The sequence below is a fragment of the Bufo gargarizans genome, chromosome 1, assembly GCF_014858855.1.
Source record: "Bufo gargarizans isolate SCDJY-AF-19 chromosome 1, ASM1485885v1, whole genome shotgun sequence".
NCBI lineage: Eukaryota > Metazoa > Chordata > Amphibia > Anura > Bufonidae > Bufo > Bufo gargarizans.
In genome coordinates, this window is record NC_058080.1 from 752,305,572 (window position 1) to 752,360,343 (window position 54,772).

General features: G+C 44.6%; 1 protein-coding gene and 1 long non-coding RNA gene across 2 annotated transcripts; both read left to right on the forward strand.

Annotated features, from left to right (window-relative positions):
• Positions 1-7,826: 7,826 nt before the first annotated feature.
• On the forward strand, positions 7,827-21,559 carry LOC122925157. The gene is made up of 5 exons (XR_006387540.1): positions 7,827-7,865; positions 10,297-10,368; positions 20,992-21,120; positions 21,251-21,427; positions 21,511-21,559. It is a non-coding gene; the product is annotated as an uncharacterized LOC122925157 (long non-coding RNA).
• A 26-nt stretch (positions 21,560-21,585) lies between these two features.
• On the forward strand, positions 21,586-28,758 carry LOC122925107 (gastrula zinc finger protein XlCGF57.1-like). Its single transcript, XM_044276625.1, has 4 exons — positions 21,586-21,634; positions 22,567-22,631; positions 23,092-23,230; positions 26,179-28,758. Exons 1-4 carry the CDS (start codon positions 21,601-21,603, stop codon positions 27,702-27,704), a joined length of 1,764 nt encoding a protein of 587 aa, XP_044132560.1. The 5' UTR covers positions 21,586-21,600; the 3' UTR covers positions 27,705-28,758.
• The last annotated feature ends 26,014 nt before the right edge of the window (positions 28,759-54,772 follow it).

The window sequence follows — 54,772 nt, forward strand, 5'->3', positions numbered from 1 at the left end:
AAAATTCTAGGAACTCACTATGCCCCTCACGGAATACCTTGGGGTGTCTACTTTCCAAAATGGTGTCACTTGTGGCGTAGTTATACTGCCCTGGCAATTTAGGGGCCCAAATGTGTGAGAAGTACTTTGCAATCAAAATGTGTAAAAAATGGCCTGCGAAATCCGAAAGGTGCACTTTGGAATATGTGCCCCTTTGCCCACCTTGGCTGCAAAAAAGTGTCACACATCTGGTATCGCCGTACTCAGGAGAAGTTGGGGAATGTGTTTTGGGGTGTCATTTTACATATACCCATGCTGGGTGAGAGAAATATCTTGGTCAAATGCCAACTTTGTATAAAAAAATGGGAAAAGTTGTCTTTTGCCAAGATATTTCTCTCACCCAGCATGGGTATATGTAAAATGACACCCCAAAACACATTCCCCAACTTCTCCTGAGTACGGCGATACCAGATGTGTGACACTTTTTTGCAGCCAAGGTGGGCAAAGGGGCACATATTCCAAAGTGCACCTTTCGGATTTCGCAGGCCATTTTTTACACATTTTGATTGCAAAGTTCTTCTCACACATTCGGGCCCCTAAATTGCCAGGGCAGTATAACTACGCCACAAGTGACCCCATTTTGGAAAGAAGACACCCCAAGGTATTCCGTGAGGGGCATGGCGAGTTCCTAGAATTTTTTATTTTTTGTCGCAAGTTAGTGGAATATGAGACTTTGTAAGAAAAAATCATCATCATATTCCGCTAACTTGTGACAAAAAATAAAAAGTTCTATGAACTCACTATGCCCATCAGCGAATACCTTCGGGTGTCTACTTTCCGAAATGGCGTCATTTGTGGGGGTTTTCTACTGTTTGGGCATTGTAGATCCTCAGGAATCATGACAGGTGCTCAGAAAGTCAGAGCCGCTTCAAAAAGCGGAAATTCACATTTTTGTACCATAGTTTGTAAACGCTATAACTTTTACAATTTTTTTTTGCCCAAACATTTTTTTTTATCAAAGACATGTAGAACTATAAATTTAGCGAAAAATTTATATATGGATGTCGTTTTTTTTGCAAAATTTTACAGCTGAAAGTGAAAAATGTCATTTTTTTGCAAAAAAATCATTACATTTCGATTAATAACAAAAAAAGTAAAAATGTCAGCAGCAATGAAATACCACCAAATGAAAGCTCTATTAGTGAGAAGAAAAGGAGGTAAAATTCATTTGGGTGGTAAGTTGCATGACCGAGCGATAAACGGTGAAAGTAGTGTAGTGCCGAAGTGTAAAAAGTGCTCTGGTCATGAAGGGGGTTTCAGCTAGCGGGGCTGAAGTGGTTAACCACCTCAGCTCCCCTAGCTGAAACACCCTTAATGACCAGGCCATTTTTTACAGATTTTGATTTCAAACTACTTCTCACGCATCTGGGCCCCTAAAATGCCAGGGCAGTATAACTACCCCACAAGTGACCCAATTTTGGAAAGAAGACACCCCAAGGTATTCCGTGAGGGTCATGGCAAGTTCCTAGAATTATTTTTTTTTTGTCACAAGTTAGCGTAAAATGATGATTTTTTTTTTTTCTTACAAATTCTCATATTCCACTAACTTGTGACAAAAAATAAAAACTTCCATGAACTCACTATGCCCATCATGAAATACCTTGGGGTGTCTTCTTTCCAAAATGGGGTCACTTGTGGGGTAGTTATACTGCCCTGGCATTTTAGGGGCCCAGATGCGTGAGAAGTAGTTTAAAATCAAAATGGGTAAAAAATGGCCTGTGAAATCAGAAAGGTGCTCTTTAGAATGTGTGCCCCTTTGCCCACCTAGGCTGCAAAAAAGTGTCACACGTGGTATCGCCGTACTCAGGAGAAGTTGGGGAATGTGTTTTGGGGTGTCATTTTACATATACCCATGCTGGGTGAGAGAAATATCTTGGTCAAATGCCAACTTTGCATAAAAAAATGGGAAAAGTTGTCTTTTGCCGAGATATTTCTCTCACCCAGCATGGGTATATGTAAAATGACACCCCAAAACACATTCCCCAACTTCTCCTGAGTATGGCGATACCACATGTGTGACACTTTTTTGCAGCCTTGGTGGGCAAATGGGCACACATTCTAAAGAGCACCTTTCTGATTTCACAGGCCATTTTTTACACATTTTGATTTCAAACTACTTCTCACGCATCTGGGCCCCTAAAATGCCAGGGCAGTATAACTACCCCACAAGTGACACCATTTTGGAAAGAAGACACCCCAAGGTATTTCACCTTGGGGTGTCTTCTTTCCAAAATGGTGTTATTTGTGGGGTGTTTGTACTGCCCTGGCATTTGAGGGTCTCCGCAATTATTACATGTATGGCCAGCATTAGAAGTTTCTGCTATTCTCCTTATATTGAGCATACGGGTAATGAGATTTTTTTTTTTCCGTTCAGCCTCTGGGCTGCAAGAAAAAAATGAACGGCACAGATTTCTTCATTCGCATCGATCAATGTGGATGAAAAAATCTCTGCCCAAAAAAAAAAAGGAGGGGAAAGGCGTCTGCCAGGACATAGGAGCTCCGCCCAACATCCATACCCACTTAGCTCGTATGCCCTGGCAAACCAGATTTCTCCATTCACATCAATCGATGTGGATGAATAAATCATTGCCGGGATTATATATATTTTTTTTTATATACAAAGTGTTTGCCAAAGCATAGGAACGCCGCCTCCTCCTCAGCTCGTATGCCTCGGCAAACGTATCTTTTACTGCAGAGGAGAAATCTCGTCTTGCAGCGCCGCATACACCGACTTGTGTGTAATCTGACAGCAGCGCAATGCTTCTGTCAGAATACACATCAGTGCTGCAGCTAGTCGATCGGTTGTTTTTTTTTTGTTTTGTTTTTTAACCTTTATAGGACAAACCTCTCCTTCCCCATGGGACAATGTGCAAAGTGCAAATCGCCCAAAGATGTGGCAAAGTGTGTTATGCACTTTGTCCCAGGTGAAAGGAGAGGTTTATAGCAGCTGCTGTGTGTGAATGGGCCCTAATAGCCCTGTGTGCCTGTCCTGGTGAGATGATCCCTATGCTAATAGTGTACCTGTGAGTGGTACTTCCGGAAACACTCTCCAAAGGGTGGTCAGGGCAGTCAGGACAGAAATAGCGGGTGTCACGCCTGATTCCACTCCTGCTACAGACACAACATCTTTTTCGGGGTGACGGTTGGATTGAGGTACCAGGAACGACACTGGGGAAATGTCGCTCGTGTAGACGGCTAACTACACTGGTGGTTCGGGCCACGGAACCTCCTGGGTACAGGAGGTTCTCGATGATCTCTTCCTGAAATTTGAGGAAGGATCCAGTTCTCCCAGCCTTACTGTAGAGAACAAAACTATTATATGCAGCCAATTGAATCAAATATACAGACACCTTCTTATACCAGCGTCTGGTGCGTCGGGAAACTAAATACGGAGACAACATCTGGTCATTGAAGTCCACCCCTCCCATGAGCAAATTATAGTTGTGGACCGAGAGGGGCTTTTCAATGACACTGGTTGCTCGCTCAATTTGGATTGTCGTGTCTGCGTGAATGGAGGAGAGCACGTAAACATCACGCTTGTCTCTCCATTTCACCACGAGCAGTTCTTCATTACACAAGGCAGCCCTCTCCCCCCTTGCAAGACGGGTGGTAACGAGCCGTTGGGGGAAGCCCGCGTGACTAGTTCGCGCGGTGCCACAGCAGCCAATCTGTTCTAGAAACAAATGCCTGAAGAGGGCCACACTTGTGTAGAAATTGTCCACATAAAGAGGGTACCCCTTGCCGAATAAGGGTGACACCAAGTCCCAGACTGTCTTCCAACTGCTCCCCAGGTAGTCAGGACAACCGACCGGCTCCAGGGTCTGATCTTTTCCCTCATAGACACGAAATTTGTGGGTATAGCCTGTGGCCCTTTCACAGAGCTTATACAATTTGACCCCATACCGGGCGCGCTTGCTTTGGATGTATTGTTTGAAGCCAAGGCGCCCGGTAAAATGTATTAGGGACTCGTCTACGCAGATGTTTTGCTCAGGGGTATACAAATCTGCAAATTTCTTGTTGAAGTGGTCTATGAGGGGCCGAATTTTGTGGAGCCGGTCAAAAGCTGGGTGGCCTCTGGGACGGGAGGTGGTGCTATCACTAAAGTGCAGGAAACGCAGGATGGCCTCAAATCGTGCCCTGGACATGGCAGCAGAGAACATGGGCATGTGATGAATTGGGTTCGTGGACCAATATGACCGCAATTCATGCTTTTTGGTTAGACCCATGTTGAGGAGAAGGCCCAGAAAAATGTTTAATTCGGAAACTTGGACTGGTTTCCACCGGAAAGGCTGGGCATAAAAGCTTCCCGGGTTGGCGGATATAAATTGTGTGGCATACCGGTTTGTTTCGGCCACGACTATGTCTAAGAGCTCCTCAGTCAAGAACAGCTAAAAAAATCCCAGGGCCGAACCGATCTGAGCTGTCTCAACCCGAACTCCAGACTGGGCGGTGAAAGGGGGAACTACAGGTGCGGCTGAAGTTGGGGACTGCCAATCAGGGTTTGCCAGCACCTCAGGGATTCTAGGGGCTCTACGGGCCCGTCTGTGCGGTGGCTGTGACGGGGTAACTAATGCACGTGCCACCGTACCAGCTTCAACTGCCCTTCTGGTGCTCGCCACTTCACCATGTTGTACGGCAGTGCTGGTACTAGGTCCAGGGAGGGCTGGGCTGCTGGTGTATGCCTCACCACGTAATCTGACAGCGCCAGCCCCACTCTGCTGCCCTTGAAGCGGATCCTGCGCAACCTGTGGTCTAGCAACACGGGGCTGGGTACGCCTGGTGGTATCAGGGACCTCAACCTCCTCGTCCGAACTTTGGGTCAGAGAGCCACTGCTTTCTACAGGTTCGTATTCTTCATCCGACTGGATTCGTCAGATGAGGGTTCCCATTCCTCATCCGACTGGGTCAGAAGCCTGTAGGCCTCTTCAGAAGAATACCCCTTCCCTGCCATTTGGTCAACTAAATTTAGGGGTATTCCCTGAGACTACCCAAGAAAAAAAGCAAGCCTGTCTTACAAATGGGAGGCTAGCGAAGTACCGGAGGCCGCTGCGGTTGATAAAAAATATCAAAACTGATTTTTTTTTATTGCCGCGGCGAGGCGGGCGTGACAATTTTTTTTTGTCACTGCGGCGGGGCGGGCGTGGGTGAACGCACGTGTGGGCGACCGATCAGGCCTGATCGGGCAAACACTGCGTTTTGGGTGGAGGGCGAACTAAGGTGACACTAATACTATTATAGATCTGACTGTGATCAGTTTTGATCACTTCCAGATACTATAAAAGTACAAATGCTGATTAGCGAATAAGTGACTGCAGTGGGCTGGGCGCTAACCGATCCCTAAACTACCTAACCAAGGGGCCTAAACTATCCTAAAACCTAAGAGTCAATACCAGTGGGAAAAAAAAAGTGACAGTTTACACTGATCACTTTTTTCACTTTCACTAGTGATTGACAGGGGCAAGAAGGGGTGATCAAGGGGTTAATTGGGGTGCAGGGGGTGATCTGGGGCTAAAGTGTAGTGTTTGGTGTACTCACTGTGAAGCCTGCTCCTCTGCTGAGACCAACCGACGAAAAGAACCAGCAGAGGAGCAGGGAAGCCATTTAACACATTATATTTACTAATATGATCTGTTATCTGGCTTCTGAATGGAGATTTTAAAAATAGCCAGTCTGCCAGCAACGATCATTGGCTGGCAGGCTGGTGATGTGACCCCCCTCAAACTTTTGCCGGCCCGCGATGCGCATGCGCGGGCCGGCTAAGCGCGTCATCTCGCGTCTCGCGAGATGACGCGTATATGCGTGACTGTGCGCAGCGCTGCTGCCTCCGGAACGCGATCCTGCGTTAGGCGGTCCGGAAGCGGTTAAAGAAAAAATATATAGGCGCACCATCAACTGAGTATGATCATGTGGTATTGTCCTGTTTTATGTGTGTACTTGTGTGTTTTAGTATTGTTATGTGTTCTAAATAACTTGATGTTTTGTGAGAGTACTTTCACACTAGCGTTTTTCTTCTCCGGTGCTGAGTTCCGTCCTAGGGGCTCAAATCCGGAAAAGAACTGATCAGTTTTATCCCCATGCATTCTGAATGGAGAGCAATCCGTTCAGGATGCATCAGGATGTCTTCAGTTCAGTCTTTTTTACTGATCAGGCTTTTCTGAAAAACGTAGCATGTTATATTTTTACCTCCGGCCAAAAATCCAGAACACTTTGACTGAACGCCGGATCCGGCATTTTTCCCATTGACTTGCATTAATGCCGGATCCAGCGCCGTGTTTTCTGTCAAACCAGATCCGGCTTTTGCATGTTAAACCCGAAAAATGTGCAAAAAAAGTTAAAGTCCATAAATGGCGGATCAGTTTTTTCCAATGCATTTTTTCATTGTGATCAGAATCATGATCAGGATTCAAATGTAATCCGTTTTCACATGTTTTTCCGGATCCGGCGGAATTGCCCGCCGGATTCAAACAACGCTAGTTTGCAAGTACCCTAAGGGCTCATGCACACGACAGTATTTTGTGTTCAGTTTATACTGTCCGTTTTTTTAGTTCAGTATGCGGTACATATACTGAACCATTCATTTCAATGGTTCAGCAAAAAAAACTGAAGTGTCTCCGTGTGCATTCCGTTTCAGTTTTTCCGTACCATGAAAAGATAGAACATGTCCTATTCTTGTCCGCAAATCATGGTGCTTGGCTCCATTCAAGTCAATGGGTCCGCAAAAAAACGGAACACATACTTAAATGCATCCGTATGTCTTCCGTATCTGTTCTGTTTTTGTGGAACCATCCATTGAAAATGTTATGCCCAGCCCAAATTTTTTCTATGTAATTACTGTATACTGTATATGGCATATGGAAAAACGGAAACACAAAAACGGATCCATAAAAAACGGACTGCAAAACACTGAAAAAGCCATACGGTCGTGTGCATTAACCCTCAGAGTGACCAAAAGATGTTGGCAAGTAATGGCAGAAGCAGGCAATAGGGATCCTCCTCAATTCTGGGTGTGGCGTGTATACGTGTTTCCAGAAAAGCTGGGTGGCTGTATAGTTTTAGTGATATCATACAGAGGTGGCTTGTAGCTGAGAGCATTATTGCGTCCGTAAATCATTCATTAGAATGGTAATGGGTGTGGCTTTGAGTAGCTGTTCTGAACGTGTGACGTTGTCGTGGAGAAGAATTTGATGGATGTTCAGCAGAGCTGTGTGTGAAGTCTGTGCTCCAAGAATATGGGTGCGCCTAAGGCTGGGTTCACACCTGAGCGTTTTACAGCGCGTTCCTACGCGCTGTAAAACGCTCAAGGAGAAACCAATGATTCCCTATGGGAATCATTTTTTCCCCAATTATTCCCCATTTGGAATCTTTCCATCTTCCCACTACATAGCATGCAATATAAAATTCATAGAAAGTATAACTTTTCCAACAAAAAAAAAACAACAAAAAACCCTCATACGGTGATGTGAAAGGAAAAATAATAAAGTAATGGATCCAGGAAGACTAGGAGTAAAAAAGGAAAACACTACACCCACAGGACATTTCACACAGAAAAAAAAAAGATACATGGATATTGCACATACAGCTCTGCTGCACACACACATACAGCACAGCTACATGTACGTTACACACAGCGCTCTGTTGAGGACATCACACACGCACACACAGCTCTGCTGTATACATCCTGGATCTAAGGTCAGCTCATCCAACACAGCAGTGTTCTGTAAATGAGCTGGTCATGTGATTCCTGACTCCTCCCACACACATGACTGATCACATGACTATGACATCATCCCAGGTCCTGTCACCACACGGCTCCTCAACAGTTGGAGGTAGGAGAGTAGTCACTCAGGATGATTGGGGCAGATTTATTATATTACGGGGTTGTTGGGGGCGACACAAATTATCCTCAAAAATCTCAAAACAATTTAATATGGACAATGATGTCTGTATGACTTCAGTGTTGTATCCGTTTCTTATTTTTCGGTGCTGCGGAGCAGACATACGGATGCGGACAGCACGCGGTATCCTGTCTGCAATTTTCTGCCGACCCATTGAAATGAATGGTTTCGCATCCAATCCGCAAAAAATGCAGATCGCATGTGGACCAAAAATCTGTTCGTGTGAATGGGTCCTTATAGTTGGTGGCAACCGTACACCTGCAGTCACCCAGGCGGGCGCCTGTCAATGAAGCGGCTTCTATAATTAGACTTCAATAATTTTATGGCTGAAATTCCAGATTTTTCTTGTGCCCCAGTAGTTATAATGCCCTCTGAAGCATCCCAGTAGATATAATGTGCCCCAATGAAGTGCCCTCAGTAGGTATTATGTCCCCCTGTAGTGCCCTCAGTAGGTATTAGGCCCCCCTGTAGTGCCCTCAGTAGGTATTAGGCCCCCCTGTAGTGCCCTCAGTAGGTATTAGGCCCCCCTGTAGTGCCCTCAGTAGGTATTAGGCCCCCCTGTAGTGCCCTCAGTAGGTATTAGGCCCCCCTGTAGTGCCCTCAGTAGGTATTAGGCCCCCCAGTAGTGCCCTCAGTAGGTATTAGGCCCCCCTGTAGTGCCCTCAGTAGGTATTAGGCCCCCCAGTAGTGCCCTCAGTAGGTATTAGGCCCCCCTGTAGTGCCCTCAGTAGGTATTAGGCCCCCAGTAGTGCCCTCAGTAGGTATCAGGCCCCCCTGTAGTGCCCTCAGTAGGTATCAGGCCCCCCTGTAGTGCCCTCAGTAGGTATTATGCCCCTATAGTGTCCTCAATCAGTATAATGCCCTCATTAGGTATTATGTCCCCCTGTAATGCCCTCAGTACATGTAATGATCCCTTTAGTGCCCTAAGTATGTATAATGCCCCCTGTAGTGCATTCAGTGGGTATAATGACCCCTGTATTACAGTGCACCCATGTAGTGCCCTCAGTATGTATAATGTGCCCCTCTGTAGCGCCCTCAGTATGTATAATGCCCCCCTTTAGTGCATTCAGTGGGTATAATGACCCCTGTATTACTGTGCACCGATGTAGTGCCCTAAGTGTGTATAATGTTCCCTCAGTAGGTATTATGTCCCTTTGTAATGCCCTCAGTAAGTATAATGCCCCCTGTATTATAGTGCACCCCTGTAGTGTCCTAAATATGCATAATTTCCTCCCTTGAAGTTGCCTCACTAAGTATAATGTCCCCTGTAGTGCCCCCAGTATTATAGGCACCCTTAATAGTTGTAGTGCCTCCTGTAGGCATTATACCTACAGGGGTAGATTCACTGCATCTGCAGTACAGGTCATACAGTGCCATGCAGTAGGGCTAAAATAAGAAAAGCAAAATATAATTTCTCAAAAGTCTGAAACCTCTTCCCCCCCGTGGGAGAATTTAAGTTTTTTTTGTTTTTGCTGCTCCCCAAATAACAGAATGAGCACTGTCTTCCTGTAAAATAAACTACAAGTCTTCCTGTAAAATATAATTAAGTAAAACGTAAAAAAAAGTTATAAATTTGGTACCACCGTAATCATAACATACAAAATACAGTTAAAGGGGTTGTCCAGCATAAGAAAAACATGGCTGCTTTTTTCTAAAAAACAGCACCACTCCTGTCCACATACTGTGTCTGGCATCGTGAAGTGAATGGGGCTGAGTTGCAATACCACACATAACCTGTGGACAGGGGTGGCGCTGTTCTTGTTAGAAAGCAGCCATGTTTTTCTCATTTTAGACAACCCCTTTAAAGGGGTTGTCCAGTTATTACTTTTAAGTCTCATGTTGCCTACAGTGACGAGTCTTGCAAGAATTGCATTATGATGATTTTTTTTTTCCCTTACCGGGCAAGCGCTGTGCTCACGGTCTAATGATGTTGTGGGCACTTCGGGGATCACATGCCATACATAGGGCACATGATCCTAGCCAACAACCCACAATGTACGGGGGTTGAGCCTGCACAGTTAGGCAGTTTCGAGCGCAGACAGCTCCTGAGGCTGCCTTACTGCGCAGGCACAACCTGCAAACAATGTGTCCTGGAACTGGGCTAGGATCACGTGCCCAACGTATAGCGCGTGATACCGGAATTGGCCGCAGCATAATTAGACTTGGGGGGCGCAGCGCTTGCCTGGTATTGTAAAAAATGCATCCGCAATGCAGTTCTTGTAAGACACACCACTGTGAGCGAGATGAGAATAAAAAAAACATACTGTACATTGACCACCATAGAATCAATATTAAAAATGGGAGGTGGTAAAAAAAATTGTATTTTTCTGCCATAACTTTTATAAAAAAGTTTATTTTACAGGTCTCAATGAGATTTAAACCCCGGGCCTTCTCTACAGTAAACAGCTGCCTTACGCACTCCTCTGCTGTGAAGGTAGGATATTTTATGCCTTATTGTATAAATTTTTTTTTTTTTATTAAATATCACAAAACTGTATTTTGCGAACATTATTTATGGTGATTAGTAAACAGTATAAATAAAAATGGGGGGTTTACATAATTTGCCTGTATGAAGCCCTAGATCCAAGCCTGCTGGAAAAAAAAAACACCCTAAGGCCTCTTGCACACGACCATATGTATTTTGCGGTCCGCAAAAAATACTAATGACGTCCGTGTGCATTCCGTATTTTGCGGAAACAGAACAGCTGGCCCCTGATAGAACCGTCCTATCCTTGTCCGTGATGTGGACAATAATAGGACTTGTTTCATATATGTTTTTTTGCGGCACAGACATACGGAAACAGAATGCAAACAGAGTAACTTCCGTATTTTTTTCCGGACCCGTTAAAATAAATGGTTCCGCAAAAAAAAAATGAACGGACACGGAAAGAAAATACGTTTGTGTGCATGAGCCCTAAGCCACAGCATCTTTGCCGACATCACGTCTACAGGGCAGGGTCCAGAAGAATGAGCAGAACACCACTGATGATGATGTGCATGCAGAGCAGGGCCTTACAAGCTTTGCCAAGCCTCCGATGTAGATGTGATGTTATCGGGAGAGGAAAATGTCGCTGACCAGGATAGAGCGCAGAAAAACGGGGCATTACAGATAAACCATCACTATTAGTAAATGACGGCATACAGTATGTTGTTTCCGGTTAATTCATGCTGAAGATTTCTAAGGGTGCTTTCACACTTGCAGCAGAGGAATCTGGCAGGCAGTTCGGTCTCCGGAACTGCTTGCCGGTTCCGGCAAGACGTATGCCAACTGATTGCTTTTTAAAGGGAACCTGTCGCCAGGATTTTTTGCATAGAGCTGGGGACATGGGCTGCTAGATGGCCACTAGCACATCTGCAATATCCAGTCCCCATAGCTCTCTGCGCTTTTATTGTGTTAAAAAACTGTTTTGATCAATATGCAAATGACCTGATATGAGTCCTGGAGCGCCGAAATCTCGCGATGCGCGAGCTAGCGCATGCGCAGTGTCGGCATCATGTTCATTCCCTGGGCTGGCATCAGCACAGGGAACGAACTGCGCATGCGCTAGCTCGCGCATCGCGAGATTTCGGCGCTCCAGCTGTGTGACGTCAGCCAGCAAGGAGGAGATTCGGAGGACGCGGGGCGGTGCTGGGCCCCTTTCCGCTTGACTCATCTCCGGATACAGGACTCATATCAGGTCATTAGCATATCGATCAAAACAGTTTTTTAACACAATAAAAGCGCAGAGAGCTATGGGGACTGGATATTGCAGATGTGCTAGTGGCCTTCTAGCAGCCCATGTCCCCAGCTCTATGCGCAAAATCCTGGTGACAGGTTCCCTTTAAGACTGATCAGGATCCTGATCCATCTCACAAATGCATTGCAAGAACGGATCTGTCTGTCCGTTTAGATTTTTTTTGTCTGAGCATGCGCAGACCGGAAGGACAGATCCGGCATTCCGGTATTTTGAATGCACTAATACATTCCTATGGAAAAAAATGCCGGATCCAGCATTCAGGCAAGTCTTTAGTTTTTTGGGCCGGAGATAAATCCGTACCATGCTGCGGTTTTATCTCTGTCCTGATCAGTCAAAATGACTGAAGACATCCTGATGCATCCTGAACGGATTGTTGCATTGGGATAAAACTGATCAGTTCTTTTCTGGTATAGAGCCCCTAGGACGGAACGCTATGCCGGAAAATAAAAACGCAAGTGTGAAAAATCGGAATACCCTTATCGTCAGACCTTGTTCGACCTACTTTCTTTTTGTCTCTGGCTTTTTTTTTGCCGGACAGAATAGCATGGTAGACTGCGCTATCCTGTGTCTCAAAAAGCTGGAAACAAACGGAAACCAAGTCAAACTTGGTAGTGGAACGCTAAGATGGCGCATGCTATCCTTTTTCCTTATACAATTGATACAATTTTTAGAGCAAATCGTTTTTTATTGAATTTTCAAAATTTCTCAGACAAAGAACAGAACAAACTGTCACAGTACTCCAGTAAACATGGTATCGCAGTACCAAAACACAAATCTGATAGAGCGTAGACATGCCGGCAGAACAGCAATACAATTACTGTTTCATACACATTAATTACAATAGCAGAGCATTACAAACTGACAGAATGACTAATACTCTTTGACCACCGAAGAAAGCGTTTAAGGGGGGGGGAGTACTGAGAATGCGATCCCCTTGAGATCCTCCAGCTCCTTATGCTGCTTCCCCATGTTAGATAGATCATCTTATGTGCGGGAAATAGCTGCACATGAGGAGGAGAACCAAACCTGCCATTTAGCTACAAATTTAGGGTGCGTATGGTTCTTATAAGCCATCATTTTTTCATAAACGCAAGTGGTATTGAGCAGATCCACGATCTCTTGAAGTTTAGGAATGGTAGAGGATTTCCAGTACCTGGTTAGGAGCAGTTTTCGTGGACAGGAGAATGAGCGCTACAACATGACGAATGCTGGCTAGAAGGTCTGTAATGCCGAGAAATAATAAGGCATGGGCTGGGGCGGGAGAGAAGGATCGTCCAGTGATTGTATTTAAAAGGGTGTGACTATTCTTCCAATACTGAGTTATCAAAGGGCAGGACCAAAGTATATGGAACAGAGTTCCTCTACCACCGCAGCCCCGCCAGCACAGCTGGGAAGATTGGTACAATTTTTAAAAACATGTTTTATATACAGTACAGACCAAAAGTTTGGACACACCTTCTCATTCAAAGAGTTTTCTTTATTTTCATGACTATGAAAATTGTAGATTCACACTGAAGGCATCAAAACTATGAATTAACACATGTGGAATTATATACATAACAAAAAAGTGTGAAACAGCTGAAAATATGTCATATTCTAGGTTCTTCAAAGTAGCCACCTTTTGCTTTTGTCATGGTCTTACCTTCTCATTGTTCTCCTTCGTTTGACATGTGCTGGCGGCCATCTTGGTTTCTGGGTTTCTTGTAGCCTCCCACCCTGCGGCTCCTCCTTCCCACTGGGAGGAGCTGGATGCCTAGCTCATATATATAGAAGGTCTGTGGCTTCAGTTCCTTGCTTGGTCCTCCTGTGTGCACATGCTTCAAAGACTGTTGCTGCTTCTGGTTCCTGATCCTGGCCTCGTCTGACTACCCCGTTGGTTCCTGATCCAGGCTTCGTCTGACTACCCCGTTGGTTCCTGATCCAGGCTTCGTCTGACTACCCCGTTGGTTCCTGATCCTGGCTTCGTCTGACTACCCTCCTGGTTCCTGACCTCCGTCTACGCAAGACCCTGCTTCGGTTTAGCCATCCGTTTGGACTTTAGCTACGGCTTGATTTTCAATAAAGCCTTCTTATTTCCACCTATCTCTTGTTGTACGTCTGGTTCATGGTTCCATGACATTAGGACCAAGCCATGAATTCTGACGGTACAGGGCCATCCTCGCTACCTACGCTGGTTGCCAGACTTGATCAGCAGGATCACCTGTTGGGTCGGTTCGCTGTGGCGTTACAAACCATGCTTGAACGCACGGCTCATTTAGCTTCCGTTGCCGATGGGTCGGTTGTCGCTCCTGGGCCCGCTCCTACTGCCGCTCCGGTTGTTGCGCCAGAGTCTACCCCGACACCTGTTGCTGCGCCTGCGGTGTTTCGGGGTATGACCGGTTCTGCCCCCCTTCCACAGCGCTTTGGGGGAGAGCCAACTCAGTGCCGAGGTTTCCTTAACCAGGTGGCCATTTATTTCGAGTTGCTGCCACATGCCTTTCCTACTGAGAGATCAAAGGTGGGCTTCTTGATCTCGCTGCTCTCGGACAAGGCCTTGGCCTGGGCCAGCCCTTTATGGGAGAACAACAATCCGGTGGTTGCCGAGTTTTCCGGTTTTGTTGCTTCTCTTCGGAAGGTATTCGATGTGCCGGCTCGTGCTGCCTCTGCTGCGAAGCTCCTTATGTCCATCAGACAGGGTTCACGATCCGTAGCTGAATACGCCATTGAGTTTCGTACCCTGGCAGCAGAGGTGGGCTGGAATAATGAGGCTCTGGTCGCTGCTTTCTCTCATGGTCTCTCGGATGCCTTGAAGGATGAGGTTGCAGCCAAGGACCTACCAGTGGAGCTCGAGTCCCTTATTTCTTTCCTGATTTTGATTGACACCAGACTCAGGGAGAGACCTTCCTTTAAGGAGAGCCTGCGGAGGCCTTCTAACAGATTGGCGCCTACGTTTGCTGTCCCACCCGTGCCTCCCTCTCCTCCCACGCCTCCTGGGGATGACTGGTCTGGGGGTGAACCCATGCAGCTGGGGTTTGCTCGCCTGTCCGAGGGGGAGAGGGTACTCCGGAGACGCGAGGGCCGATGCATGTACTGTGGTCTCGGTGGGCATTTTCGGTTGGCATGCCCGAACCGTCCGGGAAACGCTCGCACCTGAGATCCTGTCGGGGGCAGATCTTGGGTGGAGTCTCCTCGTCCCCGGTTTCCCGTGTTGACAAACCACTGATTACTGTTGTCCTCTCCTGGGTCGGGGGCTCGGTGACGACCCAGGCGTTGGTGGACTCTGGTGCTGGTGGTTTGTTCATTGATAGTGTGTTCGCTGCCGCCAATTCCATTCCTCTGCAGCCTCGAGGTTCCCCACTGGCCCTTGAGGCGATAGACGGCAGACCCCTTCTGCCGCCACACGTGACTCAGGAGACCCTTCCAGTGGGGATGGCCATTGGTGCCGTTCACAGAGAGTCGGTCTGTCTCCAGGTTATTTCGTCTCCACACTACTCGGTGGTCTTGGGGTACCCCTGGCTCCAGAAGCATAATCCGACTTTCGATTGGAGATCGGCCGAGATCCTCTCGTGGTCACCGCAGTGTGGGGCTAGTTGCATCCATGGGCCTGTCAAGTTGCTGTGTACTTCCTCGGACTCTCTGTTGCCTCCTGAATACGAGGAGTACCGGGATGTATTCGATAAGGTGCGTGCGGTTGCCCTACCTCCGCACCGCCCATACGATTGTGCCATAGAGTTACAATCTGGTGCCATTCCTCCTCGTTGCAAAGTCTATCCACTGTCGGTAGCGGAGAATCAGGCCATGGAGGAGTACGTGAGGGAGGCGCTTTCACGCGGACACATTCGCAAATCCTCGTCCCCGGCAGGGGCTGGATTTTTCTTTGTGAAAAAGAAGGGCGGTGAGTTGAGGCCTTGCATCGACTACAGGGGTCTCAATCGCATCACGATCAAGAACGCCTACCCGATACCCTTGATTTCCGAGCTGTTCGATCGCCTCAAAGGGGCCACGGTCTTTACCAAACTCGACCTGAGGGCGGCATATAACCTGGTAAGGATCAAGGCGGGCGATGAGTGGAAGACCGCGTTTAACACCAGGACCGGTCATTATGAATCCTTGGTTATGCCCTTTGGGTTGTGCAATGCGCCCGCAGTCTTCCAGGAATTCATCAACGATGTTTTCCGTGACCTGTTGCAGCAGTGTGTGGTGGTCTATTTGGATGACATCTTGGTATATTCTGCATCCATGGAGGCCCACATTCTGGATGTCAGACGAGTGTTGCAACGCTTACGAGAGAACAAGCTGTTCGGTAAGCTTGAGAAATGCGAATTTCACCGATCCCAGGTAACCTTCTTAGGTTACATCATTTCCGCTGAGGGGTTCTCCATGGATCCTGAGAAGGTTTCGGCTGTCTTACAGTGGCCCCAGCCCAGTGGGCTTCGTGCCCTGCAGCGCTTTTTGGGCTTCGCCAATTATTATCGGAAGTTCATCAGGGACTTTTCCATGCTAGCCAAGCCTCTCACGGATCTGACCAGGAAGGGCAGTAATCCTCAGGTCTGGCCGCTCGAGGCCATCCGAGCTTTTGAGGCTCTAAAGTCCGCCTTTGTGTCGGCTCCGATTCTGTCGCATCCCAACCCTGGGTTGCCTTTTGTCCTCGAGGTGGACGCGTCTGAGACGGGAGTAGGCGCCCTCCTGTCTCAGCGTAGAACACCAGAGGGTCCTCTGCTTCCTTGTGGGTTTTACTCCCGGAAACTGTGTTCCGCGGAGTGCAACTATCAGATTGGTGACAGGGAGTTATTGGCCATCGTGCAGGCCCTTAAAGAATGGAGGCACTTGCTCGAGGGCTCGGTGGTTCCGGTTCTCATCCTGACGGACCACAAGAATCTGACCTACCTCTCTGAGGCCAAGAGATTGACACCACGTCAGGCCAGATGGGCTCTGTTCTTGTCACGTTTTAATTACGTGGTCTCCTACCTACCCGGCTCCAAGAACATCAGAGCGGATGCCTTATCACGGCAGTACTCCGAGCTGTCCGGGGAGGAGTCGATTCCGACTACGGTCATACCCCCGAATCAGATCCTGGCCGCTATTCGCACCAGCCTGACCTCTCCTCTGGGTGAGCAGATTTTGGCGGCTCAATCTGGTGCTCCCTCTGGGAGACCCAACGGCAGATGTTTTGTGCCTGAGGAGTTGCGCACTCGGTTGTTGCGAACCTACCATAACTCCAAGGCCGCGGGGCACCCTGGAAAGAATCAGCTGTCCTGGGCGGTTTCACGTCTGTTCTGGTGGCCTTCTCTACGTTCCGACATCGCCGCATATGTAGCGGCATGCTCCGTTTGTGCCCAGAGTAAGTCCCCTCGGCACCTTCCGTTGGGCCTTTTGCAACCCATAGCCACCGGGGAGCGTCCATGGTCACACCTGGGGATGGATTTCATTGTGGACCTCCCTGCATCCCGAGGCCATACGGTCATTCTCATGATTGTGGATCGGTTTTCCAAAATGTGCCACTGTGTTCCTCTCAAGAAGTTACCCTCTGCACAAGAGTTGGCCTCGATTTTTGCCAGGGAGGTCTTCCGGTTGCACGGTTTGCCCAAGGAGATTGTGTCGGATCGGGGGAGTCAGTTTGTGTCCAGGTTCTGGCGCGCCTTTTGCTCCCAGTTGGGGATTCATCTCTCTTTCTCCTCGGCCTACCACCCTCAGTCCAATGGGGCCGCAGAACGATCCAATCAGGCCTTGGAGCAATTCCTTCGTTGCTATGTCTCCGATCACCAAGACAATTGGGTTGACCTCCTGCCTTGGGCTGAGTTTGCCAGGAACACGGCGGTGAACTCTTCCTCTGGGACGTCTCCCTTCATGGCCAATTATGGGTTCCAACCTGCTGTGTTACCGGAGGTATTCTCTCCCCAGGATACTCCGGCTGTGGAGGATCACCTTTCCGTCCTACGTACTTCTTGGGTACAGATCCAGAGGTCCCTTGAGGTCTCTGCGCAACGCCAGAGACTCCAGGCTAATCGCAGACGAGCGCCCGCTCCTTCCTACCAGGTCGGAGACCGTGTATGGTTGTCCACCCGCAACCTCAACCTTCGAGTGCCCACTCCCAAGCTGGCGCCTCGCTTTGTTGGTCCCTTCCGAGTGCTTCACAGGGTAAACCCGGTAGCCTATGCCCTTGCGCTTCCTCCTGGCATGCGGATCTCCAACGTGTTTCATGTCTCCCTGTTGAAACCATTGGTGTGTAATCGTTTCACTTCCTCGGTTCCTCGGCCCCGTCCGGTCCAAGTGGGCAATCGTGAGGAATATGAGGTGAGCAATATCCTGGACTCACGCCTGGTCCGCGGTCGGTTGCAGTTTTTGGTCCATTGGCGTGGTTATGGTCCAGAGGAGCGTTCCTGGGTTCCCTCCGCAGATGTCCATGCTCCTGCGTTGCTCCGAGCCTTCCACGCACGCTTCCCTCTGAAACCGTTCCTTACTCCGCGGAGGAGGGGCCCTTGAGGGGGAGGTACTGTCATGGTCTTACCTTCTCATTGTTCTCCTTCGTTTGACATGTGCTGGCGGCCATCTTGGTTTCTGGGTTTCTTGTAGCCTCCCACCCTGCGGCTCCTCCTTCCCACTGGGAGGAGCTGGATGCCTAGCTCATATATATAGAAGGTCTGTGGCTTCAGTTCCTTGCTTGGTCCTCCTGTGTGCACATGCTTCAAAGACTGTTGCTGCTTCTGGTTCCTGATCCTGGCCTCGTCTGACTACCCCGTTGGTTCCTGATCCTGGCTTCGTCTGACTACCCCGTTGGTTCCTGATCCAGGCTTCGTCTGACTACCCCGTTGGTTCCTGATCCTGGCTTCGTCTGACTACCCTCCTGGTTCCTGACCTCCGTCTACGCAAGACCCTGCTTCGGTTTAGCCATCCGTTTGGACTTTAGCTACGGCTTGATTTTCAATAAAGCCTTCTTATTTCCACCTATCTCTTGTTGTACGTCTGGTTCATGGTTCCATGACAGCTTTGATTACTGCTTTGCACACTCTTGGCATTCTCTTGATGAGAAATGGTCTTCCAACAGTCTTGAAGGAGTTCCCAGAGATGCTTAGCACTTGTTGGCCCTTTTGCCTTCACTCTGCGGTCCAGCTCACCCCAAACCATCTCGATTGGGTTCAGGTCCGGTGACTGTGGAGGCCAGGTCATCTGGCGCAGCACCCCATCACTCTCCTTCATGGTCAAATAGCCCTTACACAGCCTGGAGGTGTGTTTGGGGTCATTGTCCTGTTGAAAAATAAATTATGGTCCAACTAAAACGCAAACCGGATGGAATAGCATGCTGCTGCAAGATGCTGTGGTAGCCATGCTGGTTCAGTATGCCTTCAATTTTGAATAAATCCCCAACAGTGTCACCAGCAAAGCCCCCCCACACCATCACACCTCCTCCTCCATGCTTCACGGTGGGAACCAGGCATGTAGAGTCCATCCGTTCACCTTTTCTGCGTCGCACAAAGACACGGTGGTTGGAACCAAAGATCTCAAATTTGGACGCATCAGACCAAAGCACAGATTTCCACTGGTCTAATGTCCATTCCTTGTGTTCTTTAGCCCAAAAAAGTCTCTTCTGCTTGTTGCCTGTGCTTAGCAGTGGTTTCCTAGCAGATATTCTACCATGAAGGCCTGATTCACACAGTCTCCTCTTAACAGTTGTTCTAGAGATGTGTCTGCTGCTAGAACTCTGTGTGGCATTGACCTGGTCTCTAATCTGAGCTGCTGTTAACCTGCGATGTCTGAGGCTGGTGACTCGGATGAACTTATCCTCCGCAGCAGAGGTGACTCTTGGTCTTCCTTTCCTGGGGCGCTCCGCATGTGAGACAGTTTCTTTGTAGCGCTTGATGGTTTTTGTGACTGCACTTGGGGACACTTTCAAAGTTTTCCCAATTTTTCGGACTGACTGACCTTCATTTCTTAAAGTAATGATGGCCACTCGTTTTTCTTTACTTAGCTGCTTTTTTCTTGCCATAATACAAATTCTAACAGTCTATTCAGTAGGACTATCAGCTGTGTATCCACCTGACTTCTCCACAACGCAACTGATGGTCCCAACCCCATTTATAAGGCAAGAAATCCCACTTATTAAACCTGACAGGGCACACCTGTGAAGTGAAGACCATTTCAGGTGACTACCTCTTGAAGCTCATCAAGAGAATGCCAAGAGTGTGCAAAGCAGTAATCAAAGCAAAAGGTGGCTACTTTGAAGAACCTAGAATATGACATATTTTCAGTTGTTTCACACTTTTTTGTTATGTATATAATTCCACATGTGTTAATTCATAGTTTTGATGCCTTCAGTGTGAATCTACAATTTTCATAGTCATGAAAATAAAGAAAACTCTTTGAATGAGAAGGTGTGTCCAAACTTTTGGTCTGTACTGTAGGTATAGGAGGATAAGCTGTTAACACCTTACGCTCTATGCCTTGGTTTAGCCTAAGACAGTCGTATTATGGCTCTGAGGATCCACCGCTGCATCAGTGTTGTAACAATAGGTTTTGTTAGTGGATCTGAATATACCACATATACAGTATATATTGTCCCATACCATGGTGTAAACATGTAAGGCTACTTTCACACCTGCGACGTGTATTGAATTCTCCGAATCCGGCACTTGCCATTTGCAACTACAATGCCACTCGCCCCATGGGCTCCGGATCTCGTGCCGCAGGTTTGAAAGTAGCCTAAGATGGGTGAGAGGCGTGCAGTTGATTGGCACAGGGCTAGGATACTCATTTAGAGTCCTGAGCCACTTTGCCCACTTTCCACCAGCTTTGGCTTCTAGTATTGGATCGCTAACATTTACAGTGAATTCCTGCACCCAAATCCTACCCATGCTCTATGAAACATCACCGGTCTTGAGCAGAGCGCAATGTGTCCCTGCTCAGTGGTGAAAAAGTTAGGAGTTTTGCACTGTAAAAAACTTGTGGGCCGATCCAAGAACACTGGTGGTTCAAGACTGGTGCGCGCTCTAATCTGCGACTTCAGTAAGCCATAGAAGTGGATAAAGACAACGTCCCTCAGCGTCTCCGTCAGCTGAATGTGTATTAAATCCCCTACAACTCCAGCGCTGATACCCCCTGTCCCCTCTCTGTTCACATTACTGCAGCATTGTGTACATTGTAGCCTATGATGGTTTACAGCAGTCACGTGCCGTACACACTGGCATCAGTAGCCGTCATGTCAAGGTGTGATCTGCTTTGTCCTCAGACACGGAGGAGCTCCTAAAATTTTTCTACTAATTATCTACAGTAAATGTCTTTTTAAATGGGGTTTGTGTGTTTTTTTTACATTGTTTCATCTTCTTTCCATTCAATTTTCAATATAGGATCCTCTCATGTGATCTTTTCGATATAAAAGAATCTTCCTGATTTACCTGATGGATAGAGCCCAGGGCAAGATGGCAGAGAGGATACTAAATCTCACCCTAGAGATACTCTTCCAACTTACTGGAGAGGTGAGAGATTCTGATGATGTCACATTACATCATTCTTATCTATGGTAATAACAGATGGACATGGCTGTAGAGGTGATGGACTCTGGAAATGTCAGTAGTGATATTTATTACTGTGTCTCCCCATATCCAGGATTACACAGTGGTGAAGAAGACCTCTAGCGAGCACTGTCAGGCTCCTGTATCTGAAGGATGGGGAAGAACCCGGAGCCCAATCACTGGGCCTCTACCTCACTCCCTAAAACACAAAATCAATGAGCAGAAGATCCTAGAACTCGCCCACAAGATGGTGGAGCTGCTGACTGGAGAGGTGACACTGCTGGGAATGCTGGGACATTATACAGTAACAGCACTGGAGGGGTCTGGGTGATGACAGTGTCATTGTGTTGTCAGATTCCTATAAGGTGTCAGGATGTCACTGTCTATTTCTCCATGGAGGAGTGGGAGTATGTAGAAGGACACAAGGATCTGTACAAGGAGGTCATGATGGAGGAGCACCAGCCTCTTATATCACAAGGTAATAGACAGGACTGAATATGCATGTCCTTTAACCCCTTCAGCAACAAGCTTATTTTGGCATTCAAAATTGCAGGAATTTGTTGTTTCAGAGCTGCCACATTCAGAAAGCCATGACTTTATTTTTCCATTTGTGTAGCTGTATGAAGATTTGTTTTTTTTATGGGAAGACTATATTAATTATTTGCAACATTTTGAGGTCCATGTAAGGCTAGTTTCACATACGCAGCGAGAGATCCGGCAGGCTGTTGCGGCTAGTTTTTATGCCACCACATTTTAAGAACCATAACTTAAAAAAAAAATTCTGTCTATGTAGATATTTGTTTTAAAAAAATCACTTTGGGTACATATGAAAAATGTTTATACAAACAACATTTTATTTTGCATTCTTTGGTTGACACAAAGTGTTAACTCATTATACTGGTCGTGACGATTGCTGTAATAGCACATATTTGTATTTTTTAACACTTTCAAAATTAAACTACTTTTTATGGAAAACAATTTCCTCTGTTAAGTTTTTTTTATAATCTTTATATAACTTTAATTATTTTTGAGTCTGTTGTAGGAGACTTCACAATGCGATCTTTTCATCACTTATGTCTCAGTAGTAAATAGTCTCTTATGCTGTGCCTTTGTCATGGCCTAATAGGCATATAAACATGGCAGACCTGGGGCCCATGTAAGGCCACAGTTGACCTCCAGGGTACAGGTGAGATGATAGAAGTAGTCCGTCCCTCTGTAACCACCTAGATGCCATGAGTACTATTGACTACATTGAGATTTTAGCTGTATATAAAAAATGCCTCCTGCCGCTGTCAACATGGCAAAGCTCCGGCGCCCATACCATCCATGTAACTTTATGTCCATTTGTGTGAGGGGATTATTTATCTGTATGTAAAGAATGAATTCAGTCACTGTATGTGTCTCCTATAGGAAGATCCAGTAAGAGAAGAACACCAGAGAGATGTCCCAGTCCTCTTCTTCCTCAGGATCATCAGGTAGATGGAGATATTCTCCTATGGTCTGTAGAAGGCTGTGAAGTCCTTATGTTCTATCTTGTTTTATCCCATAGTATTATATGTTTTATATCTGTGTAATGAGAGAAGTGGGGATGACGGGGTTAAAGCTGACCATAGACATTAGATGTCACCTATGTCATATCACATCTTGTCTGGAATAAGGAACCAAGAAGTTGGATATCTACCAATCTGATCCTTTATTTTCCTAGAGACAGGTGGTGTCTGGCAGAAGCTGATCTCCCTCCACCGAAACAACCTGTACCATGTCTAGCTAAGCCGAATATACATGTGTATGAGGTTATTGTCACTTTCGTCATTATATAATATCCATGTCCAGCTTCTAGTAGACCTATTTGTTGGTCTTCTACTTAAAACATTGACGCTCCAAGAACATAACTGCGCCACCCATTTGCTAACTTTTACAATATTTGTTTTACAGCTTTTGAATTGGGACATTCCTACGAAGACAGAGACATATGTGAGGGGTGATGACCAGTATAAGGAGAAAATTCCGGCAGAGACATATGTGAGGGGTGATGCCCAGTGTAAGGAGGCATTTCCTACAGATACCCACACAGGTGCGTAGTTACCACTGAATAAAGCAGAGAAGAGTCACTGTTTCTACTCGTACAGCAAGTAGAGGTATCTTGGTTGCATGTTTAAGCTTTTGGATTGCTCTCAGATCTACTATTAAGGGTGTATTAGTAACGAGTGTTCGTAGTGTCACACTGCTGCCGATTACCCGATGAATGAGAAAACGACCGTTTATCAAGCAATTGGAATCTTTCAACAGGTTTAAAAATCCTTGTTTGTCGGTGGCAGATTGTGCTGTGTAATCCCAACCTGCTGCTGCCAAACAATGATTCAGCATGGGGACGAGCAAATGCATAGTGATTGCTCCTTCCCATACCGTGAAGGAGATGCCTGCAAGTAATAGCAGCAGTCTCATCCACTGACGAGAAGGCGATTGCCGGGAAGGAACGATTCCTTCCAGACAATTGCCTGCTGTGTAATACATCCTTTAGATTATAATCTGTTTTGCCATCACTTTTTTACGGGCCTTTTTACGATCAATCACAATCATTGCCTGGTGTAAACATGGCCAGCAATCAACTGACAAACGATTATTCGCTCACTTGTCGTTAACATCTTTTATGCTGACCTAAAAATCATTTTTGGTCAGCAGTAAATCTACGAGTGTGAACAGGCATCTGCATTGTTGGTGGTGAACGATCGTGCAAATGATCATAATTATGAAAAAACAAACAATTCTTGTGACCTACAAATGGGCAAGTAAAGATGCACCCATCAACTTGCTTAATTTAACAGTCCACGAAGAGGGATAATTAAAAATTGGCTACACGATTTGCAGTTTATTTGAACATTTTTATATAGTATTCTGGGAATTTTTTGGGGCTAGTATAACTATCAATATTCTACCAGTGTCTTTTGGATTCATCTTAGCTCTGTTGTAGCCATACTTTTTGAACCTGTTCCTTATGGATACCTGGTCGTGTGATCTGAAATCTGACCACCAGTCCAGTGCACACTTTTCTGTCTAGACTAGGTGGTCAGTCTCTCTTGTTCGTTGCATCATCAACTATCAAGACCCTCCTGCCAGCTCTCAGACCCCTCCACACCTATCTCCACCCTTCTTTCTTTCTGTATGCCCCTGTGTAGCTGAAGATATAATGTCTCTCTTATATAAAGGACGATGGGTGCAATGATGTAACTGGCGAGTCAATACTATAATTCGTTGCAGAATTATAAAACTCTCATTAGTCAAACCAACACACTGTCTATGCTATCTGTGTACAGAATCTCCAGTATACACTACTCACAAAAAGTAAGGGATATTTGGCTTTCGGGTGAAATTTATGGAAAACATAAAAATATCCCGCTCCGGTTATATTATATCAAGAAAGTAGGGCATTTAAGTAGAAGCAGCATGGTGATTTCCTCATCTAAAACAATTTATTGAAACAAAAGCCAACACCAGTGGTGGGTATACCGCCACAAAATGTCAGTGTCTCAATAACTCAATTACAGCTTGACAACAATGTCTAATGCTGTTCACATGTCGACATATTGTCTGCTGAGGCATGACATCCCACTCTTCTTGAAGGGCGGCCCTCAGGTCATTGAGGTTCTGGGGTATAGAGTTACGAGCCTCTACACGGCAACTCTGCTGATCCCAAAGGTTTTCAATGGGATTCAGGTCTGGAGAAGGTGTAGGCCACTCCATTTGAGGTCCCCCAGTCTCCAGCAGCCGTTCTCTAATAATGCGACCATTATGAGCTGACGCATTGTCGCCCATGAAGATGAAATTAGACCTGTGTTCATGCAGAGGCACAATGACTGGATTAATGATATTCTTCAAGTAGTATGGGCTTGTCACTGGACCATTCACAAAGTGTTGGACAGTTCTGTATTGACTAGACACACCTGCCCTCACTGTAACACCACCACCAAAGGCTTATCTGGTCCCTCATCCAGCGTAGATGCTCCTTCACCCATGCAAGACGATGACTTGTGTATCTGGTGGTGTGGTCAGGTACCCCTGCAGGTCGTCTAGCACGCAGACAATGCTGATGTAAACGGTTTTGAATGATCTGACATAACACTTGGGTGCTTCTCACCTTCCTTAAAAGTGCCTGTAGTTGTGTGGCATTCATCATTCAGTTCTGCAGGGCATTGTTCACAATGAAGCGGTCTTAGTTTTGGAATGTTGTCAAAGGACGTCCACATGCCTTTCTGTGACTCTTCCAGTCTCTCTGTATCTCTGATGCAACCTGCTCATGACACTCTGACACTCTAAGCTCAGTACCACTTCTGGCTGAGAGCATCCCGCTTGAAGCCTCGCAATGGTGAGGTACTGTTCATCAATTGTTAGGTGTCGTGTTGGTCTCATGATTAGGAGGAATGTTTAAATACCAATTCTAATTGAACCGGGAACTTTTTTGGGCAATTCATGGATCAAACACCTGTTGTGAATTTTGCAGTTAAGCTCCTTGTTCTCCTTGAGAACAGCAAGTTGTGTAGAAAGTTCTGAAACATTGAAGTTGGACACGTGCATTCAGAAGTTTAGAGGTCACATTAAGTTCACCTGTAAAGGTTAGAGTGGATTTTAGTTTCATCCTGAAATTTCACCCACAAGCCAAATAGCCCTAACTTTTTGTGAGTATTGCATGTGATGCCCCTTTCACATTGCTCTCCTCCTGCTTGTAAGACCTGATTGGGGACAGCAGTTCTACCCGTGACTGATCTGTCACTTGCTGACCTTAGTGTGATAAGACCCGTCTCATGAGGGCAGCATTAGTAGAACTATATCAAAAGGGAATAAGGATTTAAGATGGCAAACAGCCTATAAATGACACAGACTCAAACAGGTCTACAAAAGAATCACTACATTAGTCTGTAATAATAGCCATTATACAGCACAAATAGGCAAAATAAAAATCTGGTGTGCTTCTTTAATTAAAAAAAAACATAATAAAATGAATACAATCTGATTTATTCTTGGCAGATGACTGTACCCGGAGCTCAAAGGGGCATCTGATATCTTCGGAGTTTAAAGCAGATGATCGTGGTGTGACGCAAGAACATGCCGTTTTCTCAGATACACCCTCAGCGCTTCACAGTAAAGATCAATCATCTGATCCTCCTAAACATCTATCTTCTGAGTCACCTCAGACTGAAAGACAGAATAGGCATAGCAATGGGGAGAAGCCATTTTCATGCTCAGAATGTGGTAAATGTTATACTCACAAATCAGATCTTATTAGACATCAGAGAGTTCACACAGGAGAGAAGTCGTTTTCATGCTCAGAATGTGGGAAATGTTTTACAGATAGATCAAATCTTATTTCACATGAGAGAATTCATACAGGAGAGAAGAGATTTTCATGTTCGGAATGTGGGAAAAGTTATACTCGGAAATCACAAGTTGTTATACATCAGAGAAGTCACACAGGAGAGAAGCCGTTTTCATGCCTAGAATGTGGGAAATGTTTTACCAGGAAATCAGAGCTTCTTGAACATCAAACATTTCACACAGGAGAGAAGCCATATTCATGTTCTGAATGTAAAAAAGCTTATAGTACTAAATCACTACTTGCTAAACATCAGAGAACTCACACGGGGGAGAAGCCATTTTCCTGTTCAGAATGTGGCAAATGTTTCACCCAGCAATCACATATTGTTAGACATCAAAGAATTCACACAGGTGAGAAGCCATTTTCTTGTTCAGTATGTGGGAAATGTTTTACCGTGAAAATACGTTTTCTTGAACATCAAAGAATTCATACAGGAGAGAAGCCATATTTATGTTCAGAATGTGGGAAAGGTTATAGAATGAAATCACATCTTGTTATACATCAGAGAACTCACACGGGGGAGAAGCCATTCTCTTGTTCAGAATGTGGGAAATGTTTCAGCCAGCAAATACATCTTGTTAGGCATCAAAGAATTCACACGGGAGAGAAGCCATTTTCATGTTCAGAATGTGGTAAAGGCTTTACGTTGAAAATGAATTTTCTTGAACATCAAAGAACTCACACAGGAGAGAAGCCGTATTCATGTTCAGAATGTGGGAAATGTTATAGTCTTAAAGCAATACTTGTTAAACATCAGAGAACTCACACAGGGGAGAAGCCATTTTCTTGTTTAGAATGTGGGAAATGTTTCACCCAGCAATCAAACCTTATTGCACATCAAAAAATTCACACAGGAGAAAAGTCCTTTTCATGTTCAGAATGTGGTAAAAGTTTTAGCCAGAAATCACATCTTGTTAAACATCAGAGAAGTCACACAGGAGAGAAACCATTTTCATGTTCAGAATGTGGAAAATGTTTTACCCAGAAATCACATCTTGTTAAACATTTGAGAACTCACACAGGGGAGAAGCCATTTTCATGTTTGGAATGTGGGAAACATTTTAAAGTTAAATCAAGTCTTGTTACACATCAGAGAAGTCACAAGGGTGATGATGTGGCCAAGCATGTGAGAGGACACATGGTGGAGAGCTCGTTCTCAGAATCCAGCAAATATTAGAGGCATCCTGCTGCCTGTAACCATCCTCCTTTTGCAACTTTACTTTACTCCTAGGATCGGGTGTGGCCCATAAAAACAGAGGAAGGTCCGGAGAAGGATCTGCATGTGAAGGGCCCTGCCACACAACAACAGTCTTCAGTGTGGACAAGGCTGCTGAGGTAGCCACAAAAGTAACGTGGTGTGTAGCAAGAGAGGACTGTGGCACTATTGGTGATCTGCTGTTAAAAACAAGATGGACGCCAGGACTCGAGACCACTAACCTCAGTAGGCATCTCAGCTAAGTGTCTAACCCTGTGAGCTACCTATTATCCCTGAGGAGAATATTCCTTCTTACTAATGAAGTCAGTGATCCCACATTGAAAGATGATTTTGCAGCAGTGAATCAACGCAACATGGCCTTGTCTTCTCTAAACATGCTAATGGGGTCTCCTAAACAGGATGTGAATATAATTAGACACAATTTACAGAAAGTTCCTGAACACATTAGGGGGCGGGTGAGCGATCTTGAGGCCTGGGTTCTTCATGAAATGTGTTATCAATAACCTTAATGCCATTGCTGCTAAGTTAGATGAAAGGATAGAGAACAAGATGCAGTGCAACAGCATCAGACTGATTGGGGTGCCTGAGAAATTGGAGGGCCGTGACCCCAGTCACTTTTTTGAAAAATGGTTGCTGGACACTTTTGGAAGAGATGCTGACTCCTTTATTTGCAGTTGAGCGTGCTCACAGAATATGAACCCGCCCGCTACCTCCTGCTAACCCCCCTGAGTCGGTTCTTGCATTATAGAGATCAGGACATTATTGTGCAAAAGGCACGTGAAACAGTTCAACTTTTCATTGATGGTGGAAATATATTGGTTTCCCACTTCTTCAGCAGAAGTTCAATGCAGAAGGGCTCAGTATTCAGACACAAAATGACTGCGAGACTTCAAGCACCTTACTGTATGTTCTACCCTGCCACTGCTATCTGCGATCAGGAATGTATTATTTCATGTGCAGTAAAGGAGAATGGGGTGTCAATAAAAATGTTTCGCCGTCAGGTTCTTTCCTTTCGACCTTTGCTTTTTGTTTGTTATTGTTGTCTTTTTGTATTCAAAAAAGTTTTTCGAAATATGATCTAATAAATAAAATAAAAACACAGGAGAGAAGCTGTTTTGATGCCTAAAACGTGTGAAATGTTTTACAGATGAAGCACTTCTGGTTAGACATCAGCGAATTCACACAGTTGAGAAGCCATTTCCACATTCACAATGTGAAAAATGTTTTTCCGAGAAATCACGTCTTGCTGAACATCAACAAGTTCATACAAGGATGTAGCCATCCTGTTTTAACTTTTCATTGACACATACTGCTGTACTTTGTGTCTGTATTAACAGTCAAAGATGTAGAAATCAAACAAAGAACCGGTGTGGCATGCATACACTATTTGCGCAGTGCACTGCTTATTAACATGGCGAGTACCGGCGTTACTTCATATGCTTGCCATAGAATGAACTTTTATTTGGCTCATTTTAAGTCTGCTACAAAGTAATAAAAAAAAAAACGGCAGGTGGTGCTATACAGATAGCAGCTAGAAGTATGGGCCTGGTCTTGTTTGAAAGCTGGAATTCCAGGGAAGACCAAAATGACAGCATTATAATGAGAAAGCAGGAGATGTCGGGAATATTCTCCAGAAAAAAACTGCTTTCACTTTCAGCTGCATTCACTGCATCCCGATTTCTAACAGTGATATCATTCCATGTAATGTGTGCATTCTGGTATTGTTTGAAACCTTGGAATGCCAGCTTTCAAACAATACAAAGCCCATATCTCTAGCTGCTACTAATCGAGAGATATGAGCAGCTTAACAGCCGCCCCCTTCCTTTCAGACTGGAGGAGGAGGGGGAGCAGTTGCAGAACTGGCAGCCTGCAGGAGGAGAGGAAAAATAGTAAAAATATATAGAAATGTGGCATTATCATCATTGTAGTGTACCACATAATAGTCATTTTCCTTTTAACAGACAGTGAACACCCTAAATAAATTCCACAAAATAATGTTAAAATTGAAATACATTTTTTATCTTTTCCCCTGAAAATAAACAAAGTTATTTACTACCCTATATATACCCCAAAATGGTTCCTAAAAAAACCTACCACTAATCCCACAACATAAAAAAAGAATTTAGAAGAAAATATAAAAAAAAGTCAAGACTGCAAGAACACAAAGGGGGAAAATATTATTGGTCCTTAAAGGTGTACTCCGGTAATTAAGAAAATGAAAATACTTAAAACATTGCTTAATTATAAATATATTCCCAAATAACTCATCATTTATAGTGGCTCGTTTTGCCTAGGGAGCAATCACTAGGAGAAAGAAAATGGCCGCCATCCTTTTGTACACATAGAACCTGTCCTAATCACACATCAGGACAAGTTACTTCACAACACGGAGGTAAATAGCTCCCTCATCCTCCTTTCTGCTCTACTTGTCAGTGATTATAATCCTGAATACAGTTTAATATGATCTTCCGCTGAATCTCTGTAGGAATGGAGTTCACAAGGAGACATGAAGTACAGAGAGGATGGACAAGACATACTGTGGTAATGTGGGGCTGTGGTAATGGAGACTGCATAAAAGTGCTGCTGCTCATTACCCCCACCCTCCTCTCTGTACTTCATATCTCCTCATGAACTCTATTCCTACAGAGATTCAGCTGAAGATCTTATCAGCTGTATTCAGGATCATAATCCCTGACAAGCAGAGCAGAGAGGAGGATGAGGCAGCTCCACCTCAGTGTTGTGAAGTAATTTGTTCTCAAGTGTGATTAGGACAAATTTTGTGTGTACTAATAGGACAGCAGCCATTTTATTTCTCCTAATGATTGCTCCCTAGACAAAACTAGCTATTATAGCTAATGAAAGGTATTTGGGAATGTATTTATAATAAAGTAATATTTAAGTATTTTCATTTTCTTAATTCCCAGAAAACCCCTTTTAAGCCTAAAATTAATTATGTCACTAAGGGGTTAAAAATGCAATTGTGTCCCCGGAGTTCTGCACCAACAAGATTTACTGCAGACACATAAAAAATCTACGATAAAAAAGGAGGAGGAGGTCGTCGGCAAAAGCAGCAGTCCGTAATTCCCTGTGGCCAATGTGGAGCCCAGTGGTGGTGATAGAATAGAGGATCAATGGATAAATTAAACAATAGCCCTGCGACCCCCGAGGTACAGAGTACTAAAGAGGGATGATATCACAGGACATTTTTTCCTGCATAGGGAACATTCTAAAAACGAAAACCATAAAACTATGGCAGAATTGCCTTTTTTCAAATTCCACCCCATTTGGAATTTTTTTCCAGTTTTCCACTACATCGTATGGAATGTAAAATTATTAGAAAGTAAGACTTGTCCCGCAAAAAAAAAAGCCCTCATAATGGGATGTGAATGGAAAAATAAAAAAGTTATAGTTTTGTAAAGACTAAAGATAGTAAAAGATAGAAAACACAGAAAATCGCTTGGTCCTTAAAGTGGTTGTCTCACTTCTGCAAATAGCGTTTATTTTGTAGAGGAAGTTAATACAAGGCACTTACTAATGTATTGTAATTGTCCATATTGCTTCCTTTGCCGCTTGGATACATTTTTACATCACATGATATACTGCTCGTTTCCATGGTTACGACTAGCGATGAGCGAATTTCATATTTTGACATTTGTTTTCGGTTCGGGTTGTGGTATAATGCGAATTGCGTTATGTACTCCAGCATAACGGAAACCGGACAGATCCGTTATGCAGGCCATAAACTTCTATTATGACGGAATAAATAACGGAATGCCTCTAAAGGCATGGTCCATGGTAACGGAATCCATGACGCAATTCACATTATACCACAACCCGAACCGAAAACGAATTTCAAAATATGAATCTATCAGTGGTGGTCGTGCTTGCACACTATAGGAAAAAGCGCCGTCCACTCTGGTAGCCAGGATCGTGGGACTGCACATAGACTAGTGCTTTTTCCTACAGTGTGCAATCACGGCCACCACTGCTGGATTCCAGGGTGGTCATAACCATGGAAACCAGCAGTGTATAATGTGATGGAAAATGTATCCAGCCAGCATAGGACTCAATTTGGATAATAACAATACAGTAGTAAGTGCCTTGTATTAACTTCCTCTACATAATAAATGCTATTTGCTGAAGTGAGACAACCCCTTTAAGGGGTTAACTCCTTAAGGACACAGCCTTATTTCACCTTAAGGACCAGGCCATTTTTTGCAAATCTGACCAGTGTCACTTTAAGTGCTGATAACTTTAAAACGCTTTGACTTACCCAGGCCGTTCTGAGATAGTTTTTTCATCACATATGGTACTTCATGACACTGGTAAAATGAAGTAAAAAAAAAAATCTTTTTTATTTATAAAAAAAATACCAAATTTAGCAATTTTTTTTAATAAATTGCACATTTCCAAGTTTCAATTTCTCTACTTCTATAATACATAGTAATACCTCCAAAAATAGTTATTACTTTACATTCCCCATATGTCTACTTCATGTTTGGATCATTTTGGGAATGATATTTTATTTTTTGGGGATGTTACAAGGCTTAGAAGTTTAGAAGCAAATCTTGAAATTTTTCAGAAATTTTCAAAAACCCACTTTTTAGGGAGCAGTTCAGGTCTGAAGTCACTTTGCGAGGCTTACATAATAGAAACCGCCCAAAAATGACCCCATTCTATAAACTACACCCCTCAAGGTATTCAAAACTGATTTTACAAACTTTGTTAACCCTTTAGGTGTTCCACAAGAATTAATAGACAATAGAGATACAATTTCAAAATGTCACTTTTTTGGCAGATTTTCCATTTTAATCATTTTTTTTTTTCAGTTACAAAGCAAGGGTTCACAGCCAAACCAAACTCAATATTTATGGCCCTGATTCTGTAGTTCACAGAAACTCCCCACATGTGGTCGTAAACCACTGTACGGGCACATGGCAGGGCGCAGAAGGAAAGGAATGCCATACAGTTTTTGGAAGGCAGATTTTGCTGGACTGTTTTTTTTTTACACCATGTCCCATTTGAAGTCCCCCTGATGCACCCCTAGAGTAGAAACTCCATAAATGTACCCCATCTAAGAAACTACACCCCTCAAGGTATTCAAAACTGATTTTACAAACGTCGTTAACCCTTTAGGTGTTCCACAAGAGTTATTGGCAAATGGAGATGAAATTTCAGAATTTACATTTTTAGGCAAATTTTCCATTTTAATCCATTTTTTCCAGTAACAAAGCAAGGATTAACAGCCAAACAAAACTCAATATTTACACAATTTTTACACCATTTCCCATTTGAAGCCCCCCTGATGCACCCCTAGAGTAGAAACCCAAAAAAAGTGACCCCATTTTAGAAACTACGGGATAGGGTGGCAGTAATGTTGGTACTAGTTTAGGGTACATATGATTTATAGTTGCTCTATATTACACTTTTTGTGAGGCAAGATAACAAGAAATAGCTGTTTTGGCACCGTTTTTATTTTTTGCTATTTACAACATTCATCTGACAGGTTAGATCATGTGGTATTTTTATAGACCAGGTTGTCACGGATGCGGCGATACCTAATATGTATACTTTTTTTATTTATGTAAGTTTTACACAATGATTTCATTTTTGAAGCAAAAAAATAATCATGTTTTAGTGTTTCCATAGTCGGAGAGCCATAATTTTTTAAGTTTTTGGGCGATTACCTTGGGTAGGGTACGATTTTTGTGGGATGAGGCGACGGTTTTTTTGGCACTATTTTGGGGTGCATGTGACTTTTTAATCGCTTGCTATTACACTTTTTGTGATGTAAGGTGACAAAAAATGGTTTATTTAGCACAGTTTTTATTTTTAATTTTTTACGGTGTTCATCTGATGGGTTAGGTCATGTGATATTTTTATAGAGCCGGTCGATACGGACGCAGCGATACCTAATATGTATACTTTTTTTTTATTTATGTAAGTTTTACACAATGATTTCATTTTTGAAGCAAAAAAATAATCATGTTTTAGTGTTTCCATAGTCGGAGAGCCATAATTTTTTCAGTTTTTGGGCGATTACCTTGGGTAGGGTATGATTTTTGCGGGATGATATGACGGTTTTATTAGCACTATTTTGGGGTGTGTGTGACTTTTTGATCGCTTGCTATTACACTTTTTGTGATGTAAGGTGACAAAAAATGGTTTATTTAGCACAGTTTTTATTTTTTACGGTGTTCATCTGAGGGGTTAGGTCCAGTGGCGACTCTAGGAACAATATATAGGGGGCACAAAGATACCACAGTCAAAAATGGGGCGGCAAAAACAAAATAAGTAAAATAAGATTACAAAACACGAGAGAATTGCGGTCTGCAGGGATACATTTATAATAAAACAATTTACTTACAAAAGAAGCTATTCAGTCGTCTGCTGTGCCGTCCTCTGCTTGCTTCCACGGATTCTTTCCCCTTTGTTAGGAGTTATACACGTTAACATGTTTACTGCCACCTGTAGGCTATATAGATATGACAGTTTATAACCTTTGTTATATTGTTTGTGTCTGAATAACGTTGTTGTTAAAATACCTCACATCGCCTCAGGAAACATGGTGTCAGAAGTGGAGGGGGCTTTGGTGTTTTAGAAACCACTAAAGTCCTAATATCAGAACAAAAGATCAACAAGAATTGTTTCTTTGGTAATTAATTAATAAGGGAAACACAGTGTTACAGAAAATGGCTGCAAACAACTTCCCTGTGCCGTCTCCCATGGACTGTAAAGGGGACCTGGCAGTTAACTGGACATATTTCAAATCCCAGTGGGAAGATTATGAGGTAGCAATTGAACTTGATGAGAAAGACTCCAAGGTAAGGATAGCGACATTGTGCTCAGTGATGGGGAGAGACTGTCTGCGTATTTATCGGCACCTCGTTTGGGGTCATTGTCCTGTTGAAAAATAAATGATGGTCCAACTAAACGCAAACCGGATGGAATAGCATGCTGCTGCAAGATGCTGTGGTAGCCATGCTGGTTCAGTATGCCTTCAATTTTGAATAAATCCCCAACAGTGTCACCAGCAAAGCACCCCCACACCATCACACCTCCTCCTCCATGCTTCACGGTGGGAACCAGGCATGTAGAGTCCATCCGTTCACCTTTTCTGCGTCGCACAAAGACACGGTGGTTGGAACCAAATATCTCAAATTTGGACTCATCAGACCAAAGCACAGATTTCCACTGGTCTAATGTCCATTCCTTGTGTTCTTTAGCCCAAACAAGTCTCTTCTGCTTGTTGCCTGTCCTTAGCAGTGGTTTCCTAGCAGATATTCTACCATGAAGGCCCGATTCACACAGTCTCCTCTTAACAGTTGTTCTAGAGATGTGTCTGCTGCTAGAACTCTGTGTGGCATTGACCTGGTCTCTAATCTGAGCTGCTGTTAACCTGCGATTTCTGAGGCTGGTGACTCGGATGAACTTATCCTCCGCAGCAGAGGTAACTCTTGGTCTTCCTTTCCTGGGGCGGTCCGCATGTGAGCCAGTTTCTTTGTGGCGCTTGATGGTTTTTGTGACTGCACTTGGGGACACTTTCAAAGTTTTCCCAATTTATCGGACTGACTGACCTTCATTTCTTAAAGTAATGATGGCCACTCGTTTTTCTTTACTTAGCTGCTTTTTTCTTGCCATAATACAAATACTAACAGTCTATTCAGTAGGACTATCAGCTGTGTATCCACCTGACTTCTCCACAACGCAACTGATGGTCCCAACCCCATTTATAAGGCAAGAAATCCCACTTATTAAACCTGACAGGGCACACCTGTGAAGTGAAAACCATTTCAGGTGACTACCTCTTGAAGCTCATCAAGAGAATGCCAAGAGTGTGCAAAGCAGTAATCAAAGCAAAAGGTGGCTACTTTGAAGAACCTAGAATATGACATATTTTCAGTTGTTTCACACTTTTTTGTTATGTATATAATTCCACATGTGTTAATTCATAGTTTTGATGTCTTCAGTGTGAATCTACAATTTTCATAGTCATGAAAATAAAGAAAACTCTTTGAATGAGAAGGTGTGTCCAAACTTTTGGCCTGTACTGTACATATTCAATACCACAAACCAAGGCGCATTGGAAACTATAGATCAGTATGTAACTAGACTGAGGTAGCTATATGTGAGTTTGGAGTATTAAATGATGAACTTATCAGAGACAGAATAGTTCTGGGATCAAAAGACATTAATGCTAGAAAGAGAATGCTCAGAGTACCTGTCACGGAAGGTGTACAGGAAACAAGACAACACAAAATGAATATACGACTCACTGGATCCAAAACTAAGGGACAAAAAGGGAGACCCCTGCATCAGACCTGGCACTCTCCCTGACTGCTCAGCCTATGTGAAAATCCCAATGGTAGATGATCGCATATCCTCGTACCTCGACTGTATAACACCTGAACACCCTATAATAGTGAGGGGACACGACCACCGGCTCCCTACACTAGACACGGAGGGAGTCAGGGTCACCTGGGATCCAGCAAACAGAAAAACACAAATGAATGCACAACACTTATCTTGTAGAAGACTGGGAAGTAGGATCAGCATGCGCACACACTCCAGGAAGAAATATAAACCGCACACTGATGCACTATGGGGAGGAATTTAAAGGGATGCAATCAGTACAACTACATGACAGCTGAGAGAGGCTAACGAGATGAGGAACTGAAAGCAAAACAATGGAAGTTTAAGGAGGAGGTTCTGAAAGGCATCTGTCAGAGCTTCTCAGATGTCTGGTGGTGACAGTACCAGACCTGAACCTACAGAGAGCCATTGATATGTGTAGAAGCCATGCATTACAGAAATGCAAATACAAGCAATGCAAGAAAGCAAAAGTGAAACTGAAGCTGTAGATTATACTGCTAAAACATATAAAAAGCCCATGAAAGAAAGCAAAGTAAAAACAATCAGATGTAGATATTGTGGAAACAATCACCCCTGGGGGAGAGACCACTGTCCTGCATATGGAGAAACCTGGAGTAAATGCAAAACCATTTTTCTAGAGTTTGCAGGCAGAAAGCAAATGCCAGAATACATATGGCTGCACAGATCAAGAGCAGCAGCTCTGAAGAATCAGTATTCACTATTATTCATCAAATAGGAGCAGTAAGCAGTCCAAGATCACAGTGGTTTGTACCACTAGAACTCAGCATTGACAGAGAAGCAGGGACAAGGTTACACTGTCAGTTGGACTGTGGGGCCACCTGCAACCTTATGACATACAAAGACTATTGCAAAATTGTTAAAAAAGGAAAGCCAACATTACAGAAGAGAGATGAAGCAATACCTCCTGTTTAACACCAACCACGTAGAGTGCCGGCTCCACTTAAAGCAGACTTAAAGGCGAAAATAGAGAGATTAGAGAGACTGGGAGTGAAAAAAAAAGGTCATAGAACCTACGACATGGATAAGTAGTATGGTTGTTGTTAAGAAACCAGGCAAGCTGCGAATATGCATTGACCACAAAGACTTAAATAAAGCACTAAAACGCTCACATTAACCAATGCCCACTATAGAGGAAATCCTGCCAAGTTTAACAAATTCAAAAGTATTTTCTGTCTTGGATGCTAAGGATGGCTTCTGGCAAGTAAAACTGGACACTAAAAGCAGTTATCTCACTACATTCTGGACTCCCTTTGGGCGTTACCGATGGCTACGCATGCCTTTTGGGATTGCTACTGCACCAGAAGAATATCAACGTAGACAACATGAAGCAGTAGAAGACCTGCTCGGAGTGGAAGTTATTGCAGATGATATATTGGTATATGGCTGTGGTGACACTACAGAGGAGGCCACAAAGGATCATGACAATAATTTGATTGGACTCTTAGAGAGAGCACGAAAGCTGAACCTAAAATTCAATAAAAAGAAGCTGAGATTGAGGCCATCTTCGGTACCATACATGGGACATTTACTCAGAGCAGAAGGCCTGCGTCCTGATCCAGAAAAAGTCAGAGCAATTTTAGAGGTACCAAAGCCTGATAAGGTACAAGCAGTTCAGAGACTACTAGGGTTTGTAAACTACCTTTCAAAATTCTTACCACATCTTTCGGATGTATGTGAACCACTACGCAGACTGACAGACAAAGACAGCTTGTGGGCCTGGCAATCCAGCCATGATGAAGCCCTCAAGCAAATAAAAGATATTGTTACTAAACATCCAGTTTTGAGATACTACAATGTCAATGAAGAAGTAACAGTCCAATGTGATGCCTGTGAAAAAGGTCTTGGAGCAACACTTTCGCAAGGAGGTCTGCCAGTGACGTTTGCATCACGTACAAAGATATGCCCAGATTGAAAAGGAATGTCTTGCCATTGTATATGCATGCCAGAAGTTTAATCAGTTCTTACATGGAAAAAATATTATTAACATTGAGACTGATCATAAGCCACTAGAGAGCATTTTTTTTTAAACTCTCCTAGTAGCACTAAAACGTCTACAGCGCATGATGCTACAGTTGCAAAAATACAACCTGAATGTGGTTTACAAAAAAGGATCAGAAATGTATATTGCAGACTTCTTATCAAGTGCAGCATTACCTCACAAAACAATGGACAAGGACACCCCAGATTATGAGATTTTCTTGATGCAATCAGAGGATGCATTTTCTAAGGAACTGGAAGAGATAAACTTTGCAGAATATCTAAGAGCGTCTGATTTGCGCCTACAACAAATTCAGAAGTTCACAGAACAAGATGAAGTCTTGCAAGCATTAAAAACTAGTGTTCTTACAGGATGGCCAGACCAGAAAGAAAAAATACCGATTTGTATCAGGGACTACTGGGGCTTTAGAGATGAGATAACCATACAAAAATTCTTTCTGAATGGAATTCTGTATAAAGGACACAGAGTCATCATACCAAAAAACATGCGCCCAGAAATGATAGCGAGGACTCATTCTAGCCACTGAGGAATAGAAGCATGCCTTCGCAAGGCCAAGGATGTCATCTTTTGGCCACACATGGGCCCAGAGATTATAGAGGCAACAAACAACTGTGATACTTGCTATGAGTATATGCGTAAACTAACAAAAGAACCTCTGATGACTCACAAATTGCCCACTTTACCCTGGAGCAAACTAGGCATGGACTTATTTTCCTTAACAGGACAAGATTACTTAATAATTGTTGATTATTATTCAGATTTCTAGGAAATTGATTTAGTTTCTGATACCACCTCTAAAACAATTATAGATTGTTGCAAAGCACATTTTAGCAGACATGGAATCCCTGATTCTGTAATTACAGATAACGGACCACAGTTTGTCAGCTCAGAGTTTGCACGATTTTGTAGAGAGTGGGAATTTGAACATCTTACATCATCCCCATATCACAGTCAGTCCAACGGTAAAGCTGAAGCTACTGTAAAAATAGCAAAAACACTCATAAAGAAAGCTAAACAAGATGACAAGGATATCTGGAAAGCGGTTCTTGACTGGAGAAATACCCCATCAGAAGGCACCAGCAGTAGTCCTGTACAACGGCTAATGTCAAGAAGGACCAGGACTTTACTTCCGAAGGTTATAAAAAGGAGTGGTGGAGAACCTAACTGAAAGACGCAAAAAAGCAAAGGCATATTATGATAAAGGAGCCAAAGAACTTCCCGAACTAAGCATTGGTCAGCCAGTGCGAATACAACCATCGCCAACAGATGAAATTTGGCGACAAGGTATTTGTTTGGAGAAAGTTGCTCCACGATCTTATAAAGTGGAAGCAAATGGACAGTTGTACAGAAGGAACAGGAAGTTTCTGAGGACTGCGGATGACAAATCTGACATTGAAATAAGTGAAGTGATTACACCAGGTACATCTCCAGATGAGACCACTCCCAAAGAAACAGGGATGGATGATCATATGCAACAATGTGAAGCTCCTGCCACACCAAGACGTACTAGAACTAGGGTTATTAAGAACACCAACAACATATAAGGATTTTGTATGCTATATACATTATAAAAAACATTATCACCTTTGGAATGTATTGTGGTATCCAATCATCTTATGTTATATATTACTTGATTTTACAAGAAAGGGAGGATGTTAGGAGTTATACACGTTAACATGTTTACTGCCACCTGTAGGCTATATAGATATGACCGTTTATAACCTTTGGAATGTGTAAAATTTTGTGGATAGCTCACCACCCTTCTCAGTACGGTAAGGGTGCTCTAGTCGAAGGACTGCTCACTCAATCAATCCAGTGATATAGAAAAAATAGATAAAAGAACGACTGGCACTCACTATGTGGTACACATCAAACGTATTATTTATTAACTGCCCCTTCAGCAATGGAGTAATAGCAGCCACACATACAATTTATAACAACATACACAAAAAATATGATAAAATACCCTCTAAAAGTAGTAAAAAAATAGATGCCCTGGTTGTATAGATCTATAAATACAAAAACGCAATTATCACAAATAGGACCTCCTGGGATGGATGAATAATATTGGATAGCGATGTATGTCCTAACTGTTCCTGTTAAGGATAATGTCTCTTAAATGGCATACAGCGCCCAGCCTATTAATCTCCTATTCAATGTCCACAGTCTGTGTGTTCACTTGTTCCGGATCCAAAAAGACAAACACAGATTGCAGTGGCTATAAATATTGAAACTGCTGGAGGATATCACTTACTTCAGCAGTCCTTTGACCCGTTGGAATCACGGCCTTAATATGAAATCTGTTAGGGGTAGATATCGCTTACCCTCAGATGGATGTCACAGACAGTCCGGTTTGTCTGCTCGCTGTGCCGTTCACTTTCAGCGTCCTGAGTGGATTTACGGCAGTCAGGCTTACTCACTCGCTGCACCGCTCACTCTCGGCGTCCTCGCGCTCTGGTATTGGACACGTGATGTCTCAGAGGTATCGCGGGACTTAGAAGTTTACTTCCGATATTCTTGTGAGAAGGTGCTTTCGGTGAAATACAAAGGTGGAGCGCTCCACTTGTTAAAGATGATTTAGATCTTTATCTTCATATCCGGAATATTGCTGTAGAAAGGGATATAACGCTAAACGCGTTTCGAAGACTTCCGTCCTCTTCCTCAGTAGCTATATCCCTGTTCAAACATCATCCTCTGTTATATCGTCACAGGCAATCCGCAAAATCTGGGCTGGAATCTTTTATTTTAATGAACTTCATGCGTTTTTGGTGCGGTTTTTAAAAACGCACATGCGTTTTATATTAAATTTAAACCGCCAATTCTTAATTAGTCTTTATAACCCAAAACACAATCATAATACAATGTAGAAATATAAAAATAATCTGCAAATACTAAAAATAGATTAAAAATACAAAATCTAGAATATAAGAAGTACATATTCATTAATCAACAGATGGGAACGAGGTGGTAGTACAAAAAAGACTTTGGTATATAAAAGAACATCATCCTGTATATCTCATATTCTGATGTAATGTAGCCCAGATGGATGATATAGGGAATGGAGAGGAGGGGAGGTGGGCCCATCCACAAGAGGGGATCACGCTACCGATAAACGGCCAAAATGTGATCCCCAATTGAGTGAGGGGCACACCACCCGTTCTAAAGGAAACCGAAAATTTCCAATTCCGCGTTTAGCCCAGCTGGCATCAGGCTTCCGAAATTGTAAATTTGCTTGGATTCTGCCCTAGACATCCGCTCAATGTGGTTTCCACCCCTCCAATGCTTGTCTATTTTTTCTAAGGCCACAAAGGACAAGCCTGAAGGGTCTTGTCTATGGGCTTCTTTAAAGTGCCTTGAGAGTGAGTGTTTCTCATATCCTTTCTTAATGTTAGAAATATGTTCAGATATCCTCACTCTCAAGGTCCTCTTCGTCCGTCCAATATACTGTCTTGAACACGGACATTGAGCTAAATAAATTACACTCACGGAGTTGCACGTAAGGAACTGTTCTATCTCCCACACAAAAGTATTCTGTGTGGAAGATACCCTCTTGGTATTTCTTGGAATTTTAGTGGTTTTGCAACCGATACACTGACCACATTTATAAAAACCCTGCAAGTTAGTCAATCTTCCAGCATTTGATGTTTTAACCTTTTTAGTCTTGACCGAAGGGGCTACTTTTATCCCTAGGTTAGCTGCCCTCGTATATATTATTTGTGGTCTTGGAGGTATAAGCCTACCTATTATTTTGTCTTGCAGAAGGTGATGCCAATGTCGTTTAATAATTTCTTCTACTTTCTTCCTTTGTGAAATATAGGGTAGAATGATTCTGAATTGGGAGTCTATTTCATTTTGTTCTGCTGTTTTTACAGTCAATAGTGAACTCCTCGGTAGCTTCCTCACCTTTTCCAATGACCCTTCTAGTATGTTGCTCGGGTATTGTTTGGCCAATAACTTATCTCTTAAGTGTAGGGCTTCCACTTCAAACTGGGCCTCTTCGGTACAGTTCCGTTTTAGTCTACGGAACTGTCCGAAGGGTACATTTAATAGCCAGCTTGGCAAGTGGCAGCTGGAATGTAAAATAAATGCATTTCTGGCTCTAACCTAGGGATAAAAGTAGCCCCTTCGGTCAAGACTAAAAAGGTTAAAACATCAAATGCTGGAAGATTGACTAACTTGCAGGGTTTTTATAAATGTGGTCAGTGTATCGGTTGCAAAACCACTAAAATTCCAAGAAATACCAAGAGGGTATCTTCCACACAGAATACTTTTGTGTGGGAGATAGAACAGTTCCTTACGTGCAACTCCGTGAGTGTAATTTATTTAGCTCAATGTCCGTGTTCAAGACAGTATATTGGACGGACGAAGAGGACCTTGAGAGTGAGGATATCTGAACATATTTCTAACATTAAGAAAGGATATGAGAAACACTCACTCTCAAGGCACTTTAAAGAAGCCCATAGACAAGACCCTTCAGGCTTGTCCTTTGTGGCCTTAGAAAAAATAGACAAGCATTGGAGGGGTGGAAACCACATTGAGCGGATGTCTAGGGCAGAATCCAAGCAAATTTACAATTTCGGAAGCCTGATGCCAGCTGGGCTAAACGCGGAATTGGAAATTTTCGGTTTCCTTTAGAACGGGTGGTGTGCCCCTCACTCAATTGGGGATCACATTTTGGCCGTTTATCGGTAGCGTGATCCCCTCTTGTGGATGGGCCCACCTCCCCTCCTCTCCATTCCCTATATCATCCATCTGGGCTACATTACATCAGAATATGAGATATACAGGATGATGTTCTTTTATATACCAAAGTCTTTTTTTTGTACTACCACCTCGTTCCCATCTGTTGATTAATGAATATGTACTTCTTATATTCTAGATTTTGTATTTTTAATCTATTTTTAGTATTTGCAGATTATTTTTATATTTCTACATTGTATTATGATTGTGTTTTGGGTTATAAAGACTAATTAAGAATTGGCGGTTTAGGGGGGCGTGGCCAACTGCCGGCATGACCGCACGCACTTGAGAGCGGCTCCGGTCCCTGGAATAAATCCTGACTAATCCTGCCAAGCTGCATTCCTCAAACTCAGAGTGGCAAGTGCAGAGGAGGAGGAGGAAGCCCAGACACCTCGATATGGGTCCCAGCAAAGCGCAGTCCGCGGCCGATAAGCTTAAAGAATATGCCTGCCAAGATAACCAACATGGCGCCGCGGCTCCCGCTACTCCGCGTGCAGCGGTGACGCGTGGGCAGGCCGCACAACAGACAGAGGCTGAAGATGCTGGGGAACCGGAGATAACGCTGAAAGCGGTCTCTGAGCAGCTCCTCACAGCAATATCCTCCTGCCAGTCCTCCCTTACCTGTAAGATAGAGGAGGTGCGGGTCGACTTGGGCCTGCTGAGACAGGACGTGCAGCAGCTGAGAGAAAGAGTCAAGCACACTGAGGATCGGGTGTCGGAGCTGGAGGACTACACCAGACCGCTGGACTCAAGGCTGACGGAGGTGGAAAGAGCTGTGGGATTATGGCGGCAGAAGTGCGACGACCTGGAGAATCGGGCCCGGCGCAACAACGTGAGAATACTGGGGTTGCCTGAGAGAACGGAGGGGAGAGATCCTGCCAGCTTTCTGGAAGTGTGGTTCAAGGCCCAGTTTCCTGCTGCCACGTTCTCTGCGGCCTATGCTGTCGAAAGGGCGCACAGAGTCCCGGCCAGACCACCGCCTCCAGGCGCGCCACCGAGGCCCCTGCTAGCCCGTTTATTAAATTGGAAGGATCGGGATTTAATTCTGAGCCAGGCAAGGAGCAAGGGTGCGCTGACGCACGAAAACGCCAATGTGTCGCTTTTCCCGGACTTTTCTGCGGACTTGCAGAAGAAGAGGGCCACCTTCGTTTTGGTCAAAAGGCGCCTCAGGGAATTGAATTTACAGTACTCGATGGCTTATCCGGCGCGACTACGTGTAGTGGATGGCGACCGGCCTATTTTTTTCACTGATCCGAAGGAAGCTGAGGAATGGGTTGCCAGACGCCCAAGGCCGCACTGATCTGACACACCGGGACTGAGTTGCAAGTATTGTTGTATTCTTGAAAGGCACGAAATGGATGTCTTGCCACTGAGTTAATTATCCTTATTATACGGTGCTAGGTTTAGCCTTAATTGAATTTCATGTGTTGCTCGCTTAGATACCAGATTGTTGTGCTCATAGATACAGTTATGGGATTAATACTGTTCTATAGGTGGGCTGGTTAGACATATATGCACCTGCTGCAGCTTAGTCACGTTGCAGATGCAAAACCTACATTGACCGGGGAATGATCGGCTACCTGCGCGGGCATAACATCTTCTACCCACGCTGGTCCCCGAATATATGGTCACGTTATTAATACTATAATGCATACACTGGATGTTTGCTCTGAGGTATTAAGAGTTTACCTGTTATGTTCTATGTTTATTAAGTTATGGGAAGCATGGTCACATCTGTCGTTCAATAGGAGTGTGTTGGGGAGGCGATACATTATGCTGCGTGGGGTGTCATCCCACCTGCCGGACGGCGTTCAGTATTATTGGAGGGATAACTCTATGTTTGAATTATGGGATCTCTAGTGGTGATGTCCTGGAACGTGAGAGGCTTGGGTGACCCGAACAAAAGGATTGCGGTATTTTCGCATGTCCGACGCTATTGCCCTCACGTCCTGGGACTTCAGGAGACTCATCTGACGGCTGACACTGGGCACAGAATTGTTAAACAGTGGGTGCAGTGGTCACTTCAGTCGTATGGCACATCTAATTCTAAAGGTACGGCCCTGTTAGTGCGCAAGGGACTCTTGTGGGAACCGCAGCAGTCTGTTGCTGATCCTGAGGGAAAATACTTGCTGGTGTATGGTTTTATTGATCACATTCCGTATGTTATTATTAACGTGTATAACCCCCCCCCAGCCAGTCTTTCACTTCTTCATGTTATTTTGGGGTTTGCGGCGCAATATCCCTCAGCCAGGCTGATTTGCATGGGAGACTTTAACATGGTCATGCAGGAGGAGTTAGACAGATTTCGACCACCTGACGGGCGGGGGACGGGGGTCCACTCGACAACCACACTGTTTAGAATTGCTGCAGAAATGGGATGGGTGGATATGTGGAGACTTAGGAACCCGCAGCTGAGGGAGTACTCCTGTTTTACTCCCGCTAGGGGGGCACTTTCGAGGATCGACTATGTCCTGGGAAATGCTGCTATATACACGGACCTGGTAGCAATCACTTATGAGCCGCAGGGCCCCTCGGATCACGCTGCGGTTGTGGCACGGTTTGATATCCCCGGGGTCGTGTCTAGAGGGGGGAAGATGAGAATCCATCCTTTCTGGCTTTCCCTATTTACACAAAATGATAGGATCCCCGATCAGTTGAGAGTTTTCCTAGACGTGCAGGGAGAGGAAACAGAAGGTTTGCTATTGTGGGATACCCTGAAGGCCTACCTGAGGGGCTGTTTGAGGTCCTCCATATCTTATGTAAAAAGGGACACGTCTCGACGGGAACTGGAACTGCACACTAAATGTAGGGAGGCTGAGGCAGCCTTTTGTTCCGCCCCCACAGAAGAGAATAGGATAGAGTGGATGATTAGTGGTAGGGCGTATATGATGTATCTTAAGGAGAAAAGTGATCGGAAAATGTTCTTCATGAAGCAGCAGTCATTTGAATCGGGTGATAGGGCGGGTAAGCTTTTAGCCCAGATTGCTAGGACCAACCAGTCGTCTCCCCCGGTGCTACGAATTTTGAACCCGGAGGGACAATTGGTGGAATCCCGTGAAGGAATACTGGATGGATTCGAACGGTTCTACCGCTCCTTGTACAGTTCAGCAGCTCACTACACGGAGAGGGAGCTAGATGATTACATTTCGGAGGTGGAACACCCTAGGCTCAGCGCGGCGGAGGTGACCCTCCTGGATAAGGGCATAACCCTGGAGGAAATCCAGTTAGCAATTCATGATATACCAACTGGGAAGGCGCCGGGCCCGGATGGGATCCCGATTGAAGTTTACTCTAGGTATAGTGAAATTCTTAGCCCCCAACTCCTTAAGTTGTACTCTGCCTCATTCCAGTGCCATCAGTTACCTGAGACCTTATATGATGCTACTATTGTGGTTTTATTGAAGCCGGATAAGGATCCTACCGCGTGTGGCTCTTACAGGCCGATTTCATTGCTTAATCTAGACTACAAAATTCTGACTAGACTGCTGGCTTCCCGTTTAAATAAAGTAATCACATCTATAATACATCAGGATCAGGCAGGGTTCATGCCGGGGAGGACCACCTCTGATAATATTAGGAGAGCCCAGGTCATTGCTCAGATAGGGGTAGCGGAGGGTCGTGAATGGGCCATGGCTTCACTCGACACGGCCAAGGCCTTTGACTCTGTGGAGTGGCCTTTCCTGTTAAGGGTCCTGAAGGAATTTGGGTTTGGCCCCGGGTTTACGCGGTGGGTTGAGATTCTATACCAGAGACCTAAGGCGAATATACTGGTGAACGGGACTCTGTCGGATTCATTTACTCTTCATAGAAGGCACGAGACAGGGCTGCCCCCTTTCCCCCCTCTTGTTTGCGGTGGTGATTGAACATTTAGCGTTGAGGGTCAGACAAGATGGAGCCTTTAAGGGGATTTCTAAGGGAAATAGAGAGGAAAGGATAGGCCTGTACGCAGATGATCTCCTTCTGTTTATGGATGAGCCTGAGAGGACCCTCCCCATTGCAATTGAGGTAATAGAGAAATTTGGCATATACTCGGGCTTGCTCATAAACTGGACGAAATCAGCTATTATGCCTCTTTGGGATCATGGATGGCCGGAGTGTATACATAATCTACCGGTAGTGGACCAGTTTAAATATCTTGGTATTGTGATTACAAAGGACCCTTGCGTGTCTGTGGCGAGAAATATAGAACCGATAGAGTCCCTATTTCTTGACAAATTTAGAACATGGAAGGCATTGCCGATATCGGTAATGGGGAGACTGAATTTGGTTAAAATGATTTTGCTCCCCAAGGGTCTGTATCTCCTGTCGCATGCATGCGCCCCGGTTCCTAAGGCCTTTTTTGATAGGTTGCATTCCCTGGTTACGGCTTTTGTGTGGGGTAAAGCTAGAAGGAAGCTTTCACAGAAAGTGCTACAGAGGTCTAAGACAAGGGGGGGGGGGGGCGGCTTTACCGGATTTTTTTCTGTATTATTTGGCTGGCCAGTTGAAGTATGTAGCGGCATGGGTTAGGCAGGGAGAACTGCCAGGGCCGGAATATTGGCTGAGGGAACATCTTAACCTTTCTACTCTATGGCCTGTACTGGAGTCTCCAGGTTTGGTCCCCGCGAGGTTACTTCCTGCTCATAGATTAGCTAACCAGGTATGGAAAGCAGCCAAATTCAACTCGTATGTAGATATTCCAGATGCAACTCCGCTCTGGGATAATCCCTCGATGCCGCACTTGATATCCTTGGAGGGCGCCGAGACATGGAAGGGATGCGGGGTGCGGACACTCGCCGAGCTGTATGACGAGGGGGTACTGCGGACTTTGCAGCAACTACAGGAGAAATTTGAGATTCCCCACTCTATGTTTTATAGGTACCTTCAATTGCGGCACGCCCTAAATGCCCAGTTTAGGGGGACGGGCCGCAGTATTTCTAAATACCCTTTGATTGGGGTGCTGAGATCACAGGGACCCAAGGGCATTATTTCTATACTGTATACATACTTATTGGGTGATCGCATGATTCTTCAACCATTGGAGGTAGAAGCGAAATGGAAGGTCAATATTCCAACTCTTGATGCTGAGGAATGGGAGGAGGCTATGTTGGTACCCACGAAGGTTTCCCCATCGGTAAATAATAAACTGATACAATTGTTCATTTTGCATAGGAGCTATCTGTCCCCTCTTAGGTTGTATAGGATGGGGAGATTGCCCAGCAGCAGGTGCCATAGATGTCAAGAGGAGGGTGCCGATTTCTGGCATTTAATGTGGGGGTGCAGATATTTGCAAGTTTTCTGGAGTAATGTTCTAGAAATTCTCTCCACAATGGTGCCTGTCTCGATAGAAGTCTGCCCTAAAATATGTGTCCTGGGGATATTGGAGGAGGAACAGTGGACTCATCACCAGAGAATATTTTTGGGGGAGGCTCTCTTCTTGGCTAGGAAGGCGGTGGCGATGAGGTGGATGGCGGAAAGACTTCCGACGGTGGGCCAATGGAAGACCCTGATGAATCATGCAATGAATATGGAAAAAATAGTGTATGTACATAGAAAGTGTCCAGGGAAATTCCAGAAAGTGTGGGGGGAGTGGTGTTCTTCGAATCACTCCTTACAGTCTATGCATTTGCATTCCGTATCGGGGATCCCAATGCACCGGGTGTCTGAATACTGGTCTGCAGGCCCGTAACACTTATTGATGCTATGTTGTGGAGATATTGCTGGTATTTACCTAACGCACTATGTATCATGACTGTATTGTGTGGAGTTGGTGGCTCCCCTGCGTGGGTTGCCACTGCTCCGGAATGTGATGAACCATGCTTGTTGTTAAGCTTCAATAAAACGAGTTTAAAAAAAAAGAATTGGCGGTTTAAATTTAATATAAAACGCATGTGCGTTTTTAAAAAACGCACCAAAAACGCATGAAGTTCATTAAAATAAAAGATTCCAGCCCAGATTTTGCGGATTGCCTGTGACGATATAAAAGAGGATGATGTTTGAACAGGGATATAGCTACTGAGGAAGAGGACGGAAGTCTTCGAAACGCGTTTAGCGTTATATCCCTTTCTACAGCAATATTCCGGATATGAAGATAAAGATCTAAATCATCTTTAACAAGTGGAGCGCTCCACCTTTGTATTTCACCGAAAGCACCTTCTCACAAGAATATCGGAAGTAAACTTCTAAGTCCCGCGATACCTCTGAGACATCACGTGTCCAATACTAGAGCGTGAGGACGCCGAGAGTGAGCGGTGCAGCGAGTGAGTAAGCCTGACTGCCGTAAATCCACTCAGGACGCTGAAAGTGAACGGCACAGCGAGCGGACAAACCGGACTGTCTGTGACATCCATCTGAGGGTAAGCGATATCTACCCCTAACAGATTTCATATTAAGGCCGTGATTCCAACGGGTCAAAGGACTGCTGAAGTAAGTGATATCCTCCAGCAGTTTCAATATTTATAGCCACTGCAATCTGTGTTTGTCTTTTTGGATCCGGAACAAGTGAACACACAGACTGTGGACATTGAATAGGAGATTAATAGGCTGGGCGCTGTATGCCATTTAAGAGACATTATCCTTAACAGGAACAGTTAGGACATACATCGCTATCCAATATTATTCATCCATCCCAGGAGGTCCTATTTGTGATAATTGCGTTTTTGTATTTATAGATCTATACAACCAGGGCATCTATTTTTTTACTACTTTTAGAGGGTATTTTATCATATTTTTTGTGTATGTTGTTATAAATTGTATGTGTGGCTGCTATTACTCCATTGCTGAAGGCGCAGTTAATAAATAATACGTTTGATATGTACCACATAGTGAGTGCCAGTCGTTCTTTTATCTCGTTTATAACCTTTGTTATATTGTTTGTGTCTGAATAAAGTTGTTGTTGAAATACCTCACATCGCCTCAGAAAACACCCTTCTTTCTGTCTCTCGTCAGTGCGCAGGCGCAGTGTTATGGTGGATCTGTGGAAAATACTGTTATTATGCCTCTCATTAGCCCTCATTATGCCTCTCATCACTCCCATATCAGCCCCCATGCCTCTCATTAGCCCCCATATCAGCCCTTATGCCTCATTAGCCCCCATTATGCCTCTTATCACCCCCATATCAGCCCCCATGCCTCTCATTAGCCCCCATATCAGCCCTTATGCCTCATTAGCCCCCATATCAGCCCTTATGCCTCATTAGCCCCCATTATAAGCCATTATGCTTTATTAGCCCCCATTATGTCTCTAATTAGCCCCCATATGCCTCTTATTAGCGCCCATATGCCTATTATTAGCCCCCATATGCCTCTTATTAGCGCCCATATGCCTCTTATTAGCCCCCATATGCCTCATTAGCCCCCATTATGTCTCTAATTAGCCCCCATATGCCTCTTATTTGCCCCCATGTGCCTCTCATGATTAGCCCCTATTATGCCCCCAGGAGCCACATTTTTTATAAAATAAAAATCCACTTACCTCTCCTGCTCCTGGACCCCACCTGCAATTTTCTCTCCTCAGTCGACTGTGCTCTGAACTGGCACGCACAGTGTGCAGTCACAGAGCGCCCTCACGCTGTGCGCAGCCCTGCACAGCCGACAGCCGAGGACCAGGAAGTGGTAAGTACAGAGCGGGGGGGCAAAGAATAACATAGGGGGGGAATTGCCCCCCCTCGCCCCCCTGTAGCGACGCCACTAGTTAGTTCATGTGATATTTTTATAGAGCCGGTCGATACGGACGCGGCAATACCTAATATGTATACTTTTTTTTTTATTTATGTACGTTTTACACAATAATATAATTTTTGAAACAAAAAAAAATCATGTTTTAGTGTCTCCATAGTCTGAGAGCCATATTTTTTTCAGTTTTTGGGCAATTATCTTAGGTAGGGTCTCATTTTTTGCGGGATGAGATGACGGTTTGTTTGGCACTATTTTGGGGTGCATATGACTTTTTTGATCGCTTGCTATTACACTTTTTGTGATGTAAGGTGACAAAAAATGGTTTATTTAGCACAGTTTTTATTTTTTACGGTGTTCATCTGAGGGGTTAGGTCATGTGATATTTTTATAGAGCCGGTCAATACGGATGCGGCGATACCTAATATGTATACTTTTTTATTTACTTACGTAAGTTTTACACACTAACAGCTTTTTTAAAACAAGAAAAAAGATGTTTTAGTGTCTCCATATTCTGAGCCATAGTTTTTTTTATTTTGGGGCGATTGTCTCAGGTAGGGGCTCATTTTTTGAGGGATGAGGTGACGGTTAGATTGGTACTATTTTGGTCGCTTGCTGTTGTACTTTTTGTAATGTAAGGTGACAAAAAAATTGTTTCTGTAGCACAGTTTTTATTTTTTATGGTGTTCATCTGAGAGGTTAGGTCATGTGATAGGTTTATAGAGCCGGTCGATACGGACGCGGCGATACCTAATATGTTTTTTTCCCTATCTTTTACCAATTTTTTTTTTACTTTATTTGGGGAAAATGACGTTTTTGTTTATTTTTACTTGAAACTTTCAATTTTTTGGGGTGAAAACTTTATTTTGTCAACTTTTTTTTTCACTTAATTTTTTTGTCCCACTTTGGGACTTGAACTTTTGGGGGTCTAATCCTTTACAATGCATTCCAATACTTCTGTATTGGAATGCATTGGCTGTATGAGTAATACTGTGTATTACTCATACAGATTCCAGGGGGCTGGATCTCACAGGTTCTTCACCGGAAGGCATCGCGCTGCCTTCCGTGCCATCGGGTCCCCCCCACAGCCCAATGGGGACCCGATGGCACCGCCCGCCGCCGCAATAGATAAGAATGATGTAATGTGACACACAGACGACTGATCACATGACAGTGACATCATCACAGGTCCTGTCACCACATGACTCCTCTACAGCTGGAGGTGAGTAGTCACTCAGGATTATTGGGGCAGAGGTATTACATTATGGGGATGTCGAGGGCGACACTAATTATCTTCAAAAACCTCAAAACAATGTAATATGAAAAAAATCCTGTGTGCACCGCTGCTTCTCCAGTCCCCACTGTTCTCTTCATCATGGTGCCTCTAAACATGCAGGAAATCTCCGCTCAGCTGATATTTGTCTCTATCAGTGGCCCCCCAACATTTCTTACCTTCAGAGACGCATTCAGCGCTGGAAACCAGTTCCAAATAACGATGAATGAGGCCAGTGGGACCCGGCGCTGACTGTGCTCAAGGAAGCGGCATTTATAATTGCACTTCAATATTTTCATGGCTGAAAACCCAGATTCCCTCTGTAGTGCTCCCAGTCGGTATAATGCCCTCTGAAGTGCCCATAGTAGGTATAATGCCCCCTTGAAGCACCCCAAGTAAGTATAATGTACCCCTCTGAAGTGCCCTAAGTATAATGCCCTTGTAGTGTCCTCAGTAGGTATAATTCCCACTAGTGCCCCAGTAGGTACAATGTGCCCCTATGAAGTCTTTCCACCAGCCTTGGCTTCTGGTATTTGCTGGCTTCAAGGGGTTGTTCAGATTCAGAGCATTTCATGCTCTGATGCTCTTCCTTGCCCTGTGCTGTATCGCGCAGGGCAAGTACTTTTTTAATTACATCGACACACTGCTGGGCAGAGGCTTCCACCCAGCGGTCACCGGCTCTGATGGGCGGGCTTTAGCTCTGCCCTAGCCGTTTTACAGGCTAGGGCAGCGCTAAAGCCCGCCCATTAGTGGCGGTGACATCACCAGGCTCACTGCTAGGTGGGATCCTCCAGCTAGCAGTCCCCATGGAGAGCCCGGTACGTCACAGAATCTCTATAAAATGGCATTTTCCTGACCAATTTAGCTCAGGGCTAAGGAGAGCATCGGAGCATTTCATATCAGGGGGGCCAGAGGGGTGAAGATGGGGATTTACAGTGAATGCCCTCATCCAAATCCTACCCATGCTCAATGAAACATCACGAAGACTCTTTGTGTCCCTGCTCAGTGGTGAATAAGTTAGGAGTTTTTCACCGTAAAAAAAACTTGACAGATCCGGGAAGACTGGCGTGCGCTATAATCTGCAACTACATTATGCCAGGTAGGTGGATAAAGACAAAGAGCTGAATTTATCTTTAAAATTCACCACTTTTGTGGTGTGAAAAAGTCACAAACTGAGGCCTCCTGCACACGACCGTATGGATTTTTCAGTGTTTTGCGGTCCGTTTTTCACGGATCCGTTGTTCTGTTTTTTTGTTTCCGTTGTGTTTCCGTTCCGTTTTTCCGTATGGCATAAACAGTATACAGTAATTACATAGAAAACATTGGGCTGGGCAAAACATTTTCAATAGATAAAAGAAAATAGTAGATAAATGAGGGGCACTCCGTATAAGGGAATACAAACAGCAAATCGATAATGGCTAAATGTTATTTAATCCTATTATAAAAAGCCAATGCATCAAATAATCGCAATGTTAAAAACATCCATACAGTATAATACCATAAAATACAATAAAATGAATACCCAATGGAAAAGGGCCCTGAAAAAATTTGCCTTGGAGAGATGACAATCATGTGGCCTCTATGTCCAGGCAGGAGTCCCGCCGCATCTTTGAATTCGAATCCCTGATCCCTAGGGGTCTGAATGCTGAATGGGAATTATTCGGATTCCTCTGAGGGACGGGGGGGGGGGGGAGGGCGAGCCGGGTGGTGATGCAGATCCAGAGTCGGGCTGTTTATCAGCACTCTACTGGTGTCTGGGCCACTTGGAGCCTGTTCATCATGTGTGTCCGCACATAACCACTGCTTCCAACACCTCATACTTGGTAGGTCAGAACGGCCTAGTTTGCAGGCAATTCATTGAAACGACCATTGCACTGTTGCGCCCCCTCTCTAATCCTGTCAACACGGCGAAATATTTTGAGTCCATCATAGAGTAATGTCTAGCAGTCAACAATCTCTTACTAAGGGTCCGTGGAATAGGGTCGCATCCGTTCCACAAACTGAGGAACGGGTGCGGACCCATTCATTCTCTATGTGGCAGGAATAGATGCGGACAGCAAATAGTGTGCTGTCCGCATCCGCATTTCCAGAGCGTGCCCCGATGTCCTATTTGCGGACAAGAATAGGGCAGTTCTATGGGGGTGCCAGCCAGGTGTATTGCGGATCCGCAATACACTGCGGACGTGTGAATGGACCCTAAGAGGTACCCTACCTAAAAGTAGCCTCTGAGAGCCTTTTTACAGGGCAGTGGGATAAGTGCACTTATGGTGGATTTACAGGTGCCAATTGTCAGGCAGCTTATTGGGGACGGATGTTTCTGTGAATGCTCCTTCCCGACAATCTGCACCTAAGGGCCCTTGCACATAACCGTATGCCCTCCGAGACATACGGTCCGTGAGCGGGCCATATGTCCCGGAGCGGCATAGATCGTGCGCACGGGAGTACACCGCATCATAGATTACAATGATGCTGTGCACGTCATATGATCTTATGAGTGCGTGACAATAGCCCCGGGGCAGCCCGACGTGCACAGCATCATTGTCTCGGAGGGCATACGGTCGCGTGCAAGGGCCTGAAAGGTGCAGCCGATCAACCAATGAACAAGCATAATGCTCGTTCGTCAGGTGAAAATGCCGTTAGTGATTGCAAGTAAGTTATTGTTTCTGGGCAGCAGATCGTGCCGTCTACACAGCATCTGCTGCCCAAAACAGTGGAGCTCTATAGGATGAGCGATCACAATAGCGACCACTTGTTCTCATACTGTGGAGCAGATCGCTGCATGTAAATCCAGAGCTTTAGGCTGGGTTCACACCTGAGCGTTTTACAGCGCGTTCCTACGCGCTGTAAAACGCTCAACAAGGAGAAACCAATGATTCCCTATGGGAATGGTTCACACCTGGGCGTTTTACAGCGCGTACGATCGCGCTGTAAAACGCCCGACGCTCAAAAAAGTACATGAGCGACTTTGGG

What these genes read in the sequence shown, in the direction of transcription:
- LOC122925107 (XM_044276625.1), top strand. Translation starts at nt 21,601, where the DNA reads ATGATGGAGGAGCACCAGCCTCTTATATCACAAG. An exon ending in CCAGCCTCTTATATCACAAG is followed by an intron (nt 21,635 to 22,566) that starts GTAATAGACAGG and finishes TGTCTCCTATAG; the next exon opens with GAAGATCCAGTAAGAGAAGA. An exon ending in TTCTTCCTCAGGATCATCAG is followed by an intron (nt 22,632 to 23,091) that starts GTAGATGGAGAT and finishes TTTGTTTTACAG; the next exon opens with CTTTTGAATTGGGACATTCC.